The sequence below is a fragment of the Selaginella moellendorffii genome, unplaced genomic scaffold, assembly GCF_000143415.4.
Source record: "Selaginella moellendorffii unplaced genomic scaffold, v1.0 SELMOscaffold_17, whole genome shotgun sequence".
NCBI lineage: Eukaryota > Viridiplantae > Streptophyta > Lycopodiopsida > Selaginellales > Selaginellaceae > Selaginella > Selaginella moellendorffii.
Genome location: NW_003314278.1, coordinates 88588 through 154028, shown reverse-complemented (window position 1 = coordinate 154028; position 65441 = coordinate 88588). Strand labels below are relative to the sequence as shown.

The 65441-nt window shown below is 45.7% G+C and overlaps 11 protein-coding genes across 13 annotated transcripts; 4 read left to right on the top strand and 7 right to left on the bottom strand.

Moving 5' to 3' along the window:
- Positions 1 to 31627: 31627 nt before the first annotated feature.
- On the top strand, positions 31628 to 38350 carry LOC9640058. Its single transcript, XM_024676597.1, has 8 exons — positions 31628 to 32820; positions 32875 to 33802; positions 35335 to 35410; positions 35746 to 35974; positions 36176 to 36247; positions 36376 to 36664; positions 36843 to 37336; positions 37399 to 38350. Exons 1-8 carry the CDS (start codon positions 32307 to 32309, stop codon positions 38292 to 38294), a joined length of 3498 nt encoding a protein of 1165 aa, XP_024532365.1. The 5' UTR covers positions 31628 to 32306; the 3' UTR covers positions 38295 to 38350.
- On the top strand, positions 35708 to 36832 carry LOC9640057 (cell number regulator 4). The gene is made up of 4 exons (XM_002971553.2): positions 35708 to 35974; positions 36176 to 36247; positions 36338 to 36550; positions 36604 to 36832. The coding sequence occupies exons 1-4, from the start codon at positions 35758 to 35760 to the stop codon at positions 36666 to 36668; spliced, it is 567 nt and encodes a 188-aa protein (XP_002971599.2). The 5' UTR covers positions 35708 to 35757; the 3' UTR covers positions 36669 to 36832.
- A 52-nt stretch (positions 38351 to 38402) lies between the features above and the next one.
- Positions 38403 to 40916, bottom strand: LOC9642771 (ataxin-10). Its single transcript, XM_024676596.1, has 5 exons — positions 40817 to 40916; positions 40609 to 40684; positions 40423 to 40502; positions 39323 to 40057; positions 38403 to 39263 (listed from the first exon to the last, which is right to left on the bottom strand). The coding sequence occupies exons 1-5, from the start codon at positions 40914 to 40916 to the stop codon at positions 38425 to 38427; spliced, it is 1830 nt and encodes a 609-aa protein (XP_024532364.1). The 3' UTR covers positions 38403 to 38424.
- Positions 40917 to 41428: 512 nt separating this feature from the next.
- On the bottom strand, positions 41429 to 43032 carry LOC9642770 (anthocyanidin 3-O-glucosyltransferase 7). 2 transcript variants are annotated; one of them, XM_024676560.1, is made up of 3 exons: positions 42900 to 43032; positions 42560 to 42845; positions 41429 to 42495 (listed from the first exon to the last, which is right to left on the bottom strand). In XM_024676560.1, exons 1-3 carry the CDS (start codon positions 43005 to 43007, stop codon positions 41600 to 41602), a joined length of 1290 nt encoding a protein of 429 aa, XP_024532328.1. In that variant the 5' UTR covers positions 43008 to 43032; the 3' UTR covers positions 41429 to 41599. The 2 variants fall into 2 exon arrangements, with proteins under 2 accessions (XP_024532328.1, XP_002971384.1); XM_002971338.2 differs by having other exon boundaries at positions 42560 to 43032.
- A 56-nt stretch (positions 43033 to 43088) lies between these two features.
- On the bottom strand, positions 43089 to 44165 carry LOC9642769 (cell number regulator 4). The gene is made up of 4 exons (XM_002971337.2): positions 43927 to 44165; positions 43651 to 43722; positions 43355 to 43567; positions 43089 to 43292 (listed from the first exon to the last, which is right to left on the bottom strand). The coding sequence occupies exons 1-4, from the start codon at positions 44141 to 44143 to the stop codon at positions 43228 to 43230; spliced, it is 567 nt and encodes a 188-aa protein (XP_002971383.2). The 5' UTR covers positions 44144 to 44165; the 3' UTR covers positions 43089 to 43227.
- Positions 44166 to 44203: 38 nt separating this feature from the next.
- On the bottom strand, positions 44204 to 44759 carry LOC112346817. Its single transcript, XM_024676563.1, has 2 exons — positions 44336 to 44759; positions 44204 to 44283 (listed from the first exon to the last, which is right to left on the bottom strand). Exons 1-2 carry the CDS (start codon positions 44736 to 44738, stop codon positions 44270 to 44272), a joined length of 417 nt encoding a protein of 138 aa, XP_024532331.1. The 5' UTR covers positions 44739 to 44759; the 3' UTR covers positions 44204 to 44269.
- Positions 44760 to 47740: 2981 nt separating this feature from the next.
- Positions 47741 to 50232, top strand: LOC9642767 (putative pentatricopeptide repeat-containing protein At1g77010, mitochondrial). The gene has a single exon (XM_024676559.1). The coding sequence runs from the start codon at positions 48160 to 48162 to the stop codon at positions 50089 to 50091; it is 1932 nt and encodes a 643-aa protein (XP_024532327.1). The 5' UTR covers positions 47741 to 48159; the 3' UTR covers positions 50092 to 50232.
- A 358-nt stretch (positions 50233 to 50590) lies between these two features.
- LOC9642773 (UDP-glycosyltransferase 85A7) lies at positions 50591 to 52151 on the bottom strand. Its single transcript, XM_024676561.1, has 2 exons — positions 51600 to 52151; positions 50591 to 51520 (listed from the first exon to the last, which is right to left on the bottom strand). Exons 1-2 carry the CDS (start codon positions 52033 to 52035, stop codon positions 50631 to 50633), a joined length of 1326 nt encoding a protein of 441 aa, XP_024532329.1. The 5' UTR covers positions 52036 to 52151; the 3' UTR covers positions 50591 to 50630.
- A 10-nt stretch (positions 52152 to 52161) lies between these two features.
- On the top strand, positions 52162 to 53493 carry LOC112346816 (indole-3-glycerol phosphate synthase-like). Its single transcript, XM_024676562.1, has 8 exons — positions 52162 to 52497; positions 52564 to 52641; positions 52731 to 52780; positions 52830 to 52893; positions 52947 to 53002; positions 53048 to 53128; positions 53195 to 53272; positions 53327 to 53493. The coding sequence occupies exons 1-8, from the start codon at positions 52176 to 52178 to the stop codon at positions 53459 to 53461; spliced, it is 864 nt and encodes a 287-aa protein (XP_024532330.1). The 5' UTR covers positions 52162 to 52175; the 3' UTR covers positions 53462 to 53493.
- On the bottom strand, positions 53465 to 57463 carry LOC9640055 (pyruvate, phosphate dikinase 2). The gene is made up of 20 exons (XM_024676556.1): positions 57265 to 57463; positions 57108 to 57212; positions 56814 to 57047; positions 56605 to 56742; positions 56392 to 56554; positions 56104 to 56339; positions 55922 to 56050; positions 55685 to 55864; positions 55496 to 55633; positions 55277 to 55441; positions 55072 to 55233; positions 54937 to 55026; positions 54748 to 54886; positions 54509 to 54686; positions 54326 to 54455; positions 54143 to 54271; positions 53956 to 54093; positions 53819 to 53896; positions 53675 to 53766; positions 53465 to 53617 (listed from the first exon to the last, which is right to left on the bottom strand). Exons 1-20 carry the CDS (start codon positions 57430 to 57432, stop codon positions 53569 to 53571), a joined length of 2841 nt encoding a protein of 946 aa, XP_024532324.1. The 5' UTR covers positions 57433 to 57463; the 3' UTR covers positions 53465 to 53568.
- A 19-nt stretch (positions 57464 to 57482) lies between these two features.
- On the bottom strand, positions 57483 to 60745 carry LOC112346815 (lysine-specific demethylase JMJ25-like). 2 transcript variants are annotated; one of them, XM_024676557.1, is made up of 14 exons: positions 60584 to 60745; positions 60270 to 60528; positions 60075 to 60211; positions 59916 to 60015; positions 59728 to 59857; positions 59618 to 59675; positions 58976 to 59567; positions 58598 to 58927; positions 58231 to 58536; positions 58095 to 58167; positions 57954 to 58039; positions 57778 to 57897; positions 57668 to 57726; positions 57483 to 57590 (listed from the first exon to the last, which is right to left on the bottom strand). In XM_024676557.1, exons 1-14 carry the CDS (start codon positions 60709 to 60711, stop codon positions 57584 to 57586), a joined length of 2385 nt encoding a protein of 794 aa, XP_024532325.1. In that variant the 5' UTR covers positions 60712 to 60745; the 3' UTR covers positions 57483 to 57583. The 2 variants fall into 2 exon arrangements, with proteins under 2 accessions (XP_024532325.1, XP_024532326.1); XM_024676558.1 differs by lacking the exons at positions 57483 to 57590; positions 57668 to 57726; positions 57778 to 57897 and having other exon boundaries at positions 58001 to 58050.
- Positions 60746 to 65441: the final 4696 nt, after the last annotated feature.

Here is a 65441-nt window from a genome sequence, read left to right as displayed (position 1 = left end):
GAAATATGGAAACGTCTCGGAGATATTATGTATCATTTAATTCATGCAGCTTTTCATGATGATAATATTATGCGAACTGAGATTAAACAACTTATTGAACATTTTGAGGTGGATTTTCAAAATGAAGTAGCCTTTATCAAGTATTTTCAAGACGAATGGAAGGACAAAGTTGGTAAGTGAATCAATAATTTAATTTTTATAATTTATTTTAATTTATATTTGATAGATATGTGGGTTGTTGCTGCTCGAAATTTCCCTCATGCTAACAAGGAGACAAATAGTTCGATTGAGGCATTCCATGCAAATATGAAAGCTATACTCTTGTCCAAAAAAAAACATGCTCGCAATCGAAGGATGGATTGGGCAATTCATCAACTTACTACTAAGGTTCATGCGAGGTACTAGTTTACTACTTATTGCAAAGATCATGGTTTTATCCGAAACCATGCATATGAAAAGCTAATCGATAGTGCGATTGTTAAAGCAAGAAATATTAACGACTCTCAAGTAAAATTCGATAAGGACAATACTCACAAATCCTATATACAATCCTCTTCAAATCCAATTATATGGTATCTTGTTGTCGGAGGTGAAGGACACAGTGATTGGGCTTTTTCGACTTGGTGTAATTGTCCGTGGGCAACCAAAAAAAACTTTTGCAAGCATCAAGCAAAAGTTATTATGTTAAAACAAGGAGAAAAAACTGATTGGACTACAACTAATTATGAGGTTCAACCATCACAATTGCATGCAATCTTAGAACCTGGGCTAGATGATTTATTTTATTGTCATCAAGATTTTGAAGCACTTGACTTGGAAGCTATGACAGAGGTAATTCATTTATTAATTAAAATTTTGAAATACTTATAAAAATTTGAGCAGGAAAACATCCATCAAGATGTTTATCATGAGCAAGAAATTCAGTTGGAGACTACATTAGAGGTAAACTAACATATTTTATATACTAATATATATGAATATTGAGCAGGAAGATATTCATCAAAATATACAGCATCAACAAGAAATTCAGTTGAGGACTACTATAGAGGTAATTTACACTAAGTAAATTTTAAATATTGATATGAACTTTAAGCAAGAAGATATCACTCCATCAAAAGTTACAAAAGCGACATTACAACAAAAGATGATGGATATCTTACAAGATCTTCTTGATGAAGAAGCTTTTTTATCTATGGTTGACAACGATTTAGAAATGATACAGTAGAAGGTTGCAACTTTTAAAGCCAGGCCAAACAATCTTATTCATCCTGCAGCAGAATTTTAACAGCGTGTTGATAGTTATGGTACATCCTTGAAGCGAGCAAAACCTTTGATGGAAAGAATTACAGGTAAAAGAAAAGCTTCTAGTAGTCCAGAAGCAACTCCTTTTACTAGGTAGAGGAAGACAAGAAAGAAAAGCTCTTTAAACGAAAAACTCAATCTTAGCAAAGAATAAATAAAAAAACAAACTCTTTATATACTTACATTGCATATATTTAAATTAGTGAGAAGATTTCATAAGTTTACCACTCCTAATGGTCATCCATTGGCCACGTAAAGCACGTAGAAAGGCATCCACGCGCGCGCTAATTGAAATTTGGCTAAGTGTTGGGGCTGTGGCCACGTGGAAGTAATTTTAGGGCGCACGCTGGGCGCGGGCGGATGTGCGGGGGCGGGTGGGAGTGCGGGCGGGAGCTGTGAGGGTGAGCGGGCGGGCGGGAGCCGCGGGCGGGAGTGTGCAGCGGCAACGGACGGGAGAGGGAGTGCGCTGGAGATAAAACAAAAAGGAGGGCTGATGCCACGTCATCGCCAGGTAAGCGGAGAGAGAGTGAATCAGGATGGTGTTTAACGGGAGGCGTATTTGAGCTGGCAAAAGAAAATTATCAACCTATAGAAGAAGAAAGATATACACTCCTAAGAGCTGGTACAAAGATAGATCCTCCCCTAATATAGCAAAGGGCATCTTTGTTGCACTCCAATCTTTGAGGCTCCAAAGATTTATAGTTGGACCGAGCGGTATAGACTACTTCTAGCTCTAAGAGTTGCTTGATCAACAGTTGGCAAGAGATCATATAAAATGTTCCACAAATCCAAGTAGCAATGTCTTGTTTCGTGCGTTCCATAAAGATGCACAAAGTGACAAGGTGTTTTCGAACCCATTGGCCACAAGTGTTGTGTTGACATATACACATATACACACATGCGGCGGCAGTGGAGGACAGGTCCAGGTGATCGGCGGTGGCGGTGGCAGCGGTGGTGGCAGCGGTGGTGGTGGTGGTGGTGGTGGTGGCAGCTGGAAGCAGAGCTTAAGAAGTCTGTTAAGCTTCTGGATATCTCTATTCTCTTCTTTGTATGACCTGTTTATTTTTTGCCGCTGCCTGTAGGTTGTACAAATTAACCATTCGTTTTGTGCATAACTTTTCAGGAAAGAGAAGCTGTCTGATTTTCGTTTAGAAAGGTTGGATATAAGATCTTATAAAATAACATTTCGAATATACTTACTATTCTTGTACTATTAAGAAGAAGGCGCTTGTCATGGAGTTCCGACAAAGGAAAGGTCTCACGCGGTGGCATGGGATCCGCGCGTGAGCGTCATCTTAGGCGATTGGTTCCAAAGCAGCATACCATGGCAGGGGCATTCCACGTGGGCGACTGCCACAGTCCAGATCTTCCCAGTCGACCCATCCCCATCGTAGAACCACGAAGCCCCTGGTGAATAATCCAGCTCCAGCCCAAAGCGCTCCTCCGGGTTTTCTTGCACCTCTTGATCGCTGCCGATTATTTCACGCGCTAGCGAGGTCGCCTCAACGAGCAACGTTGCGGTGACAGTGCTGACCTTGGTGTTCCCTTGCTACTACGCTGTACAAAAGCTTGAAAAGGTGAGTGTTCTCGAGATTTCTTGTGGCAAAGCGGTAAAGAGGAGCTTGTTTTTTTGGTTGCAGCTCAAGGTTCACTCGCCAGAAACTGAAGCGATGGCCTCACCGGAAGGAATTTCATGTATGGCTTCTCTCTTTTTTCACTAGGTTCTAACTAGCCGTCTGTGCAGATCTTGTGTCGCTCTTGTCTAGAGTTCCTTGTACTCTCTCGACGCGAACATGTCTTCTGGATGCCATGCGCCTGTTTGATGTGGGCAAGCCACTCACCGTGCTGGGTGGCTGCAGCTCCAGATCCAAACAAAGAAGCAGCTGCTCGAATGGCTCGACACCTTTGAAGCTCAAGCCAAAGCTGCACCTGGGCAACCTCTTGCTCTCCTTCCTAGACGCCATGCGAACATGCAGGCTTAAGGGTTCTACGGGGAGCATCGAGAGGTTCTATAACGTGTGGTTCAAGGAACTCATGGTAGAGTGGGAGTCGATCGATCTCACCCCGGCGTCCGCCAGGTGTTAGAGGTAGAATCCTTACCTATCTTTGGAGTGGGACGAAAGCATTCGTGTGAGTCTGGAGCGCTGGGTTCGAAGGTGCTCGCTCGTTTACCAGGACAGGCCCCGCGAGGTTTCATACTTTATGGACTTTACGGATGCAAGCTTGCAAATCGGCCGTCTGCTCTACACTTAGACACTCACAAAGAAGGGGAAGCGGACCATGCCGAGCTCCAGACGCTGTGCTCGACGAGCAAGTCGATCGTGGAGCACGGACAGTCGGTAACAGCAGGAAGCAGCGACGAGCGCGAGCTCTACCGTGCCGCCGCTGCCGTTTTCGGCAAAGGCCATTTCGCGCAGCTGTCCAAGAACGCGCAGTGGAAGGACCTTGCTCGCAATCCGAGCTGGGAGAGATAAGGGAGCTGGCATGGAGCGGGCAGTTTTGATCTTCAACTTCCAGTACACAGTTCCGGAGCATTACTTTGACGGCGGTGCTAAACAACTGAGAAACAATGGCTCGGTGCCATGATCGTCTACATCGTTCACATGACCAATCTCTTTGGGTTTTTTTCTTTCTTTGGAATGTGTTTCTCATTTCTTTTGTTGATTTGCGCAGCTAATATTTGAGGATCATTTGGCTCTAGACATTTGGACACAAGACATGTCTAATTGTTAAGAAGTGGGTAGAGTCTCCCAGACTACAAAGGGCCTTGAAAGCTAGCGCGGGTGAAATAGACGATGCTATGGTCAAGGCGATTGCAGCAGGTGGCACATATTAAGATGAGGAGCGCAAAGATGTATGGGCAAAAATTTATAGGATTTTCAAAATGAGTAATGACAGGCTCTCAGTACATATTATAGTATAGACAGTTTTCAAATAAGAATATGCTTAAATAAAATGAGCGACGACAAGTAAATGGACGCTTAAATTTTGTCAGCATAAAGAATATACCACGAATATCCAAATATGTTTTAGGTAGACATTATATACCTTCAAAATTGGAATTGAAGGAAACCCTAAGGAATTAGTATGGAGAAGCTGATGGAGGCGGAGTGCAAGGATGCGAGATCGGGGCTTGTAGAACATCAGCTGGCGAATGGGCTGCGCTGTTCCATCTCCTCCAAAAGGCGCAGCAGGAAGTGCGTTTTCCAGCGCTGGGGAACGAGATTATGTCAAGAATCGTGAGCCTACCCGAGGAGGACCTCTGCAAGGCCGAGTGCACTCATGAGGCCATGACTGTGTGGAGATCAGACTGCTGGCTCCCGTTTGCCTACGATGCAGAGCTCTTCAATCTCCTGGCCGTGCTCTACATCTGCCTCTCAAACAACCACTCCGAGTTCCAAGCCTGCCTAGCCCATCTCCATACAACAAGCTCCGATGATCTACAGCGTCTGGATCGGCCAGGTTCTTGGTGAATCTTCTTTCCTCGAGGACGATTCTCCGGCATTTGCTACGGTGGAGAGGATTTGGACGACGCCATACGAGTCCATGCAACTCAGGTAAGCTTGCAAACTTCCTCGATATCATATCGATGTCTAACTTTCTTTAGGCCCCGTCCACGAGTGTCACTGACGCAGAAATCATCCAGAGAGGAACCCTAAAACTATAACTGAATCGATCGACTAAGCTTCAATTGCTTTTGTGCCACTGCTTTGGCTTTTATAAGAAATCATATCGAGGCTCGCGAGGATGGGTCTGGAGTTGCGCTGCCTTGCGGACGAAGTGGTGGACTGCTACAAGAGGGAGAGTGTGGTTCTGGGCAAGAAAGAGTGGGACGAGTACTTTCGACTGGGGTCACAGTTATCAGTCGCGAATTGCTCCGGACAGGGCAAGAAACTGTTGTCCGCCATGTACGACGAGCAGGGGAGCGGTCTTTTGGCTAGTCTCTGCACGCAAAGGCCTCCTCAGTCGGCATTCCTCTCCCACTTGTTTGCACTGTTCGACTGCACAACAAACGCGAGGCTTTGGCTCTGCAGATCCACTCTCCCTGTCTACTACGCCTTCAGCAATGTCCACAAACCTCACGTCTTTACATCTGATCTACTACGTATGTTTTGCAGATTGCAATCTTTCTTGTTCAAACAAGTGGTGTGTAGTGAAACGGCAGGTGAGAAACAGAATCTTTTGGTTTCAACTGACCAGAACTTGATGTCCTTCCTCGGTAGCTTTCAGGAGCGTGTTCCATCATTGAGCGACGTCAAAGATGGGACGCCATACGTGCCCACAGTGACGTTTAGCGTTTCTTTGTTGAGTCCCATGAACTGTTTATTTGCTAATAATTCGTGATGCAGAATCAAGACGGGAAAGTACCCCTTTGTCTTGAGTATGAGAATCCCCGTCTGCCGCATTCTTCGAGTTCCGGTTGTTGTCTCCAAGCACCAGGACATGGAAGTGCACAAAGATGCTTGTTGTTGATCAAGACGAGCTTCAAAATTACTACAGTGTGCCCGAGTTTCTCAAGGTGAGATCCGGGTGGATCTTAGGGCGCTTTAGACGTCAAGAAGCTTCCAAACCTCGAGTTCAGAATGCCGTACGGACGACTAATATTGGCGATCATCAGTTTCATATAGTGCTAGATGGAAGATCTTCTCCACTCTGCTTGTGGTGTGTCCCTGGGCGTAAAAGTTGATTGTTAAAGATTGCTAAAGATTTAGTTATTTATTTATTTTCCTCATTTACAGCATGAGATTCCATAGTGGCCAAATAGAATGGCAGCATAGATCGGATCCTTGTTGCTCATCGACGTTCTGCTTTAAGGACGACTTGACAGGCGCATTGCCAACCATTCTAGATGGAGGAGGAGCCAAGCTAGCTTGAACTTGTTGAAAAGGGAGCGAGATGGCATGCAAGGTAGAGAAGATAAGCAGATTGAAGTTCTACGAAGGCTTGCTTAAACTGCTAACACAGCGGGAAGCAAATCCAGGAAGTTTATACTCGTCCGGGAGTGTGCTGTGGCACCCATTATAACAAATACTTAATGGTGTTTTGAATTGCTGAAAAAGCTGGTTTCTCTCCGAAATGAAACTTTACTTGTTTTATTATTTGGCAAGTGCACAGTCCAACAATGAGACTTGAACGGGTCGAAATCTCTTGTGAGCCCACGTGACAAATAATGTGGTACTACTTCTTCCTCTTCTTTTCCTTTTGCTCAGTCACTTCCACAGGGCCAATTACAACCGTAGACTGTGGTGGCTTCCTCGACACTTGATTCAACCACGACGTTGTTGTTGATATTGTTTGTGATATGCGGACGGCGGACGATCCCTGACTGACGTGTTACCCTAAACCTCCCGGGATTGGGATTATTAAAGAGATGTCAGCTGATTTGCTACATACTGTCTAGCGTGCGTGATGGAGAACTAGCATAAAAATGAAGATCTTTAAAATTTCTTAGTGTTATTCATCCATTTTTCAGAAGAGCTTCTTGGGGAGAAACCGAGGCTGGGTGGCGCTATGGCGTGCACTTGAGCAGCAGCGCCTCGTCTTTGAGATTATAAACATCACTTTAATTCTTCTGTTTATGAAATTGTAAATATTCTTAGAATAACAAATCAATATTCCTGTACTTTAATCCCGATGGATGGAGAGGACAAAAACTAAAGAGAGGTTTCCTTTCAAAACTGTTCTCCATTAAAAGTCTGGCCAAAGCTCCACCCCGCCTGTGCGACATTGAGTGACGTGACCAGTCGATTGTCACTCGTCACGACGCAGAACGAGAGGCTCTGCCCGATGAGCCTGCTATCGCTCTGCCAGTTTTGGCCCCAGTTCCTTGACATTGGCTGTCAGTCGCTGCTCAGCCCCTTGATCGACACCGCTCACACGTCCCCAGCCCCTCCAACGTTGCTCATGAGCACCAGCATGAAGTATTTGTTCCCGTTGAGCGTAATTGAAGAGATTATGCTCCTTAGAGGATAGGCAAGGCATGGTAAGCCATCAGTATCAAACCATTGATGAATATTAGTTTGGGGCCAAGGATAAAAAATGGTAATCCATACAATCCTTTAGTGTTTCCGAATTTGAAGTTAGAGGTGTCAGAAAAGTTACCACAAGGATAACTGGCTTGTGGCAGCCAAGCATTCATAGGCCATGCTTTCACAGTTTGTATCCATACTAGCTCACCCTGCAATATAGAAGAAAAGAGAAATCAATAAAGAATAGTGCGTGAGAAAGAGAAAGAAGAAAAGAGAGAAAAGTATGAAAGAAGTGAAGAGTACCTTCTGTATTGGATGGGAACAATTCCTCCTTGGTAGATGCCAATCTGTTCCCATGCTGGCTGGGCCATGTCGAAGTGCTCCAAGGGAGGATTGCACCAGCCGCTATTATCGTTAGCCTGAGTGTGTCAGGAATCCCCCAATTCTTGCCACATTCCTGACTCTCGCCGGATTCCTGACCTGCAGACCACATTCTTGACTCTCGAGACACTTCCCTATTCCTGACTCTCGAGACACTTCCCGATTCCTGAGTCTCGAGCCACATTCCTGATGATGATGTGGCGCCTCCTCGACCTCAGCTATATTTAGGCCGTCCTCGATCCAAGAGTGGTGGAACTTTATCAACCTATAGTATATATAGGTTAGCCTTGTTCCATTTCTCCACAATCTGAATCAACGCCAGTCTAAAGCCTCTTCTTTGTTTCCATTAGCTTTTCTCTTTGTCTTTTTGCATTTTCCAGTCTTGATCTTGTCAGGGGTCTTGACAGTTTGATTCAGATTGTGTTTTTTCGTTTTTTGATTTAGCTCGTTTTGATTGTTTGATTACCTTTGCCTTTTTTTCCCCCTTTTTTCTTTCTTCTTGCCAATGGAGTCTCCAGGCCATCCTGATTTCTTTGCTGAAGTCCTTGCAAAAATCCAGTCTGAGAATACCGAGCTGAAGGCGACCCTTCTTCGCATGCAGCAGGAGCTTGCTTCACTTTCGGCTCAAGGATCCAGCAAAGTTCCTGAACCGAAGGTGAGCTTCCCGGCGAAATTTTCAGGCAAGCGTTCGGAGCTTCGCGGATTCCTGAACCAGATGGAGTTGATCTTCGCACTTCAACATCGGCAGTACCCTACTCCCGAGTCTCAAATCCACGCGATTGGGACGTTGCTCGAAGGTGCAGCTTTGTCATGGTTTTCTCCTCTTCTGAAGAAGAGCATGAAAGGGGTCATGGTTCCAGAGCTGATGGATCTTCAATTGTTCAAAGAGAAGCTCGAAGCATGTTTTGGCGAGACAGATCGGGTTCGGGCTGCTACCACAAAGATGAGACGTCTCTCTCAGGGGTCTCATCCTGCCTCGATCTACGCTGTAGAGTTCCAACTCCTTGCTTTGGACACTCAGTGGGATGAGTGGGCCCTGATTGACCAATTTCGTTTCGGCCTCAACAACGATGTCAAGGATTTGTTGCTCACCATGGAGGATCCCAAGGACCTGTCGGATGCCATCAACAAAGCTGTTCGATGTGACAATCGTCTCTTTGAACGTCGTCAGGAAAGTCGCCGCGCCGCTGTTTTTCCGTCCCAGACTCAGGAATCCCAGCTTGAGTTTTTGGGGCATACTCCTGAACCTACTGCTCCGGTTCCGATGGATATTTCTGGTACTCCCCGACTCATTAGAGGGAAGTTGAGTCCTGCTGAGAAGCAACGTCGAATATCTCATAATCTTTGCCTCTATTGTGCTGATCCTAATCACAAAGCAGCTGTATGTCCCAAGAAGCCTCCTCGACTGCTTGAGTTCACTCTGCCTCAAAGTCCACCTCTATTGCAGTCGGAAAACGACCCTGTCCAAACAGAGTAGGAGCTGTCTGTTTGGACTCCCCGAATAAAAATCACTTTTCTTCTTTATCAAGCTCCTCACCACCTTTCATCAAAGCCACCACCAATTCCCGCAACTTCCGCGTCCCATGTCTCCTTTCTTTCACCGGACAATCAGGACTCAAGGCTCTGGCGTTACTGGACTCGGGTGCAACTTCCTGCTTCATGGACACGGACTTTGCTGCCCGACATCATGTTCCTCTTTCTCCTACTATACGGGATTTGAGGGTTGAAGGCATCAGCGGGCATTTTGTGTCTCCATCTTCTGGACTTAGGGAAACGTTGCTCGTTCGAGTACACATCGGGTCCACCATCACCGATATCGCCTTCAACATCATCAATAGCAAGTCCTCCTCTGTGGTGCTCGGTCTTCCTTGGTTCCAACTACATCAGCCTCAGATCTGTTGGAAGGAATTACAGCTCATCTCTCCCACGGCTTCCCCTGCTGTTCATCGAGTCCGAATCAAGAAAAGTTCCCTAAACTCAAATTGGGGTTTTGTTCCTGACTCTATTAAGTTTTCACCCTCTTCTTTTTCCTCTCTTCCATCTTACACTGGACCGTATCCTCGTCTCATCATTCCATTTAGTCGTACACCTCCTCCTATCTCCACAATCACTATGAAAGAACTCCTTCATGAAGAACCTCTTTTTCTTTTTGCTTTGCATGTTTCTCCTATCAGTCTTCCTGAGAAGTATCATGATTTTGGGGATGTGTTTGACAAGAAAAAAGCTAGTGTACTGCCTGTTCATCGGCCTTATGATTGTCCCATTGATTTACAGGAAGGAGTGTCACCTTCGTGGGGGCCTATCTACGGGTTATCCCCGTCCGAGCTTAAGGCCCTCAAAGAGTACGTGGATGAGAACCTTGCCTCAGGCTACATTTAGCATTCGCAGTCCCCGGCTGGAGCGCCTGTCTTCTTTGTCAAGAAGAAGGATGGGAGCTTGCGGCTAGTCATCGACTACCGAGGTTTGAACAAGGTGGCTATTCGGAACCGTTATCCGCTTCCCCTGATCTCGGACCTGTTGGAACGCCTCGACGGTGCCTGCTTCTTCACCAAGATCGACCTCCGTGGAGCATACAACCTGATCCGGATCCGGCCTGGTGATGAATGGAAGACTGCGTTCCGAACCCGCTATGGCCACTTCGAGTACACTGTCATGCCATTTGGCTTGACAAATGCTCCAGCAGTTTTCCAACACATGGCAAACGACGTCTTTTGGGAGTTTCTTGATCAGATGGTGATTGTCTACCTCGATGACATCCTCATCTACTCAAAAACTCAGGAGGAGCATGACGAACATGTACGTAAAGTGCTAGCGAAGCTGCGAGAACACGGCTTATACGCGAAGCTTGAGAAATGTTCCTTTGATCAGCAGTCTGTGGAGTTCCTTGGGTACATTGTCACTCATGAGGGTATCACGATGGATCCTGCCAAAGTCAAGACTATTCTCGAATGGGAGCCTCCACAATCAATGTCGGACGTTCAGGTTTTCTTTGGCTTCGCCAACTTCTACCGCAAATTCATTGATCACTACTCTGACATTGTCCTTCCTCTCACACATCTCACTCGCAAGGATGTTCCCTTCTCTTGGTCTGCTGCTGCCCAGCAGGCCTTCGACACACTCAAGGCAGCCGTCAATTCTGCTCCTGTCTTGATCCATACTGATTCCTCACAACCTTTCTTCATCGAGGCTGACGCCTCCGACTTTGCCATTGGTGCTGTGCTGTCTCAACTTGGAGCGGATCACGAACTTCATCCGGTCGCTTTCCATTCTTGGAAATTCCAGCCTGCGGAGATCAATTACGAAATCCACGACAAGGAGCTCCTTGCCATCGTGGATTCCTTTGGAGAGTGGCACCGTTTCTTGGAGGGGGCGAGCAAACAACAGTCTGGACGGATCACAAAAATCTCGAGTACTTTGCCACTTCCCGAGTTTTAAGCCGTCGTCAAGCAAGGTGGGCACAATTCCTGAGTCGGTTTGACTTTGTTATCAAGTACAGACCTGGAAAGTTTCAAGGCCTTCCTGATGCTCTTTCAAGGCACTCCTATCTCAGTCTCAGGCCTGGTAATCCTGCCTTCGATCAACAGGATCAAGTTATCCTCGGTCTTGATCGGCTTCAAGTTATGGCAATTTCCCTGGCCCCTCAGGACTCCTCCTTGATGGATGCAATCAGAAACGATCTTCAATCCGATGATCTCGCTAGCGACATTTTCCCCCATCTTCAGGCTGGACACCCAGTGACTCCCGACTGCTGGCGATTTGACGAGTTCGAGTTCTTAGATGGCTTATTGTACTGTGGGGAGCAGCTTTACGTTCCTGAAGGTGATGCTCGAAGGTTGGTCCTGATGGCGTGCCACGATAGCCCGACTGCTGGTCACTTCGGCATTGCGAAAACCTATGAGCTAGTTGCACGGGACTTTTGGTGGCCTCACATGGACAACTACATCAAAGCTTTTGTTACCTCCTGTGACACTTGTGCCCGGAATAAGGTACCTCGCCACCTTCCTTCAGGTTTGCTTCGTTCCCTTCCAGTCCCTTCAGGTCCTTGGGAATCCATCTCCATGGATTTCTTGAGTGATCTTCCAAGTTTTGGAGGCTTCAACAACATTTTAGTTGTGGTGGATCGCTTCACAAAGATGGCGCACTTCTTGCCATGTACCAAGGAGTTTTCGGGCGAGGACATGGCAAAACTGGTATTCAGGGAAATTTTCCGACTTCATGGGATTCCTACAGATGTGGTTTCGGATCGGGGGCCTCAGTTCATCTCTCATTTCTAGCAACGTTTTTTGCAGCTGCTTGGAGTGAAGGCCAACCTCTCTTCGGCATATCATCCTCAAACTGATGGGCAGTCCGAGCGAACGATTCAGACGTTGGAACAATTCTTGAGGTGCTTCATCAACTATCATCAGGATAACTGGTTCGATATCTTTCCCCTTGCTGAGTTCTCCTATAACAACTCTGTTCACTCCTCTCTTCAAGTTTCCCCCTTCTTTGCGAACTCTGGCCGAAATCCCCGATTCAATCTCTCACTTCCTTCTCCATCTGAATCCTCTCGTTCAAATCCCTACTATGAGGCATTTATCTCCAACCTCCAGGAAATCCACAACTCCATCTCCTTCCACCTCCATCGTGCTCAGGAATCTCAGAAAACATTTGCCAATGTCCATCATCAGGATTGTCCTCCTTACAATATCGGGGATAAAGTCTGGCTCCTCAGGCGAAATATCTCCACCACCAGGCCCTGTCCAAAACTTGATTTCAAATGCCTTGGTCCTTTCCCTATCACTGCCATCATTAATCCTGTCACTTATCGCCTTGCACTTCCCTCCTCATATCAAATTCACCTCGTTTTTCACTCCTCTCTCCTTGAGCCTTATATTCCCAGTCCTATTCCAAATCAGGTCATTCCTCCGCCTCCACCAGTGCAGCTCGAGGATGGGTCTGAGTACGAGGTTCAGGACATCTTTGATTCCAAGATTTCACGGTCTAAACTCTACTATCTGGTGGACTGGAAGGGTTACGGACCTGAGGAACGCACTTGGGAACCTGCGGACAACCTGATTCATTCTCCTGACCTTGTTCAGGACTTCCACCGCCGCTATCCTTCTCGTCCTAGTCTTCATTCTTTTTCTCCATCTCCCATCCCTCGCCGCTCATCTCATCCTCCTCTTCGTTCTCGTTCACATCCTTGTTCCACTCGTTCTTGAGGAGGGGGTGCTGTCAGGAATCCCCCAATTCTTGCCACATTCCTGACTCTCGCCGGCTTCCTGACCTGCAGACCACATTCCTGACTCTCGAGACACTTCCCTATTCCTGACTCTCGAGACACTTCCCGATTCCTGAGTCTCGAGCCACATTCCTGATGATGATGTGGCGCCTCCTCGACCTCAACTATATTTAGGCCGTCCTCGATCCAAGAGTGGTGGAGCTTCATCAACCTATAGTATATATAGGTTAGCCTTGTTCCATTTCTCCACAATCTGAATCAACGCCAGTCTAAGGCCTCTTCTTTGTTTCCACTAGCTTTTCTCTTTGTCTTTTTGCATTTTCCAGTCTTGATCTTGTCAGGGGTCTTGACAGAGCGTAGTTTGGGGGACAGAAGTTCGTGGCTGTCGCAGCTCAAGCCCGAATGAACGTCCGGTACTCAAAATTGCCATGTTGGTGACGTATCCTTGGCTGTAAAGGTTGCAATACCCGCAAGCACCTCTTGCAAAGTCGTAACGAAGATTGTTTTTAAAAGATAGCAAGGAAGAAAAAGGATGAGAGATTTTACAAACTTGGAAAAATCCAAGGTTCATACCACATGCCAGACCTGATACCATGTTAGCAGTGGAGAAAGGTGCACATGAGAAAAAAGAACTCTCTATATTCAATTGTATATGGATGTGGACATAATTACATGCCACATCATCTTTACCTCTGATTCACAATCAAGCAGTTGATCCAAGCATGAATTGTGTCTAGCTAGTAGGAGATGATGAACATGGAGAGTTGATGAAAAAAGCATATAAAAAACTCATCAATCAACCACCCAAAACTTAGTTCTTGGTCTTGGACTTGCTTACTCATTGCTATGACTTCAATTTTGCCACTAGCATGTGGTTTTGTCCTTGAACTATTAGACTTTTACTTCTGCTACTTGAATTTCTATAAGCATCCTTCTCAATTGCTGGAAATTTCTATAAAGAATTGTTATGTAATGTTCTTGAATCTTGACCTAATTTTTAATTTAGGTTATTGAAATCTCTCAATTGCCCCATTAGAGAGAGAGAACTGGTTGGCATTGGATACAAAGGAAAAGAGGAAAAAAGGAACCCTCTCTTTGGTGTTGCCATATAACATTACTTCCAATCACTACTCATGGGACGGAGAAGAGAGAGAAGAGAGGGTGAGAGAGAGAGAGTCAGATAGGAGTGGAAGAGAGAAATGGCATGTAAGTGTGCTACATCATTGCCAACTAGGTGGAGGGAGACTGAAACCAGGTTGGAGGCTTGATACCCTCTAGGTCTGCATCTGTAACCTTAGCAGGAGTGCTCCTGTTTCCTCCAGCGGAAGGAATGAGTATAACTTGGCAGGCTTGGGAGCAGATTGACGTGTGGATCTGGGGCACCAGGCTACCAAAAGCTTTGGTCCATTTGGCTCCACTCATTGTGGCCCCTGCATGGGCAAGCTATTTGGTGAGCGTCATGGGCCTCCTTTCGCTGTGTTGGCATTGGTGGTCTCCTTTTGGGCCTCTTCCACTCTAGGTTCCATCGGCTGCAGCAAGTGAGAGCATAGGTGATGATGGTGCAAGCTAGAGTGTTGGTGCCTTGATGATTGGGACTGTGCTGGTGGTGACCTTAACCTGCAGCGGCGTGGCTCTGTGTATCAAGATGTAGTGTTGGAGTGGTGCCTTGAAGAATAAGGCTGGGAGCATCTCCCATCACTGGATCCAGTGTGTGGACTGGGGAATCGAAGGTGTGGCAGATGCAAGAGGAAGTGCGTGGTGGTAGGAGAATGGGAGCAAGAACTGCGGTGGGAGTGCTTGGAGTATGGGTGACATTTGAGATGATACTGACAAGTACTATGGCAGTGCTGGAACCAGGGGGAGAGCCGTTTACTCTTGAGCTGGGCCTTGTTCAAGAGATACTATTTTTCAAATTTTTAACACTTCTTTTAAAGGCTTGGAATGAGGGGTGAGATATATTAATTCTGGTATATTTATTTTAATGATTTTGAACGCATTTGATTATGGAGGCATAAACAGTTGCAATGCCAATATGCAAGTAGGGCAGGATTGCAACTTGTCCAGGAAATTAAGCAAGGAAGCCCTCACTGACTGTAATTGCTAGGGGAGCTGATCAACAAGCATCTACAATAGACAAAAAAACAAAGAAATCTCCATTGCCATAGGTTTGCAGTCTATGTGGTATTATGAAACGGTGTTGTTATTATTGTTATGACGGTTAAAGGTATGAGTTTATCGTGACGATCACGTGGCTGTGTGCTGACGTGGTCTTGTTCACTCCCACACAAGGCCAACGTCTAAAGTCAGTCCAAGAGCCTTCGTGAAAACTTCATGTTTAACACGAGGAAGTGGTTTCGCCAGCACGTCTGCTAGTATGGAGTTACTCCAGCTCGATCATTCCTCTCTGGATCTGGAGTTCTTGGTCAGGGCTATTGCAGACTGGTTGTCACACAATAGCTTGACCATGCCTGTAGATCCTGTAGAAGTCCCTTCAGCCACGCTGCTTCCTTGGTTTCAGCTGCTGCAGCTATGTACTTAGCCTCGGTACTTGACATTGCTGTAATAGCCTGTCGCTTGCTGCACCAGCTTGTGACATTTCCATTTAGCAGGAAAACGTAGCCTGTGGTTGACTTCCTGTTGTCTGGATCTCCTGCCCAATCAGCATCAGAGTAACCAGCCAGCTTGTTGCCGCTCTTGCCTTTGGAGTACTTCAAAGTTAGCTGGTTAGTCCCTGCCACGTACCTCATAATACGTTTCAAAGCCTGCCAGTGTGCTGTGGAGGGACGGTCTAGGTCGGTCCAGGTACTTCACCACTATTCCCACAGCATATGCAAGGTCAGGCCGAGTGGAGATTACCAGGTAGATCAGGTTGCCGACCATAGAGCGATAGACTGCTCTAGATGCTTTCTCCTCCTCGGGAGATTGATCAAGGTACTCTCTACTCTCAGCAGATAATTTCGTGCCTGTGTCCATGGGAGTAGCAACAGGATTAACATGAGCAAGTCCATATCTCTGGAGCACGTCGGAAATATATTTTGCCTGGCTTAGCTCCAGAGTGCCTCGCTCCCTGTTTCGCATCACCTGGATACTGAGGCAGAAATGCAACTCACTGAGGTCTTTCATGGCAAATTTAGCTCCAAGGTACATTTTATTTGTGGATCAAACGTACAAGAATAGAGGAACGAATAGCCCTCAGCGTCAAAATATATGTAGAGGTTACAATCAGCAGTGCTGCACACGAAACCAAAGGAAATTAGAAGAGAATCTATTTTCATGTACCATTGGCGTGGCAACTACTTGAGTCTGTAGAGAGCTTTGTGAAGTTTACAAACGAGGTGTTCTTCTCCAGGCTTGATAAAATCAAGAGGCTGAGCTAAATACATTTCTTCATTGATGTTGCCATTGAGGAATGCAGTACAAACATCAAGTTGTTAGCAATGGAGAGATGTGCACGAGGAGGAAGAACTTTCTCTGTGTATTCAGCTGTATATGGATAGTATATATACATGGAACTACTACCACATAGGCATAACTATATGCCACATCATTTCTACCTCTAACACTTCCACTCATGATCAATGTAGCTTTGACCACATGGTCAACATTGGTCAAAGGGAAGTTCATGGAGCTTTTGAGGTAGCTCGGGGGTGGTTGGGCGGTGAGGAACCTCAAGAGGTGGCATAGCATAGTCTAACGAAATTAATTTTTTGTCTTTTTATGCCGGATCATAATATTGGTATAAGAGGTTTGGACCATTCAAAATGTTGTTTATGAGTTACAAGCCTTTAATCAAAATTAACAAGAGATGTAAAATAAGATGCATGGCATGATAGATACCATACGTGAATATGTTGAGGCAATCAAGGTTGAATGTGATGGTGCTCCAAGTAAGCCTTCCTTAGTAGATCAACTCAAAATTTTAACCTTTTCCAATGAGGGTAGTGTGGATGAATGTTTAACTTAACTAGCCAATGTGAAGAAGTTTTTGGCTGCTAGGGGAACTCCAAATGCAAAAACTTTAGTGGCTATTCCAATGGTTTTGCGTGATGTAGATCTTCAGTGGTGGAATTGGCTTGAAAAGTCTCGTGTTACAAATAAAAAACCATTAATGTCTACTATAGATGAGTTTGAGGTTGTTTTCCATTTATGTTTTGCTCCTCACTATAACATGGAGAATGCTCACATAGAACTTTGACATTTCCAGCAAGGGAAATAATGCTTGGGGACTATATTGAGAAGCTTACTCACTTGATTAACTATGTTCTAATGAAGGATCTAGATTAGAATAAGTCTTACTTCATTGATGGCCTTCATAGTGAGAGCATGTGGCAACACTTGTGTCATTCTCAACCTACAAAAAGTTTGGAGGAGCTCTTTGATGTGGCTTGTTGACTTGATAATAACAAGCACAAGTTTCATAAGCATTCGAGGAGTTCTTCTGTCGAGAATTATTGTGATAATCAAAGATGGAAACAAATATCACAAACTAAAGTTTATGGTGACTACTTCGGATGCAAAAAGGTCAAAGAAGTAGAAGTTCTTTGTGAAGAATTATAGATAGGGTTGTCATCACTATAGTGAGCTTGGACATTAAAAGGTTGATTGTTCATAGTTGAAGAACAAGCAGTAGAGCAAAAAGAATGGCCACTCTTCTACTGACAGGTCAAATGCTAAAAAGTTGTAAACTTTGCAACGTGAGGATGACATGGATGACCATTCCAATCGGAGGAAGAGGCTTTCAATTGTTGCTCATTAACTCAATTATGTATGGAACAAAATGGAGCTCAAGGGCACTTGTGAATCAACTTTAATGTTAGAGGGTGTGTTCCGTAGCGGTTTAGTGTAAATTTTACTAGATAGTGGGAGCGATGACAACTTTGTTTTGGCAAAGTTTGTTGAGGAACATGGCTTGGTGACATGAAGAATTCTTCCATACACAGTGGAAGATGTAGTTACCTTTGCTCAACATTTCAATGCTTGTGTAAGGGGGTTAGAAGTGTTGGTTGGCAAAACTACATTTGTAGAGACATTTTATCTTCTGCATATTCATTATGTGAATCTCAGTCTTGGAATGCCATAGTTGGTGAAGATGGATTTGAAGATAAAGTGGAGTATTAAGCATGTCTTGTTGGAGTACAGTGGCTTTAAAGATGTGTGGTTTAGAGAGAGAGTTCAACCTCCAGTTATTATGCTCTCTGCTACATCTTTGAAATGGGCTTGTCATAATGGAAAAGCACTTTTGAGTTACTTGTTGTTTGTTCATGACTTGGGGGACCAAGGCATGTATGGGGGAGAAGCAATAGTACGGGATGTACTTGACAAGTTTTCTGATATTTTTCCATCTGAACTTCTTCATAAGTTGCCTCCATTATAAAATGTGAAGTATAGGATTACGTTGGAGCCAAGGATGTGGCCAATTTACCGGCATCCATTTCAATTGAGTTATGTAGAGGAGCAAGAAGTTCAACAAGTCAAGAAATTACTTGAGTTTAGATTTATTCAGCCAAGTAAGTCTCTGTTTGGTGCTCCGGTCTTGCTTGTGAAGAAGGATGGTTTAATGCGGATGTGACTACTATGCCTTAAACAAAAAGATAGTGAAGGATAAGATGCCGATGCTGTGTATGGATGATATATTAAACAAGCTTACTGAAACACGAATGTTTACCAAGATTAATTTGTATCATCAAATTATAATGGATGATGCATTTATTTCTAAGATGACATTCAATATGAGCTTCAGGCATTTTGAATTTATAGTTATGCCATTTGGTTTGACGAATGCACTAGCCATATTTACTTGGTTGATGATAGAGGTATTTGGGCATTATCTTCATGAGTTTGTGGAGATTTTCTTGGATGATATTGTTGTTTTTAACAAGAATATATAAAAGTATAAGGTGCATTTGCGCAAGGTTCTTTTATTACTATGTGACAACAAATTTTATGCGAACAAAAGCAAATATGAGTTTGCAAATTTGGAGATAGAATATCTAGGTTATATTGTGATATCTAAAAGTGTCAAGACGGATCTAAGGAAGGTGGCTGTGGTGGGGAACTGGCCTACACCAACTTCAATGGCCAAATTATGTAGTTTCTTTGGTATGGCTAGTTACTACTGATGTTTCCAATGTAAGTTTGTAGAAGTGACTATTCCTTTGACACAATTGTTGCACAAAAATGAGCCATTCGAGTGGGGGAAGCCACATGAGGAGAGTTTTGTGGCATTGAAATGGTTGTGAAGCGAGGCTCTAGTGTTTTGCATTGTTGATCCATCAAAACGTTATGAGGTGACATGTGATGTGAGTGGTTATGCACTGGGAGGAGTTCTTATGCAAGAGGGACAACCTATTGCATATGAGAGTTGAATTTTGAATTCTGTAAAGAAACATTATTCCATATATGAACAAGAGTTATTTTATATTATTCATGCCTTGCGGATGTGGCGACACTATCTTTATGGTGCAAAGTTCGTGGTGTTGACAGATCACAAACCTTTTGTGTATCTTTTCACGCAAAAGGAGTTAAACACTAGGCAAGCTTGTTAGATGGTCAAACTCATGGAGTTTAGAGAGTTTCCTATTGAGCATCATTTGGGAAAATCAAATGTGGTGGTGAATACTTTATCTCATTTTCATTATGTAACAGTGTTACAAACATGATTTTGGTATCATTTGAGTAAGGTGGTCAGTGAGTTTGGGCAACTGGTTAAATGTGCTCAAGCTTAAGATGCTGAGGTGGTCTCTTTGCGAGCCTAGATAGAAGCACTTTTCTCATTGGATTCTTTACTACAATGGCCGTGTATATTTGCTATGGGTGGATGTGTTAATTACTCAAATTCTATTCCACTATTGTGATCATAGAGGCTAGTCATTTTGGGGGGAAAAAGACAATTGATTAAATGCAATTTTTATTGGAGGAATATGAAGGTTGATATTCTCAAGTATTATAAATCATGTGACCTCTATCAGTGAGTAAAGGTGCCACAAGTGAAGCTGAGAGGACTTTTGCAACCTTTACCTATTCCTCAAAGCTATTGGTATAGTATCTTTATGGACTTCATCACTTGTTTGCCACGAATATAGAGGCAAAAGGAGCAAGTATAGGTCATATTGGATTGGTTGATGAAGTATGTGCAATTGTTGGCTTTTCGAAAGACTGTTACTGCCTCAAACATGGCTATAGTGTACTTAGAGAAGGTTTTTCCTAATTTTGGTTTGCCAATGGATATTATTAGTGATTGAGATTCAAAGTTCACTAGTGGATTTTGGAAGAGCTTTGTTAAGGTTATGCAAAACTCTTGAGTGGAGATCATCCTTATACGGATAGGCAAACTGAGCATGTGAATCAAGTGGTGGAGGATATGTTACACTATAGCATTGGTCAAAGGTAGGGACAATAGGGTTTATATCTTCTGTTAGTGTAATTTGCTTACAAAAATAGCTAACATAGTGGAATGAAGCTAAATCCTTACTTTGCCATGTTTAGAAGGCATCCCTGAATAATAATGGAGTTAGGATTGCATTTGAGTGAGGATGTTCAAGATAAGTTTGATTTCGGGGCAATTGATCTAGCCATAGAACTTAATAAGATTCTGGTGGTGTGCAAATGGAACTTACAAGTAACTTATGATAGAGTGGAGAAGTTTGCTAATAAGCATTGCCAATTCCAGGAATATAAGGTGGGTGATCTTGTTTTCATGCGAGTGATCTTTCCATCAAGTGAGTGATGGAACACTTTGGTGCCTTTGTAGACTGGGAAGAGTGATAAACTTTCTCATTGGTATGCTGTTTCATATGAAGTGCTAGAGCGCATTGGTAAAGTGGCTTATCAGGTGTGGTTGCCAACTGAGGTGAAAATTCATCTAATATTTTATGTCAAGCAATTGAAAAGTGTACCATCTCAGAGTGATGGGCCTAATACCTCTTTGATGTATATGGCTGTGGAAAATGGACTAGGAGCTTAGTTCCTTAGAAAGGGTGATTACCAGTACAACTTGTCTTTGGGACAAGAATTGTTAGGCACTAGCTTTGACCACGTGGTCAACATCAGTCAAAGGGAAGTTTAAGGGTATATTAAGGTATGACAAAAACCTATACTAAGGCTCATAGTGGAGCGGTAGCACAATAGAGCTTTTGAGGGTGGTTGGGTGGTGAGGAACCTCAAGAGGTGGCATAACGTAGTCTAGGGAGACTAGATCTTTGTCTTTTTGCGCCAAATCATAATAATTAGACAGTTAATCCAAGCATGAATCTAAACTTGAATTGTGCTTATCTCGTCTGAGATGATGAGTATGGAGAGCTAATTGAAGCCATAGCAAAGAGCAAAGACTGTGCAATGAAGTCCAAGACCAAGAACCAAGTTTTGGGTAGTTTATTGATGAGTTTTTCATATACTTTTTTCATGGTCTTGGTTGTGAACTACTAAGCTCCCACTTCTACTGCTACCAGACACTCAAATCTCCATAAGCATCCTTCCCAATTGCTAGAAATTCTTGCAAGAAATGTTATGCAATGTTTTTGAATTTTGCTTGATCTAATTTTTGATGTGGGTTGCTAAAATCTCTTAATCTCCTATTGGCTTTATGCTCTACTTGCCACTACTTGCTGCTCAACACCTTTACACAGTTTGGTGCCTTGATGCAACACCTCAAGCATCTAGCACATCTAACAAAAGCTTCAAACATTGCAAAAAGGGATTGCAATCAAGAGGCTCATCCTCCTCCTCATCATTGGCCTCCTAGCCAGCAAGTGCCATGCTTAGGATCAAGGAGCCAATTGCTCTGATACCATGTTAATATCAGAGAGACACACATGAGGAGGAAGAACTTTCTCTATGTATTCAACTGTATATGGATGGTATATATATACATGGAACTACTGCCACGTAGGCATAACTACATGCCATATCATCTCTACCTCTAACACAAGTTGATGGAGCTCGAGATCCAATTATGCAGCTAAGATTAGTAGCATACGAATGGTTGTAAGCTTCACCATAGGGCTGTAAGTCTCCGTGTAGTCCAGCCCATGAACTTGAGAAAATCTGCATGCCACAAATCTCCATTGGGGACTAAGAGAGGCAGGTGGAGCCATCATAACCCAGAAGTAGGTTGTAGCCATCGCCTTCTTGGCCTTGAGAGATGGTTTCATGACACGACCTGAGCGTGTCACCATTGCTGTGCCAGTTGTTGGCAGTGGTAGCTTGGGAATGCTGGGAAAAGTGGTGGCATCTTGATAGAACTCGTGACCAACAAATAGGTCAGCCACGAGCATGGAAATGTTCTAGGTCATTGGTGCTTGAGGATGCAGCTGATGTGGCCTATGGAGTCATCAGAAGAGGTGTCGAAGGAAGAGAAGTACCATGTTCAGCTCCTTCAGCAACTCCTCTTGGCTCTACATCAGCTAGATTCTGGTGCTGAGCATTTGGAATGTAGGCATAGGCAACACAGCTAAACACCTGTAGATGTCCTAATTTGAGGTGTTTCCCTGTCCATACTTGAAATGGCACATGTCCCGTGGAATGTGTTGGCAGCCAGTCCTTAAGATACACTGCTGTGTTGAGTGCCTTGTGACTTGAGAGGATCAACTAAGTATTGAGCTTGTAGAGAGTCTCAGCTTGTCTACCAAAAGCTATTGGATGGCAGTCTCGTCAAAGTGGTGCATCCGTCTGTGTTGAAGAGTGTTGAGAAGCCTTGATCTGCTGCTACACCTACTGAGAATTTGGGAAGAGGAGCAGCAAATTCAATTGACTGCACGTATTGTCTAGCCAAATACATTTTTCGTAGTGGGATGAAAAACAAATGAGTGATTAAATATGCCATATTACTATGCTGAGAAGATTGTTTGTCTTGCTTCTAGTAAGTAGTAGACTTGGTTCACAAGCTTCTCAGCTCCACTCTCCAACTTTATAATGACCGTGCCTTGTCCTTCCATTGTCAAGGGGTATTTGTCTCCTACAAAGATCTCCTTCTCCAGTGGTTGATACTTGTAGAAAGTGCTCTTCAATGGTATGAGGTGCGTTGAGGCTCCAAAATCCATTGTAGCATATATAGTTTTTACCCTTTATTTTATGGTGATTTACCATAGGATAACCACGAAACAGAATCTAAACCCTCTATGTGCCACATGTCATATGCTATGTGGTACATGTTATATATTTAAGGACAACAGAGTGGAACCCGAGTTTCAGAGCCTTGGGCTACTGAATGAAGGGATGGAGCTAAACTTCTAAGCATGGAGCTAAAGAGCATAAGAATTGGAGTACGGAGCTACTCCCAAGTGTACAGCCCAAAAAGCGAAAGGACAGAAGTATAGAGCAACTTGGAATAGTCCTAGAGCACATAACATCCCAATGCCAGGACCAACACGCAAAATGGAGCTAAAGAGAGTTTAGGCTTAAACCCAAGCCGAATGTAGAACAAGGACAGACACACAAACAAGAGCTAAACTATGCCTTAGGTTGGTCAGCCATGCCTACCCTCCCCCCTCCCCCCTCCCCCCTCCCCCCCAATATGCACCTCCTCTCTTGAGGAACACACGCTTTGGGCTTTCACCCTTATTCACCCTTAGTATCGAGAGTTAATCTTTGGGATTCACTTGAAATTTACTAAATATAGAATGGTGTTAGATTGTGAATTTCAACATGGGACCAACACCATTGTGTTTAGGACAATTTTTACATTCTGTAGATATGCCAAATTAGCAAATCTAGACACTTCCTATAATTAGTAATTGGGACCGAACGGGATTAATACAAAGTGCATGATAGCGAAGGTATTTGAAAAATATAGTAAGTTATCATTTGGCAAATATTGAGGGACCAAGCTTAATATTGTGGGGGTTCCCAACTCTATATCTCAAACTAGGCTATAGGAGTTCCTACCTTATGTTTATCTGATTTAAGTATATAAGCATTAACTAGTTTCGCAACTAGCTTAGGTGGAGATTGATAAGGATCTAGCAATACCAACCTTTTGCTGTTGTAGTAGTAAGGAAAGAATATTCGAAAGGATTAGCCGACAAATAACTTTGGATATCTATAGTCACATTTGTGACACTCTCCAACCTTTAGGGAAGTACGACATCCTCGGTGATGCATACTCAAGTCTAGATCACCGCCAAAGAAACAACTCAAGAAAAAGTTCATAGTGATCACACTATGTGAGAAATATAGACTTAAATGAGTTAAGGTAACTTCTTTGTCTAACGTAAATGTGCTACACTCAAACATTTTCTAGCCGTTGCTGATAAAGAAATGACCAATGGAGTTAGCCACCTTTGCTACTTTGGGTGTCACCCAGTTTACAAAAGTGTGATATGCCCCTGCCTATAGGTGGCGAGGTTATCAAGGTTAGGGAATTAATTCCCAAATGTTCAAAGAGATGGCTTTGAATGAAAGTCGATGGTTAAAGACTTTCACGCTTATACATAAAACCATGTTACACTGGTCGAGTGACTTGCTAAGCGATATTGGTAAATTGGGGGGACAAGTTTGAGTCCTAACTCACTAAAGCATGGTGATAGTTTGGAATATAAAAACACTCATTTTTTGGTGGTCATAGACTCTCAGTAAGGAGACTAGCTTGGGCACACCACCAAGCAGAGAATGCCTTGGAGTCATGATGCACAATTAGATTGCTTAGTATGAAAACTTGGCATATCTAAATTAAACACTTTAGTGCAAGTGGTACTAAGGACATGGTGAATGAAATGGGGACACCTAATCTCAATTGCTATGGACTATGATAAAGAAATGACCAATGGAGTTAGCCACCTTTGCTACTTTGGGTGTCACCCAGTTTACAAAAGTGTGATATGCCCCTGCCTATAGGTGGCGAGGTTATCAAGGTTAGGGAATTAATTCCCAAATGTTCAAAGAGATGGCTTTGAATGAAAGTCGATGGTTAAAGACTTTCACGCTTATACATAAAACCATGTTACACTGGTCGAGTGACTTGCTAAGCGATATTGGTAAATTGGGGGGACAAGTTTGAGTCCTAACTCACTAAAGCATGGTGATAGTTTGGAATATAAAAACACTCATTTTTTGGTGGTCATAGACTCTCAGTAAGGAGACTAGCTTGGGCACACCACCAAGCAGAGAATGCCTTGGAGTCATGATGCACAATTAGATTGCTTAGTATGAAAACTTGGCATATCTAAATTAAACACTTTAGTGCAAGTGGTACTAAGGACATGGTGAATGAAATGGGGACACCTAATCTCAATTGCTATGGACCCTTTGCCAGAAGGGTTGGCTTGAGTGCACCACCAAGTGTAGGGGATGCCCCTGGGGTTATAGTTAACAACTTAAAGGTCTAGTAAACCTAGTAACTATTGGCAAACCTGTTAAAGTGTCAATGTTAGATCACTAGATGATCTTACGGCTAAACAAAGACAAGGTCCTTATGAGGTTAACAAATAAAGTTTTTAGTTCAAAATGTTGATTTAAACTATTGGTAATAGTATGGCTTGGTCAAGGTGACTAAGTGGGAAGGACACCTAAGGAAATGAACTACGACAATGTAATAATATTGTGAGTTCAAGAAAATAGTCTCTAAGGAAGGACTTATAAGTGGGTTGTAAGGTTGGGTTGTGGATAGAGCCCACAACAGAAAATATTGGGTAGACTTACTAGGGATGAACACCTTTTGGACTTAGCAAAGTAGAGTATTTGCTATAAAACCAAAAGGATACCTCAAGGATGGAGGTAGTGATTTTATGTTGTGTAATGTAATAAAAGATAGGAACAAAAGACTAATGGCCAAAAATGGGCCATAAAAATCATTAAAAGGAATCTATATAATAAGTTAGGCAAGGAGCACCTATATGATGGATGTTAATGGATTGTGGGAAAGAAAATATATTTCCAAAAATGGATTCCCACATACTTCAATTTGGTGAAGGTAAAAAGTTCCAAAAGAGATAGAGTGATAAAGTAGCTAAGTGATAAAGTCATGGATAACCCTAGCACAAATTATGAATAAGTGGAATTTAGTGTCAAAGGTGGCATGAAATAAAAGAAAGGATGATGATGCCTTCCAATAAAAAACTTTCTAAGATGGGGAAGTAGAGTTTATATAATTAGTGCAATGCAAAGTGTTGGACACACTTAGGAAATTGATTCGAGATATCAATATTAAAGTTTTAGAGTGCGATGGTTATATTAGTAAAGGCCGAAACTACTCTTGAATAAGTAGTAAAATTGAAATAGAGAAATGCCTCTAACAAATTTAGCACGAATTAAACAAACAAAAAAGGAAAGACCACCATAAGTGGTCTAATGAATCTCTAAGTTGGAGAGATTATGATCCTTAGAGGATGGGCAAAGCAAGTGAATCTTTGGTGTCGAACCATTAATGAATATTAGCTTAGTGCCAAGGATGAAAAATAGTAATCCATGATAAAATTACTTTATAAAATGGTTTATTGTTCGATGAGGACATCAAACTTTGTCTATAGGTGGTGGAATTGTGAGACACAAATCCCTAAGCCCCAAAGTAGAGCAAAAAAGGTTCCACATGGTAGTGGTCGAAGCGGAAGTTTAACAAACGTAACATGTTTGGACTAAAGGTTCCGATTTGGAAAGTCGAGAATGGGAATGGAACTCTGAACAAAATGCTCAAGGAATGAGCGCAAAGCAATCAGTGAATGAGTCTCTAAAAAGGGACACAATAAGAATTAACAGATAGCAAGTGTCGTGACATATGGAAGTGTCAAAAACAAGTCCAAAAAGGAGTTTGAGAAGGAGTCCGAGATAGAGTCTGAGAAATAATCTGAGATGGAGTCCGAGTTGGAGTTTGATATGGACTCGAGATGGACCTGAGATGGAGTCTAAGATGGAGTCTGAGATGGAGTCCAATATTGACCTAAGATGGAGTCCGATATGGATCCAACATAGACCCAAGATGGACCCCAGATGGAATCTGAGATGGACTAGAAATGGTGCCCGAGATGGACTCGAGATGGAGTCCGAGATAGAGCCAAGATGGAGTCTATGATGGAGTGTTTTTGGGAAAAGTTTTTGTAAGTAACCAAAGGGAACGACTCGAGAGACGGTCCATGGGGTTTAAATATAGAGGGAAAGGGCCCATGAATAAAAGTGCACCCTCTTTTCCAATTGGTTAAGGGTCTTAGGATACTTGGAATTAAACGTCCTTCGGTTTGAATAGTATTGGGATGGGTGACCTCCCGAGAAGTCCAAACTTAGGAGTTTACATTTGATATCAGAGAAGTCTCGGGTTCGACTCTGTTGGTTGGCTAAGGGAATCACACCACATGTTGATTAACACCTGGCAGGTCTAGTTTGCTCCCAGCTAGGCTTGACCCGAGGGGTAGGGTGTCAAGAGAGCAAGGCTCTCGGGAGACCTGCAGCTCTTAGCTTCCGTTCGGGCATGAACTTGCAAGGAAGCATGGTGGATTGTAAGCAACTAAAGGGAACAACTCCAGAAACAGTCCATGGGGTTTAAATATAGAGGGAAAGGGCTCATGAATAAGAGTGCACCCCCTTTTCCAATCAGTTAAGGGTCTTGGGATAATTGGGGTTAAGTGTCTTTGGGTTTGAATAGTACTGGGTTGGATGACCTCCCGGGAAGTCCAAATTCAAGAACTTACATTTTTGTTGTTGTGTAATGTTTGCAATGTATGGATTTTTAATATATGAGCAGCCAAAAAACATTGGAGTCCGAGATGGACTCAAGATGGAGTCTGAGATAGACCCAAGATGGAGTCTGATGTCGAGTCCAAGATGGACCTGAGATGGAGTCTATAGTCGAGGCCGAGAAAGAGACTAAGACCGAGACCAAGATCGAGATTGAGACCGAGACCAAGACTGAGTTCGAGACCAAGACCGAGCCCAAGACCGAGTCCAAGACTGAGTTTGAGTTCGAGTCCAAGTTCGAGTTTGAGTCCAAGTTTGAGTCTAAGGGTAAAAACCCAAAGCGATCGTCTCCCAGACTTTGGGAGGTTTGGTGAGCTGCAAAAATATAGTAGGGGACTCTAGTGGAGCCAATTTTGCCAGGAAAGGCTAATGTGACCAAGGAAGGCTATACCCATGTGATGGGTGATAATATAACCACTAAAGAGTGCAAAGTTAGTTAAGTTAAAGTTAGAGTGAATGCGGATGGATAAGTGGAGTAACTTGGTGAAGTGTTCAAGAACTAACTTAAGCTCCTTCAGGAGATCGAATGGTCGATGCTCCCAATTCAACTGTGAGTAGCACTACCTACTTGGATATTTGGCGTGGCTGCTCTAGCCACATAGTTAGGGCACCCAAAGGTGGAAGGTGGGAAGAGTACCCACGAAGCTTGCATAGGACCACGGTGTTTCGAAATGTTATCCCAAAGTCCCAAACTATGGAAAGGAAGAGGAGCAATCCTCTTGTGTAGTGACCAAGGATATAGTCATGTGGCAAGGAAGTCTTAGAGGTCAATGGGATGTAGTGGCTGGGCCTTCAAGCCTTGATCTAGTGGCAGTATTGGCAAACACGGCTAGGGACGGAGAAGGATTTAGTGGGGACTGAAAAAGGGATGTTGGGGAAAGTTGTTCCCCATGTCTTCAGGCATTATAAAAGTGCTAAGGAGTGGTTCTGGATAACCATTCATGGAGAGATGGCCTAGTTAGTCTTTAAGAGATGGGACTATGGTAAGAGTGGTTTAGGACTACCAATGAGACAAAGGTAAATGGATATGGCCTTAGCGTAATAGGCTAATATATTGGTAATACCTTTAGGGTGTTGATCATGGGATTGGATACGTGGAGCATTTGGACCAAGTGCAAAGGCTGAGTGGCATAAATGCCATTCATGGGGCTAATAAGTCCCCAAGTCCAGAATAGGACTTATGAAGGTTGTGAGTGAGACTCCTTCAAGTGGTTGAAGGTGTGGTTAATTGACTAAAGTAGATTGGAAGTCGCTTACACGCTTGCAATAATGCAGTGTGATCAAAAAAATGATCAACAAAACGATTGAGATACTGTACCTTGCTTAAGAAGCATTGCACATCATTCACACACTTTGGAGTATGGAATTTTAGAACAGCCACAAGTTTGTCAGGATCAACTTGGAAACCCTCACCAGAAATACAATACCCAAGATAAATGGTGTCTTTGGACCCAAACACGCACTTTGACCACTTTAGCTTTAAACCAACTTCCTGAAGTTCATCCAACATCTTACGAACATCACGAATGTGTTCTTCCCATGTCTCTTCCGAATAGATTAAGATATTATTAACGAAGTCAGCTATAACCTCCAACGTATTGCAAAGAACCTCATCCATCATCCGTTAGAAAGTTGCAAAAACATTATTCAAACCAAACAGCATCACCAAAAACTCGTACAAACCAAACAGTGTACAAAAAGCAATCTTAGGAATATCGCCTTTGGCCATTAGTATTTGCCAGTAACTAAAAGTAAAATCTAACTTAGTAAACTAACAACTTCTCCCTAGACAATCCAAGAGATTAGTAGAGTGAGGAAAAGGATACACATTTAGGATCGTCACTTTGTTTAACAAATGATAGTCGATGCAGAAATCAATACTCCCGTCAGATTTCATCACAAGATGACGTTCACATGCCCAAGGACTTTACAACTTTCGAATAACACACTTTTCCAATATCTTCTTAACATTTGCATATAAAATCTTGATTTCTTTGGGTAATTGATAACAAACAAGAACCTTGATTAGGTAAGCATCCCTAATTGGAATAGGATGACATATTGTAATCTTGGCCCCAAACAACAAATCAAATTCAAAGAGATTGGCATATTCCTTCATAAGCCAGTCAACCACTGCAACACAAAGACTGTCGGAAGGATTGAAAAAGGGAAGAGAAGAACAAAATAGAAACATAGAAAGAAATAATAAATAGATAAAAGTGATAAAAGTAGAGGGATGAAAAAGAATAAAAGTGAAAGGAATAAAAGAAATATAAAGAAATATGAGACAAGGGGGAGAAGCCTTAAAGTCACACTTGGCATGATTCTACTGCAAACAATCCATACCAAAGATGAGGTTAAAAGCTTGATTCAGCACTACCCACAATAACTGCAACTCAAGCTAAAGACCATCTATATGCACAACCAAATTTGCCGTATCCCGTACATATGTATATATGTGGCTGTTGCTATAAAGAATGAAAACTAGCTCTGCTACATGATGCAAATGTAGACAGAAACATGTGGCAACAGGCCAAGCAATAGAAGATAAACTCAAACCTATATCAACCAACACGGAGAGAATAATAAAAGACCTCTTGTTATAAAAACAAAATTAGAAAGTAAACACTAGATGAACTGGTGCCAAGTGAACCCCTTGATAAGAGTGGATAAAATGAATAAAAAGCAAAAAAGCAAAAAAAAAAAACTAAAAAAGCTATAAGGAAAGGGAGATCTAGACAATGCAAAAGCTAGATTTATAACAAAATCCTAAATCCAAACACTCTTCAAGGACAATCAAAATTACCCCTCATCTTCACTAATATGAGTGTATAAAATATGGAAATGCAATACAAAAAATGTGCATATCAATTAACCCAAAAACCATAGCTTATATACAGAAGCAAGTGGTTTAGATTAAAATCAATTCGACGGTTACTAAAATCCCATTACACTAATATTAAGATATGGCAGTGTAGCCATATTAAACAAAAATTTATATTATAATCAATAAATAATTTTTTAGGCTTGATTTTGCTTAATAGTAGTGATATTCCTATTTTATTAATATAATTAATCAATTGAAATTTTTAATTATAAACATGTTTATCAACCATTAGAATAAACTAAAATATACTAAGAAGTGTTTAGGAAAATTTATAAATTATAAACATGTTTATAAATAATAAATACAAAGTTAATATAAATAATTAACAACCGTTAAATGGTAGAATATCCTAGAATATTCAAATATATTCCACTCCAATCTAAGTTTTTTCCTGATGTTAAACTAAAACTTTGAGCCAATATGTTTTAATTTAATGTGCTTAGCAATCACCAAGGAAGGGAGGGCTAACAAGCTTCTTGTCATTCAATCCTCTTCTCTCGCAGGCAATATACACCCTTTGCCTTGGCAAGAGCAGCGAGACACTATCCTCTTGCCGGAGACGTACAATTTCCACATTGATTTAGCAGGAGAGCAGCAATACGGCATGGTGCTTCGTGATACCAGTCGCAATCCTGCACAGGGCCAAGTGGTCGGGTGCGTGTGAGTTGGTCTTTCTTGCCTTTGCAATTCTTTTTTGAGCAATGGCTTGTTGCGGGAACTTCTCCAACACTTATGGGTGCATTCCTGAGCAGATTCCTGAGCCATTTCAGGTGGATTCGATCCGGGAGAGCATGAGCAGGCAGGTGCTGGGGTGGCCAATCGTGAGCAGGGGATGGAGCTGGTGGACAGATCGTGGTGAGGGATGGCGAGGGAGGAGCTAAGGAGGAAACTTGGGCACTTGGGAACTAGGCAGGCTGAAGGAGCCATGTCGACCAAAGGTTAAGAATGCTTTGGTAAGTTTTGAATGGAAAGAAGACGAAAGTTTAGCTGCACATTTGACTGGTTAAATTACATTTTTAATTATAATATAACCTTTTGTTTAGTATGTTGAGAGCTCCTCAATTCCAACCCGGATTGGCCTGGACGTTATCTGGCTGAAGGATGCCAAGATTCCCGGGCTGCGGGAAATCCTTCATAGCATGAAGAGCAACGTGTAGAGAGTCTTCTCTATTATGTGCGAATCTTGACGCGGGATTCCATCTAACCCTCCGTAGCGTCTATTTGTTTCCATCCACACGAAGGAGCGCTTTGGTCGCCACATCGCCTTTGATGAAAGAATTTATAAGCTTGGGTTCATCGACCAGTAGCAAGGCTTCTGATCCATGTCGTCGATTTCAAAGTCGTTTGAAGCCATGACCACCTCGCAAAACCTGGTAAATCACGCTCTCGGAATTCCAAAACCATCTGTCTTTCAGCATCTTATGATCGGCACTTGAGGAGCAAAACCCGCATGCGCAGCGGCCATGTCTTGCAGTTTGTGAAGATCTCTACAAGTTATTTCCGCCTCCATTCCGCTCGAGCAGCTTTACAGGGCGAGCAAGCTAAGAAGTCACTGTTAAGAGCACTGATCTTTCTGCAAGAACACTTCAAGTAGCCTTTCCTTCCTCTTTTCGCTTGTCACCTGCTGCAGTAAAGCGCCCATCAACGAATCCAGCAGCTCCGGAATGGCGAGCACCAACTTTTATTTCGTGCTGTAGAGCAAAGTCAGATTGCCTGGTCAATTCCGGGCTACTTTCTTGTACTTTCGTGCCTCTCACGAGGAGCATTCCTTTCTGTGGTGTTCTAATTGGGTACTTCTTCAAGCATAATTCCCAAATCACTACTTCGGTACTCCCCAGCGGCCTATATCTTACCTGGCTTCCAATCCAAGGTCAAAGCGCTGCGAATGGCGGGTGCTAGCAAGAAGCCTCATGTTCTAGCGTTCCCATTCCCAATCCCGGGCCACACGAATTCGCTCATGCACTTCTGCCGTCGCCTCGCGGCCTGCGATGTCACCATCACCTACGCCTCCAATCCGAGCAACATGAAGCTCATGCACCAGACGCGCGATCTGATTGCAGACCCCCACGCCAAGAGCAACGTCCGCATCGTCGAGGTCTCGGACGATCCAGGTAACAGCAGCAACGATCTCGCCAAGGGGGATCCCAGCGCGCTCGTGGAGAAGATCCGCCTGGCAGTGCGGGCCATGGCAGCCTCTGTGCGAGAGCTTATCCGGAAGTTCCAGGAGGAAGGGAATCCCGTTTGTTGCATGATCACAGACACCTTCAACGGATTCACCCAGGATCTGGCGGACGAATTTGGCATCCCCAGGGCGGTGTTCTGGACCTCCAATGCGATCAGCGACATCTATCACCTCTTCCTGCCGGAGCTCATGTCCAAAGGATTCGTGCCAGTCACGAGTAAGTTCTCCCTCCCCTGTTTTTAGGGTTCTAAGGAAACTCTTCTTCTTCCAGCCAGGAAAACGGACGAGCTCATCGCATTCCTCCCCGGATGCCCGCCGATGCCCGCCACGGATCTGCCGCTCGCCTTCTACTACGACCACCCAATCCTGGGCGTGATCTGCGACGGCGCGTCGCGGTTCGCGGAGGCGAGATTCGCGCTGTGCAACAGCTACGAGGAGCTGGAGCCCCACGCAGTGGCGACGCTGCGCAGCGAGGTCAAATCCAGCTACTTCCCCATCGGCCCGTGCCTGTCCCCCGCATTCTTCGCGGGGGAATCCACCGCGGTGGAGCGATCCAGCGAGCACCTGTCTCCCGAGGATCTGGCGTGCCTGGAGTGGCTTGACACACAGAAGGAATCCTCCGTGATCTACGTCTCCTTCGGCAGCGTGGCCACCATGTCCGTGGAGCAATTCCAGGAGCTCGCCAGGGGCCTGGAGCGCAGCAACCAGCCCTTCGTGCTGGTGCTGCGCAAGACCCTGGTCGCGGATCCCTCGGTGCACGATTTCTTCGAGGGATTGAAGCAGCGGATCGGCGAGCGCGGGATCGTGATCTCGTGGGCGCCGCAAATGCACGTCTTGCTCCACCCGGCGGTGGGAGGATTCCTGACGCACTGCGGATGGAACTCGACGGTGGAGGGGATCTGCGCGGGCGTGCCGATGCTCGCCTGGCCTTGCATGGCGGAGCAAAACATCAACTGCAAGGAGCTTGTGGAGCACTGGAAGCTGGCGATCCCGGTCCAGGATGATCGGGATAAAAGCTCCGTGATCTCGGTCTCCAGCGAGAGGCTAGCGGATCTAGTGGCGAGGCTGATGAGAGGCGACGAGGGTCACGAGATGCGAGCCCGGGCTCGGGAATTCCGCAAGGTTACTGCGGCTGCCATAGCCGAGGGAGGATCCTCGGACAGGAACCTCAAGGCCTTCGCCCAAGCTCTGAGAGATCTGTGATCTCTTGGAGGCGACGATTAGAATCAATCAATGGGTCAGTGAGATTGGAAGTTTTAATAAGCCAATTGTGCTGCCTCTATGCGGTCTTTCACTCCCTTTTTTCCATGTGCCTATAGCTTAAGTACTTGTACATGTTTTTGGAACAGATTCTTGGGGTTGGGTTTCCAAAAACCATGTTGCCAATGCACAAAACTGTGCCAAGAGTGTCAAACTGTGATCGCACGGTGGTGGTATTTGAGCTGGCAATAGCAAATAGAAGAAGAAAGAGATACATTCCCAAGAGCTTGTATAAAGATAGGTCCTCCCCTTGTCCAGCGCCCCAATATAGCATTGTTGGGCTCCAATCTTTGAGGCTCCAAAGATTTATAGTTTGACCGAGCGGTATAGCTTAACAATCACTGCCACCAGGGGTGAGGCGCTCCTAGCTCTAAGAGTTACTTGATCAACAATTGGCAAGGGATCATATCAAATGTTCCACAAATCCAAGTAGCAATGTCTTGTTTCATCCCAACCTTGTGCGTTCCATAAGGATGCACAAAGTGAGAAGGTGGTCCAGGCAAGATCGCTGTTTTCGAAACCCATTGGGCTCAAGTGTGTACGTTGTGTTGAGATATACGCTCTCTATGACATGAGCCCAGGCGGCAGTACCTCACTGTATGTCTTCGACTGTCATAGATCCTTGTCCATCATGTTTTCTTCTTCCCAATAGATTTCCTTGAAAGGCCGATTTTGCAGGGGCTCATGGAGAAAAAGTTTTCGAGATTATTCCAGAAGCCTGTGATGAAGAGGCTTTTGTGTTTAAAAGCGTTTAATAGTGATCTTTATTTCTCGAGTTTATTACTGTCCTTGGCATGTGGGGAATCCCCTTGTGAGGCATATAAGGCTACAACATGTTCCCCGACACCCTTGCTATGGGGTTTCTTGTGGTTCTTGTGGCCAGCTGGGAAATTCAATGGCCCCAAAGGTTTTGTGAGTATCTGAGAGTGAGTTTAACAGCAACAAGATGTCCTTTCCCGCTTGGCTCTCTTGCCCAAGGCTTCTGCAGGTTGTGCCTGCGCCCCTGCATGCGGGCAAGATCAATGCTCAAGGCCTGACTGGATGACACTTCTGCAATTTCCAAGTCGAGCGGTTGGATCAGTCTCAATGAGTTCGATAGTTCGCCCCTGCCTGGGTTGCACAAGGTCAAAGCATACAAGATTTCTTGATCCTTGTTGGAGAATAATTTTATTTATTTTTCCAAACGCACCAGCTACTTTTTTTCACAAACAGCTCTTAGGAACTTAGTACCTTAAGAACTGCCTCAACTCCTCTGGATGCCCACAAGACCATAACTTCGTGGTTGCATACTTCTCAAGCCTCATTGCTCTTGTGGGGACAACACCTGCTTGCAACCTGGGATCTTTGGCTATGGTGGAGAGTATTCTACTGGATCTGGCATCGCACTTCTCACTAACACCAGTGCTAGCGTTGTCAATGGTGTCGTTTTACAAGCTTGTCCTTCTCTTTCACTGATCTCACGGTTCCTCAGACAACCTCAAGCAGCTCCTCGAGGTCTACTACATCCCAGCATCGATCCCAAGACTGCCTTCCGGGAAAACATTCGAGTGACCATACCTTTCTTGTTTGACTCGTAGTGATTCAAACTTGGCCTGCTAATGGACAAACGTGAAAGAAAACACGAGGAAAAGACACAGGCCGCCGTGTCCAATTGATTCAGAAACATTTGTGAAAATTACCACGTTATGAATAGTGTTTTAGCCTCTGCAAATGCCCGAAAAGTTACCAGCCGTGTCCAAAACGTTCGGAACAAATCAAACGCGGCTTGCGACGCGGACAGCGGCTGACTGTTTCCTTGCGTTGACCATGACGCTATTGGCCAATACAACCCTTACAAAGTCTCCTCTTCCTCTTCTCAAAAGATCGTTCACTTCTGATAAAGAGCAACACCACCATGGCCTACACTTACACCCCGCAAGGCCATCCAACGCAGCAGTATCAAGGACAGCAGCAAGGATTCACCAGCGAAGGCCATCCTATTGCCCCTCCTGCTGCTTATCCCCAGCCTCCGCCTGGTAGTTACTATGGACCCGGAGTGGCAACCTTGGCACCCCCGAATTCTGGCCTCTGGACAACGGGCCTCTGTGGATGCACCGAGGACTGCCCCTCTTGTAAGGCTGTTTTTATTTTTTTTTCGAGAAAAAGAGTTCTTTTCGTGCAGCTTGGATGATTGATTGAGTGATCTCTTTAAATTTGCTTTCTGTTCTTTGATCCTAGATCTGGTTTGTAGCAGACTTCCAGATAGATGAGATATCCGGTCGACATTTCTTAAAATTTATTTGATCAATCCTCTCCATCTGGTGTAACCACAGGCTGGTGTGCGTGGTGCTGCCCCTGCGTTCTTGTTGGGCGCATGGCCAACATTCTGGATCAAGGCATGACCTGTGAGTATTCAACTTTGAGTTTTTTTGATGTTCCGCTCACGATTCTTTCCTTTTCTGCTTGGATTTGTGATCCAATGTTGTATGTGATAGCTGTCTTCACCGGAGCCGCCATCTTTTGCATCGTGCAGTGGTTCACCGGCTGTGGCTGCCTCTACAGCTGCCTGTACCGTGCAAAGCTGCGCCACAAGTACGGACTCCCCGAGGAGCCCTGCAACGACATCTGCACCGAGTGCTGGTGCAACTGCTGCTCCATTGCCCAGGCTTACAGGGAGCTCAGGAACCGCAACATCAACCCGGCTCTGGGTATGATTTCTGGGGCCTTGGTGATCTTTGTTTCCTGATTTCTGATTTTTCAGGGTACGAGTTTGCGAGGGCGGTGTACGAGCAACCACCTCAAGTGCAGGAGATGCGCAAAATGTGAGCTACGGAAATTAGTTTTTAAAATCTTCAACTTGAAAATGCTTCTTCGGGGCTTTCCAAGAATGCCATGTTGCATTCGTGATCGGAAGGATTTCTTCCTTGTGACATTGGAAAATAATAGAAGCCCAAGTTTGTATAAATTTCTAAACATCTCATCTAGAATTATTTAATGTCCTAAAAAGAACATATACTGGAATATATTCTGGAAGAGCTATCCTCTTATGGCGGACGAGCAGCGCCTTCACGTAGCGGTGCTCCCAACCGCCGGCTCCGGCCACATCAATCCCATGCTCGAGCTCTGCCGCCGCCTCGTCCCGCTAGGATTCCAGGTAACCTTCGTCTATCCCAGCAATCTATGCCCCAAGCTGGAGTCGAGCCTTCGGCACGATGATCTTCACTTCCAAGTGGTGCCAAGCCCAGCCTCGGACAAGCTTTTGCTCATGGATCCCGCGTTGCAAGAGGACGTGACACCGGTTCTAGAGGCCCTCCGTCCACCAGTAAAGTGCCTTATCGCTGATATGTTCTTAGGCTGGTCACAGGACGTGGCCGAGAGCCTGGGGATTCCACGAGTTGCCTTCATTCCCAGTGACTCAGTCAGCGAAGCGATGTGCTACCATATTCCAGAGCTTGTCTCCATGGGTTTCATTCCTGGCCATGTTCCTGCCAATGGTGAGAAGAAGAAGAAACTTTACAATTGCTTCATACCGATCGACGAATATGTGTTGTCTCAGCCGATCCAAATCCGGAAGCTTTGATCGACTTCATCCCCGGTCTCGAGCCTTTTACACGAGAGTTGCTCCCTCTTGCCTTCCAGCACTGGGGACCCATTGTGACCACTCTGGGAGTTGCAGCCAGACGAACAAAGGATGCGGTTTGCATTGTCGTCAACACGATTGAGGAGTTGGATCAGGAAGTCGTGAATGGACGGAGGTTGCTGTTCTCCAGTTATTTACCAGTCGGACCTCTGGTACCTGCGGAGCTTCTGCAAGAACAGCACCCGATCACTCTCAGTTCTCCAAATGACACTAGCATGATCTGGCTGGACAAACAAGCTTACGGCTCGGTTCTCTATATCGCTTTTGGCAGTGTTGTTACTCTGCCAGCCGACCAAGTGGAGAAGATTGCAAGAGCTGTAAAAGCCACCCGTCAGCCAGTCTTGTGGGCGATCAGGAGGAACTTTGCAAAAGACGTACCTGAGAACTTTTATGAAAGCTTGCAAGAGATAGTTGGGGAGCAAGCCTGCCTGGTGGTGGAATGGGCTCCGCAAGTAAACGTCTTGCGCCACTCCGCGGTTGGAGCCTTCTTAATGCACGGTGGATGGAACTCAGCTCTAGAAGCCCTGTGCTGTGGAGTACCAATGCTTTGCTGGCCCTGCGATAACGATCAGAACTTGAATGCTCTCACGATAGTGAAGAAGTGGAGAACTGGGATAATGGTGGCTCATGGACCCAAAGACGATGTGAGAAGCGAAGACTTGGGAAACGTTATAGATGCTGTGATGAACGGCGAGGAAGGGAGGAGGATGAGGAGCAGAGCTCAAGAACTTAAAAAGATTGTGAGAGCAGGTACTTGCCTGGAGAGAAATCTTCGACAGTTCAAGGATGTGATCATAGCCGCGTCTCAATAGGGGCCTGCAATACCATCTGGATTCATACTTGATCAAAGAGACAAAGTTCACGAGAAGAACTAGAATGATGGACAACTTGAAAACAATTGTGCGAGAGAAGGTACTTGCCTCGATAATCTTTACCTCGTAGCTATGGTCTATTGTCCCCGGAGGTCGAATCGTTCACGAGCTTTGGCCGCTTCGTTAACTCGTCGACTTCCACCTTGAGACCATCCAGAACGTTGACAGCCTTCTTGATCTCGAGGTTTGCGAGCTCCTGTACGTTTCGTTCGTTCCCTTCTGTAAGATTCCTGATGGCCCATAGACCCCATTCCCTGAGATAAGGATTGTCTTCATCAACCACGCACTGCTGGAGAACTAAGAGCAAGCCTCCGTCCTCTCGAACTCGGTCTTGGACACGGGGCCGATGAAACGACATGTTTGCGATCACGGACACTATGTCACGTCGGTAGCCTTTGTAGACGTTGTGCACTGGAAGCCGTGTTGGCATTGTAGCAGCCTGCTCTTCTTCGCACGGTGGAGACGTTGATGCACTGCCGGCAGCTTTCCTCACCATCTCTGGAGGTCCAAGCGCCCGTAACATCTCCAGCAGCAATCCAACCAAAGGACCAACTCTGGCTTCGTCGAGCTGGACGTCGTCATGTGTAGTGGCGAGTCTCGTGAGCAACAGACTGAATCCGAGGACGTCGGCGATTGGAAACCCTGTAGGCCAAGGCAACGCTTTGTCCATAAACGTGGCAGCCACGAGCATTGCCGACTGCTCAATGGTGTCCGCCAGAAACTCCATCGACTTCCATGGCATGGCAGCGACAGCCCCCTGGTTCTCATCCAAGACGGAGTATAACACACCGAGAAGGATGGCCTGCTCGGACGAGAAAGCCGACGTAGAAGAAGGTCCGAGGCTTGCAAACACCAGTGGGAGGTGTTCGTCTTTGAGGCACACCGCTTCCACGAGCAAGCTTAGCCACTCTACACAAGAACAATGCACGATACAAGTGATCGATCGAGTAGAGAAGAATTCCACGTACCAGAGCTTGGAGAATCCCTGAGAAGGATGGCCAAGAGACGACTCCCTTTCCCTCGAGCAAGCTGGAGGCGGCGCTCGGGGCTCGCTCTAGAGCATGTGTAGACCACCATGCTCAGCGGCTCGAGCACCTCTTTCGTGGAGACGCACGCCAAGTCGAGCAAAATCTCTGGAAAGAATGCCTTCCAGATGGAATCCTGTGCCTGCTCTCCACGCCCGGCCACATTCCCGAGCATCTGGAACAGCGCCTTTGCGCAATCCAGCCAGAACTTCCCATCCTCTTCCTCCAGATCCTCCTCGCGAAGAGAACATAAGCGCTTCTGGAATCTGGATGCCAGTGCTACTGCCAGATCCATCCCTTGCTCGGCGAGAAATGAATCCTGGTTCATGACTTCGCCGGCACAGAGATTGCGAAGAGCGCGCAGGAGCGGCAGGAGGAGATTGTCGTCGATACGTACCCGAGAACGCGAAACCAAGGCGGGGACGGCGCCGAGCTTCGCCAGGCAGGATCTGCCGTGGTCGGATCGCGCGCCATCGACCACGGCACGCAGAGCCGCCGATACCTCGCCATCCTTCTCGCGCAACGCTGCTACCGCCTCCTCCATTAGAACCCTAAAAAAACAAAGAGAGAGGAAGGGAATTTCTTGGTGGCATTTGTCAGGAATGGGGATCTTGCTAAGTTTAAATTTCCTTTGATGATCAGCAGATAAAACCACAGTGACATGAAACGCAATAATCACTGCATACGCGAGCAGCATGGTCCATAAGTATAGCTGAAACATTGTGAAAGATAAAGCACAAAAGAGACTTGGTGTTTTGGAGCACAACTTGTGATGCAAATGCCGAGAAAGGAAATTGCGACATTTTTGTTGTTGAAAGTGATGGGATCGTTTCTGGGAGGACGGATTGACGAAAACATGGAGTTATCTATGTGTCAAAGATTCCTTCATCTCAATCTGGTCAGCCTTCTAAAACTATTCTAGAAACTATTCTGCTATGTTGGTGGGCCTGGGAATGGCACGACGCTTTATCTACCATACTGCATACATTCCCGCCAGTGGTGAAGGAGAAAAGTTCTGGGAAACGTTTTCATCGCTATCATACCTTTGTGTTCTTCCGCAGTTCCAGCACTCGGCTTCGAGGACGTCAAGGATTTCGAGTCACGCACAGTGAACCAAAGGATGCTAAGTTTTGGTCCCGGAAGAGAACTCAACGTTGACAAAAAGGTCATTGATGCTAGAGAAGAAAGGAGGAACAGGCGTTCTTATAAACTATGATAAAAGTACCTACTTGGAATCCCTTCTAGCCTTTTCTCCCATAGCAAACTCTTGTGATCTCTTTGGGAAACTACGAGGTGGTGTATGTCCTGCAAAACGGCTCACAAAAGAAGAGAATTCCATGAGAGTTTCTAGAATGGTATTTGCAGCGTCAAAGGAAGACGAGCATTTCTCTGGATTTGTGTTGGTTTTGGTTTGCTTTTGCTATGGAATGGCCCAACCTTGGATTCCCTCGACATCACCAATGACCAGTCCGGAGATGATCATCAATGCTAGTAGAGCTCCAAGTGTAGGTAATGCCTCAAGCTCTTCCATTGGCATCCTCGTTGGTGATGGTAGTGCCAGCGGCTTTCGTGGATGCTCTTGCTCCAGCGTCCAGTTTCCAGCTAAATGAATGGCTTTAGATTTTGAATTTTAACTTTCTTTCATGGATCATCGCCGGTATTCTTGGCAGTCGATCGATCGAACAGGCTTTTGGCGCCATCCTCGGCAAATGCCGCGATCATGATGTTGCTAGAGAAGACGTTGCGCAGCCGGACTCTATCCAAAACCCTGCGCGCGTCTTCGATGTAAATTCCCCTGGAATGTATCCCTCTTGTGTCCCTCTCGGCCCCGTGTCCAAGACCGAGTTCAAGAGAACGGAGGCTTGCTCTTAGTTCTCCAGCAGTGCGTGGTTGATGAAGACAATCCTTATCTCAGGGAGTGGGCCATCAGGAATCTTACAGAAGGGAACGAACGAAACGTACAGGAGCTCGCAAACCTCGAGATCAAAAAGGCTGTCGACGTTCTAGATGATCTCAAGGTGGAAGTCGACGAGTTAACGAAGCGGCCAAAGCTCGTGAACGATTCGAACTCCGGGGACAATAGCCCAGGGTCTCGAGGTAAAGATTATCGAGGCAAATACCTTCTCTCGCACAATTGTTTTCAAGTTCTCCATCATTTTAGTTCTTCTCGTGAACTTTGTCTCTTTGATCAAGTATGAATCCAGATGGTATTGCAGGCCCCTATTGAGACGCGGCTATGATCACATCCTTGAGCTGTCGAAGATTTCTCTCCAGGCAAGTACCTGCCCTCACAATCTTTTTAAGTTCTTGAGCTCTGCTCCTCATCCTCCTCCCTTCCTCGCCGTTCATCACAGCATCTATAACGTTTCCCAAGTCTTCGCTTCTCACATCGTCTTTGGGTCCATGAGCCACCATTATCCCAATTCTCCACTTCTTCACTATCGTGAGAGCATTCAAGTTCTGATCGTTACCGCAGGGCCAGCAAAGCATTGGTACTCCACAGCACAGGGCTTCTAGAGCTGAGTTCCATCCACCGTGCATTAAGAAGGCTCCAACCGCGGAGTGGCGCAAGACGTTTACTTGCGGAGCCCATTCCACCACCAGGCAGGCTTGCGCCCCAACTATCTCTTGCAAGCTTTCATAAAAGTTCTCAGGTACGTCTTTTGCAAAGTTCCTCCTGATCGCCCACAAGACTGGCTGACGAGTGGCTTTTACAGCTCTTGCAATCTTCTCCACTTGGTCGGCTGGCAGAGTAACAACACTGCCAAAAGCGATATAGAGAACCGAGCCGTAAGCTTGTTTGTCCAGCCAGATCATGCTAGTGTCATTTGGAGAACTGAGAGTGATCGGGTGCTGTTCTTGCAGGAGCTCCGCAGGTACCAGAGGTCCGACTGGTAAATAACTGGAGAACAGCAACCTCCGTCCATTCACGACATCCTGATCCAACTCCTCAATCGTGTTGACGACAATACAAACCGCATCCTTTGTTCGTCTGGCTGCAACTCCCACAGTGGTCACAATGGGTCCCCCGTGCTGGAAGGCAAGAGGGAGCAACTCTCTTGTAAAAGGCTCAAGACCGGGGATGAAGTCGATCAAAGCGTCCGGATTTGGATCGGCTGAGACAACAACACATATTTGTCGATCGGTATGAAGCAATGTAAAGTTTCTTCTTCTTCTCACCATTGGCAGGAACATGGCCAGGAATGAAACCCCTGGAGACAAGCTCTGGAATATGGTAGCACATCGCTTCGATGACTGAGTCACTGGGAATGAAGGCAACTCGTGGAATCCCCAGGCTCTCGGCCACATCCTGTGACCAGCCTAAGAACATATCAGCGATAAGGCACTTTACTGGTGGACGGAGGGCCTCTAGAACCGGTCTCACGTCCTCTTGCAACGCGGGATCCATGAGCAAATGCTTGTCCGAGGCTGGGCTTGGCACCACTTGGAAGTGAAGATCATCGTGCTGAAGGCTCGACTCCAGCTTGGGGCATAGATTGCTGGGATAGACGAAGCTTACCTGGAATCCTAGTGGGACGAGGCGGCGGCAGAGCTCGAGCATGGGATTGATGTGGCCGGAGCCGGTGGTTGGGAGCACCGCTACGTGAAGGCGCTGCTCGTCCGCCATAAGAGGATAGCTCTTCCAGAATATATTCCAGTATATGTTCTTTTTAGGACATTAAATAATTCTAGATGAGATGTTTAGAAATTTATACAAACTTGGGCTTCTATTATTTTCCAATGTCACGAGGAAGAAATCCTTCCGATCACGAATGCAACATGGCATTGTTGGAAAGCCCCGAAGAAGCATTTTCAAGTTGAAGATTTTAAAAACTAATTTCCGTAGCTCACATTTTGCGCATCTCCTGCACTTGAGGTGGCTGCTCGTACACCGCCCTCGCAAACTCGTACCCTGAAAAATCACCATTTTCAGAAATCAGGAAACAAAGATCACCAAGGCCCCAGAAATCATACCCAGAGCCGGGTTGATGTTGCGGTTCCTGAGCTCCCTGTAAGCCTGGGCAATGGAGCAGCAGTTGCACCAGCACTCGGTGCAGATGTCGTTGCAGGGCTCCTCGGGGAGTCCGTACTTGTGGCGCAGCTTTGCACGGTACAGGCAGCTGTAGAGGCAGCCACAGCCGGTGAACCACTGCACGATGCAAAAGATGGCGGCTCCGGTGAAGACAGCTACAACATTGGATCACAAATCCAAGCAGAAAAGGAAAAAATCGTGAGCGGAACATCAAAAAAACTCAAAGTTGAATACTCACAGGTCATGCCTTGATCCAGAATGTTGGCCATGCGCCCAACAAGAACGCAGGGGCAGCACCACGCACACCAGCCTGTGGTTACACCAGATGGAGAGGATTGATCAAATAAATCTTAAGAAACGTCGGACGGATATCTTATCTATCTGGAAGTTTGCTACAAACCAGATCTAGGATCAAAGAACAGAAAGCAATTTTAAAGAGATCACTCAGTCAATCATCCAAGCTGCATCCAAGCTGCACAAAAAGAGCTCTTTTTCTCGAAAGAAAAAACCTTACAAGAGGGGCAGTCCTCGGTGCATCCACAGAGGCCCGTTGTCCAGAGGCCAGAATTCGGGGGTGCCAAGGTTGCCACTCCGGGTCCATAGTAACTACCAGGCGGAGGCTGGGGATAAGCAGCAGGAGGGGCAACGGGATGGCCTTCGCTGGTGAATCCTTGCTGCTGCCCTTGATGCTGTTGCGTTGGATGGCCTTGTGGGGTGTAAGTGTAGGCCATGGTGGTGTTGCTCTTGATCAGGAGCGACCGATCTTAACATTAGACGAGGGTTTTTTTGCAAGGGCGACATTTTCAAAGCAAGGACGCCGCACGCCGCACGTCGCACGTCGCACGTCGCGTTTGCTCTTAGGAACTTGCCTCTAGCCCGCGAGACCATAACTTCGTGGTTAAGAGCGAAGCAAAAAACCATACCCATTTTAACATAGTCGTGGCTCCTTTGCCGAACGCCCTCTGGCTTCTCCGCCGGAGAGGCCCGCGCGACCTCGGCCACGATTGCCGTGTGGACGATCTTCTGCAGCAGCCGGTGCTGGGGTGGCGGCATTCTCTGGAGTCCCTCCAGCCGCGACTGAAGCTGCCGCTCCTGCTCATCCATGGCGGCCAGGGGCGCCTTCAGGACCCTCTGCTTGCTGCGCAGCAGCAAGGTGAGGCGCCGATGGTGCTGCTGCTCCTCCGGGGACACCGACGCCCACGCCGGGATCGCCATTCTCTCCAAAACAAAGCCCGCCAAATGATATCCCAGAGCTCCCGCAGTGGTAAGAACAAAAGTTTGAAAAGAAAGGAGGCATACCTCTGTGCGTTCTTTCCTCTCTTTCATGCAACCCTGACCATCAAACTTTGATCGACTTCATTCCCGGCCTTGAGCCTTTCCCGAGGAGACTACTTCCTCTTGTCTTCTTTAGTTTTTTGTGACATTTGTTCTGAATACGTGACAAAGTTTTTGTTTACCCTTAAAGCGTTTTTTGCTACAAGCAGCCAAGATGTGAAAAGTTTACAAATGGTATCAATTGATGGTGGCCATGTGGTTTCTTGTGGTTCTTGCGGCCAGCTGGGGAAATCCAGTGGCCCTGTGAGTATCTAAGAGTGAGTTTGACAGCCGTGCCTTAGCAGTCTTTCGCAGGTTCCAGGTCGAGATGTCGGGCTGGTGACACGTGGACCAGTCGCAATTAGTTCCATCGTTCACAAGATCAGATCACAAAACAGCTATTTTGGACACTGTCTTTTCAAAGTTCCATGGATAGATTCTGACGATCATCTCTTGCTGAGCTTCACAGGCAAACCATGGGCCGGCAGAGGCGCTGTTTCCACTATAATACCTTCATTTGTGATCACAGGCTTCCAGTCGTGGCTTAGCAGCAGGTAATGCAAGAAAACGAGCATCTCCATCTTTGCAAATTCATTTCCAGGGCACGTCCGAGGCCCTCCTCCAAACGGTGTGAAGACGTAAGGAGCTGGGCCATTGCCTTGAAACCTGAGAGGATCAAACTTTTGAGGTTCCGGAAAGAACTCGTCTTTCATCCGGGAAGTGTTAACAGACCACATGATCGATGCTGGGATGTAGAAGACCTCGAGGGTTGGCTCAGGATCAGTGAAAGAGAAGGACAAGCTTGTAAACGACACCATTAACAACACTAGATGGTGTGCATAGCCAAAGATCCCAGCTTGTAAGGAGGTATTGTCCCCGGGAAGAGCAATGAGGCCTCTTCTAGATCCAAACTCCATCTGGCGACACTTCTTCGTCAGTGCAAACCGAGATAGCGTCAGCTCAAACACTACATCGCAAAGAGACTGTTTCTAAAGGTAACGATTCTTCTTTCTTTCTTATCATGTTCTGACATTGGCAAAATTTCCTTGAAGTAATTCCTCGGATGTGCAGCGGTGGAGCCGCCAATTCTTCACAAAGATTGGATCATTCATCCGATACAGGTAGCCAATCCACAATTGTGTATTGAACACAAAGCTTTGTGTTGCGTAGATAATCGACACTCGGGATCCGGTACTGCTGCTCTTAGGGCCGTCTACTCAGTTCTTTCCAAAGGAACATGTGTTTCCGCAAGCTCTGTGAAAGCAATCAATCAAACTCTTCGATTTGCAGGAATGCCATCCTTTCTACGCAACATATAGTGACAGCCGGACTTAACGCAGTTGTGGAGGTGAGCTTTGGGATTCTTTCTCTGAAACCAAATCAAATCCAGGTTCGTCAATCCCAAGGAGCTCGAAGAACTCTCCACTCTCAACAGTCTTCGGTTTCAACATTTTAGGTGGAGTTGCAGTACGTTGATTGTCGTAAATTTCACTCTTTTCCTCAGTAACAAACTCTGTCTGTCTGTCTCTCTCCATTCCTTGCTTTTTTGCCTCGCTCGGTCGCAATGCTGACAAGCTGGCCGACTCCTCTCTGGTCGAGAACCTGAGATCAGTCTCATGAAACTAGAATGGATATGTAAAATGCCTTGCATAGACAGACACGTTGTCCCGGCGATATGTAAACGTCATTTGCGTCAAGTAGTTGGTCCCGAAAGAGAAGAACTCCGCGATCTATCAAAGAATCCTCAAGAAAGATTACGTGTGGAATACAGACTCCTAAGAACTCTTTTTATAGGGATGTCAATTTGCGCGAAGAACTTTGACTTGGTCAGCGGTTTATAAGGTGATGAGCTTTTCCAGAAAAGAAGAACGATGAAAAGACTGACACAAGGTACTAGTATTGTATGGAAACCTGTGCCTGCTCTCCACGCAATCCAGCCACTACTGCATAAGCGCTTCTGAGTGCTACTGCTCGGCAAGGAACGAATCCTGGTTCATCGCAGAAATTGCGAACAGCGCGCAGGAACTCGATACGTACCCGAGAACGCGAAAACAAGGCGACGGCGCCGAGCCTTGCCAGGGAGGACCTTCCGTGGCCGGATCGAGCGCCATCACCCAAGGCACGCAGGGCCGCCATCCTCTTGGCGCAACGCGCCTTCTATGGAATCGCACAAGTCGTGTTAAACACCAGTCGCTCGATCTCTTCTGATATATTGCATCAGTGGTAAGGAGAAGGAAAGATCTTGGAAACGTTTTCATTGCTTCATACCTTTGTGTTCTTCGCTTTCATATCGGCGTTGAGCCTTTTTGATTTGGAGTAGCACCGAGGAGCTAAGGCCTCCTTTGGTCCTGGAAGAGAAGACTCGATGAGAAGCAAAAGCTCAGACAAACTGTGACACAAAGGTACCTGCTTGGAGTTCCTTTCTCAGTCGTCAAACTATTGGAATTATATATCCTGCAAAACAGCTTGCCAAAGAACAACCGTTTTCACAGAATGGAGCTAGAATTGAACGGTTGATGAACGGTTGATTTGCAGCAGATCTCTGAGCTTCACGAGAATTTCTAGTTGACGAACCTAGAATGGTACCTACAGTTCGCAGTGTCAAAGTAGCAACATGAGCACTGCTCGGGATCTGGACGACGGTTCCTGCGTTGCTTTGGGGGCTTGTTTCTTCGATTTTGCTCTGTAGAAGTTTCTCTAGAAATGTGAAGTAAAACTGGAGAGAGTACCTGCAAAGCCGAGGGCTTTGACATGGAATGGCCCAACCTTGAACTCCCTCCACATCCAGCACGTCATCACCAAAGCAATGGCCATCATACCCATCCCACCAAAGACTACTCCAGAGATGACCATCAAAGCCAGTAGAGCGCCAAGAACATGCAGCGGCTCAAGCTCTTCCCTTGGCATCTCCCTCGATGGCTGCTTCGATCGAGCCTCCAGCTTTGGCAATCTAAAAGCCCTAGGTAGTATAAATGAACCTCTTAGATTTGAATTTGTACCTTTGGTGGCGGCGTTCCTTTCTCCGCTTGTTGTCAAACAAATGCCGCTTCCACCCTGGGAATCAAGGCTCTGGAAAGAACCGAGATTAAAAAGTAGAATTTACAGCTTCGTTCGTGTTCCGGAGATTATGATCGAAATTTCGCAAAAAATGTCCAAGAATCCTCGAGAATCTGAAGAAAGAAAAAAAATTTCACGAGAATGGACAGGAAATCATCAAAGAAGAAACCCTTCGTCGCCATCATCATCATCACATTCCACCATCGCTCACACTCTCTCGTCTCTATTGTGCTCTATAGTTGCTGCTCTCTCTCTCGCATCGCTCACTCTCTCGTCTCTATCGCGCGCTCCATAATCGCCGCTCTCTCTTTGCCAACCTAAGAGGGGCGAGACGTTGTTTGAATGTAGCATACTTACGTATATTCTAGTATGTGGCATGGAAACGCAAGTCCTGGGCACCAGGAATCTCCACGAAGCCCTCGATCGCCTTGCGCAGTCCAACGCCGCGCTGGTTCCGGCGTCCTATGGTGCTCTTCTCAAAGAATGCGGCAATGCCAGGGAGCTGGCGCTGGGCAAGCTCGTCCACTCTCACATCGCCAAGCACGGATCATCCGACAGAGACACATTCCTGGGGAATTTCTTGGTTCACATGTATGGGCGGTGTGGAAGCATCGACGACGCGCGCAGGGTCTTTGATAGAATCCGGCTGCGCAACGTCTTCTCTAGCAACATCATGATCGCGGCATTTGCCGAGAATGGGGATCTTGCTAGCGCGAAGAACTTGTTCGATCGATCGACCGTGAAGAACACCGTGACATGGAACGCAATGATCAATGCGTACGTGGGCGCTGGCGCGATGGAAGAAGCTAAAGATCTGTTCAAGGCGATGCCAGTGAGAGACGTCGTTTCGTGGAGCGCGATGATCAAAGCAAATGCCGGGAGAGGGGATTTGGAGATGGCGATTCTTCTCTTCAAGCTCATGGATCTTGATGGAGTGCGGCCGAATCGCGTGACATTCATGTGTGTGCTCGAGGTGTGCGCTGATCTAGAGGCAATCACGCTGGGGATCACGATCCACGAGCTCATCCGGGAGGCAGGGCTGGAATCCGAGACGAAGATCGCGAACACGCTCATCCACATGTATGGGAGCTGCGGGAACATCCAGAAAGCCAGCGAGATCTTCGAATCGATGCCACACAAATCCACAGTCTCGTGGAATTCCATCGTCTCGGCCTATGCCTGGAGTGGAGATCTCGATCAAGCCAAGCGCCTGTTCGATCGGATGCCCCAGCGCGACGTGGTGTCGTGGAATTCGATGCTCGTGGCGTATTCCCAGAACGGGCATGGCGATCGAGCTCTGGAGCTGTTCTTGGCGATGGATCCCTCGCTGCAAAACGAGGTCACGTTCGTAATCGCGGCGGATGCCTGCGCGAGCCAGGCAGCGCTGGAAGAGGGCATCGCGATCCACTCGCGAGCATCGGCCCGGGGATTCGATGCCGACATCCGCGTCGCGAATGCGCTGCTCAATCTCTACGCGAAATGCGGCACGATCGATCGCGCGAAAGATCTCTTCGAGAGGATGATCGAGAGGGACGCTGTCTCGTGGACTGCGATGATCACAGCGTTTAGCCAGAGCGGGCAAGCATCAGAGGCACTGCTGATGATCCAGGCGATGGATCTCGAGGGTGTGAAGCTGGATGGATTCACCTACGTGACGGCGCTGGACGCGTGCGCGATCATCACTCCTCCGGCGGTGGGCGAGGGGCGATCGATCCACTCGAGGGCCGTGTTCTACGGCTATGGCGGCGACACCCTTGTGGCCAACGCGCTCGTCACGCTCCTGGGCAAATCCGGGAGCGTGGAGGGCGCCAAGACCGCCTTCGATCGAATTCGCTCCAAGGACGCCGTGTCGCTCAACAGCATGATCGCGATCTACGCCGCGAATGGATCCGGCGAGGCGGCGGTGGAGGCGCTGCGATCCATGGCGGCGGACGGCGTGAGCCCCGATTCCATCACATTCATGAGCGCGCTCTCGGCGTGTAGCCACTCGGGACTGCTGGATCTGGCCTGGGAGCTCTTCCCGTGCATCGCTGGGGACTATGGGATCGCTCCAGCGATGGATCACTACGTGAGCTTGCTGGATCTGCTGGCTAGAGCTGGGAGGATTGACGAGGCCGCGGATTTGATCGCCCATATGCCATTTGAGCCGCCGGTGCTGGCGTGGACGATACTGCTGGGCGCCTACAATGCGATGGGGCAGCAAGGATCCAATGCCGTGGAGCGATCGATGGAGCTAGAGCCCGAGAACTCGGCACACTATGTCCTTCTCTCCCATCTCAGGAGCCCTAAAAACAGGGGTAGGGTTTGATTTAAAGTTTGGTTTTTGGGGGGAAGGAAGGAGGGGAGCGGCCATGGATCCAAGGGGTGGACGCGAGAAAAAGCAGCGCCGGGCGGCGACCGAAGATCTTTGGCGAAAATCCGGGGTAAATGTAGTGGTTCTTTCGATTCATTGATTATTCGTTGCGTTTGCCAGGGCATTGCCAAATGGATGTGGAAGCTGCTTTCAAGGTATGCATTTCTCTCTCTCTCTCTCTCTCTCTCTCTCTCTAGCTGTGTGATCTCGCTAACTTTGGTTCCACCTTTTCGAAGTTTTCTTTGCCCGTTTGGAGATTTCTTCATCGATCTTAATCTTCAAGGTAAGAGAGCTCTGTAGAAAGTGCTAGATTTTTTATTTTTCATGGGTGGAGCTTCTTCTCCAGACCAGCGATGTTTCTGCTTCGAGATCAGTGATCGATGTGGAAGCTCCTCTCAAAGGTATGTATTTTCTTTTTTCTTTTCTCTCCTCTTTTTGCTGACTTTCGTTAAAGTGAGTGGAGCTTCTCCAGAGCAGCGATGCCTGGAGATTGTCTACTGAGAAGCGGCTACAATCACGTTCTTGAGTTGCCGAATGTTTTTCTCGTGGCAAGTACTTGTCCTCACAATCTCCTTGAGAGCTTCGGCTCTGCGTCTCATTGCTTTTCCTTCTTCGCCATTCATTACAGTATCTATGATCTTCTCCAAGTCTTCGCATTTGACATCATCGTCGGGACCATCAGCCAACTTCACCCCAGTCTTCCACTTCTCCGTCATTACATGAGCATTCGAGTTCTGCTCGTAGGCGCACGGCCAGCAAAGTGTTGGTACTCCACAGAGCAGGGCCTCTAGCACCGAGTTCCATCCACAGTGCGTTAAGAAGGCTCCAACTGCGGACTGGCGCAAGACAGGCACTTGTGGAGCCCATTCCACAACTAAACTGTGCTCTCCAACTTTTTCTTGCAGGCTTTCGAAGAAGTTTTCAGGTGCGTCGCTTGCAAAGTTTCGTCTGATCGCCCACAAGACTGGCTGGTGAGTGGCTTGCACAGCTTTAGCGATCTTCTCCACTTGATCAGCCGGGAGGGAGATGACGCTTCCGAAGGCGATGTAGAGAACCGAGCGGTGAGGTTGTTTGTCCAACCAGCTGATACTAGTGTCTTCTTCTGGAGAACTGATAGTTTCGTGCTCTTGCAGAAGCGCATGAGGTACGAGTGGTCCGACTGGCAGATAGTTGGGAAACTCTTTCCTGCGCGAAGTCACAAGTTCGTGATCCAGCTCCTCGATGGAGTTGACGAGAACACACGCAGCTCCCTTTGTTCGCTTGGCAGCAGCTCCCAGAAGAAGCACAACAGGACCGCCGCGCTGGAAGCTAAGAGGAAGCAATCTCCTCGGGAAAGGCTCGAGGCCGGGAATGAAGTCGATCAAAGTTTGGTGGTCAGGGTTGCCTGAAAGAGAGGAAAGGACGCGCAGAGGTATGAGTAAAACATCCTCCTTTCTTCTCAAAACCGAAACTTTAGTTCTTACCACTGGCAGGAATATAACCCCGGGACTCGAGCTCTGGGATATGGTAGAAGAGCACCTCATTGATCGCGTGACTGGTGTTTAAGGCGATCTGTGGGATTCCCAGGCTCGCGGCGACGTCCTGCGACCAGCCCAAGAAGCAATCAGAGATTAGGCACTTCACCGGTGGTCGGATGGCCTCTAGAACCGCTTTCACTTCCTCTTGGAGCTCCGCAGCTATGATCAGTGACACGTCCGTGGCTGGGCTCGGCACCAGATCGATGTGGAGGTCATCTTCTCGCAGGCTCGACTCCACCTTGGAGCACAGATTCCTGGGAAGAACAAAACTTACGTGAAATCCCAGCGGGACGAGGCGGCGGCAAAGCTCGAGCATGGGATTGATATGGCCGGATCCATCGCAGGGAAGCGCTGCTATGTGAAGACGCTGCTCGTCTGCCATCGCCAAAGCAAAGACTAAAGATCCGGGTCGCGCATGCTACTGTTGACTATTCACTATTTGACTGGTAAACACTGGTGTTTTATTTGGCGCCAAATTTATAAACACTTAGGGCTTTTTGGGTGAATTTAGGGCTCTTGCGAATGGCGATCCCGGCGTGGCGGATTTGCCTGGCGTCGGCGTCCCCGGAGGAGCAGCAGCACCAGCGGCGCCTCACCTCGCTGCTGCGCAACAAGCAGCGGATCCTGGAGGCGCGCCTGGCCGCCATGGACGAGCAGGAGCGGCAGCTCCAGTCGCGGCTGCAGGGACTCCAGAGATTGCCGCCGCCCCAGCACCGGTTGCTGCAGAAGATCGTCGCCAGCACAATGCAGGGCCGCACGGCGATCGTGGCCGAGGTCGCGCGGGCCTCTCCGGCGGAGAAGCCAGAGGGCGTTGCGCAAAGGAGCCAGGACTATGTTACATGGGGTATGGATTCTTTTCGTTCTCTCTTTTTCTTTGCGGCGTGATTCGAGTGTTTGCTTCCTTGTCCAGGAGCTGACGCCATCTCGGTTTGCACTGACGAAGAAGTATCGCCAGATGGAGTTTTGGATCTGGAAGCTGTTTCGAAAGGTAGCGATTCTTCTTTCTTTCTTTCTATGTTGTGTTCTCCTTGACGTTGGTTTCCTAAGTTTGTGCGAAGTAATTCCTCGGATGTGCAGCGGTGGAGGTCCCAGTTCTTCGCAAAGATTGGATCATTCATCCGATACAGGTAGCCAATCCATAATTGTGTATCGAGCACAAAGCTTTGTTTTGCATAGATAATCGATACTCGGGAATCCGGTGCTGCTGCTCTCACGGCCGTCTACTCAGTTCTTTCCAAAGGTACGTGTGTTTCCGCAAGCTCTAAAAAAAAAATCAAACTCTTCGATTTGCAGGAACGCCATCCATTCTGCGCTACATAGCTACAGCTGGACTTGACGCAGTTGTGGAGGTGAGCTCCTTTTTCTGAAACCAAGATTAAATCAGAAACTTTCAGGTCGTCAATCTCAAGGAACTTGAGGAACTCTCCACACTCGGCATCCCGCTCTTCGGTTTCAACATCTCAGTTGGAGTTGCGGTGCGTTGATTGACATAATTTTTGCTCTCCTGCCATCAGTATCAAGCTCTTTCCCTTCTCCTGCAGGTTCCAATACCAGGCTTTCGGCAGGACATCGCCAAGTCTCTGGTTCAAAAGCTCCCCTTCGGAGCCGCATCCATTGTGGTGAGTCTAAGCTCCTCTCCTCGCACTCCAACTCAGTTTTTTCTTCTCGTCTAGGGCGTTGCTTCGATGGAGGAGGCACGGCAGATGAAGGTGTCGGGGGCGGACGCCGTCTACCTGAAAAGAGAGGCTCTAAGTTCGCCGCAAGAGCTACTCGAAAGCTTGCGAGAAGGATTGAGTGGAGACGACTAGAAAAACAAATAAACACCAGTCATTTACAATCACGGTTCGTGCAGATTATTTACAGTATGTATAGTTTTTAGTGTCAGTAGAGTTTCATGAATGAATTCCTTGCGATTCTACTTCTTGGTAGCTGCCTGCGCAGCAGCAAGTCTCGCAATTGGCACTCTACATCAAACAAAAATTTGCATTAGAATTATCTTCTTTTCTTTCTCTCTTTCTTACCTGAAAGGCGAGCACGAAACGTAGTCTAGACCCGCTTCATGGAAGAACTCTACGGACATGGGCTCCCCACCGTGCTCTCCACAAACTCCTACCTGATGTTACACAGGCGGTCAGCCATGAATCACACAACTTAGCTCGTTTCACCTTCAAGCCATCCCTGGCTTTTCTGCCTCGCTCGGTCGCAATGCTGATAAGTTGGCCGACGCCTCTCTGGTCAAGAACCTGAGATCCGGAAGAACAAAAAAGTATAAGAAAAGCCTCGTGAAACGTCATGCGTGCACCTCGAATGGATCATGCTGTAGAATGCCTTGCGAGAGGTAGACGGGTAAGAACTTGCTCACGTCGTCTCGGCTATAGCCAAACGTCATTTGCGTCAGGTCGTTGGTGCCGAAAGAGAAAAACTCCGCGTGTGATGCAATCTAGCGTGTCACCGAATCAAGCAAACAAAACCACGGGAGATTCTGTTACCTCGTCTGCAACGAGTGCTGCCCGAGGGATTTCGATCATAGTTCCAATCTTGTATGGCAGGCTTTTGCCAACTTCCGAGAAGACTCTTTCCGCTACACCGTGGATTGCAGAAACTTGGTTTCCGAGTTCCTGTATACAGGATAATCGTGACAAAACATTAGCTTGCACAAAAACTCGACGAACCTGAGGAGTCCCCACAAGAGGAACCATTATTTCAGGGTGGACTTTAACGCCTTGATTGGACATTGCTATAGCCGCTTCGAAGATGGCACGAGCTTGCATTTCTGTAAGCTCCGGATACGAAACTCCCAGCCTGAGAACATCTAACGTAGAATCTCCACTAAAACTCTCATGTTTGAAATATACCTGCAGCCTCGGAAACCCAGCATCGGGTTCACCTCGGACAACTTTTCAACTCGAAGTAGAACATCTTCCTCGCGGACACCAGTTTCCGCAGCAAGCTCTTCCACAATCTCGTCAATGTCACCTTCGGGAAGGAACTCGTGTAATGGAGGATCAAGCAAACGTATGGTGACCGGAAGACCTACATTCTTGTTGGCAAGAAACACAGGTTAGTGACTAAAACTACCAAGCTGCGCACTTACCATCCATGACGCGAAAAATTCCTTCAAAGTCTGATCGTTGGTATGGTAGAAGCTTGTCCAGAGCTGCTTGCCTGTGTTCGAGCGTGGATGCCATGATCATCTGCCTCACAGCCTTGATCCTCTCATCTGAAGCAAAGAACTGAACGCGCATGGCTAGCTCGAGAAAAGAGCATAAGAGAGCTCACGTACCATGTGTTCTGTTCTGCACAATCCGATACCTTGAGCACCGTTGTTTCTAGCAGTGAGCGCATCCGCAGGAGTATCGGCATTGGCCATAACCTGAACGCATGTCCATGTTTAATTGTGCATCTTTACTTCTCATACCTTGAGCTTCCGATAATCATCAACCCAGCGCATGAGAGTCTCAAGGTCACCACTAAGTACCGGAGGCGACAAATCCTGCCTTCCCACAATAACCTCGCCCGTTGTCCCATTCAACGAAATCCAGTCACCTTCTTTCAGTACCGTGTTTCCCAGCGACATTGTCTGTAAAGTAAGTTTCAAAACCAGAACGCTTGGCACTCTTTACCTTCTGTGCGTCGTTCACTCGAAGCTCCGAGCATCCAGCAACACAGCACTTTCCCCAGCCTCGGGCAACAACAGCAGCATGAGACGTCATCCCTCCGCGTGCAGTAAGAATGCCGGCGGCAGCATTCATGCCTCCAACGTCTTCTGGACTCGTCTCGTTTCTTACCTGAAAAGGATTAAAGATCACTAAGACAGATAAATGACGCTGCGTGAAGAATACCAGAATACAGCTTTTCCCTTGAGCATGCCAGGCTTCTGCATCTTCGGCACTGAAAACGAGCTGCCCGACTGCGGCACCAGGTGAAGCAGGAAGACCAGAACCTATGACATAATCTTTGTATGCAGCAGGATTCTCGAACTGTAGAAGGAAAACGAAGGAATTGTGAAGGAGAGAAACAAATCTTTCTACCTGAGGATGAAGGAGCTGGTCCAGGTGTCTAGGCTCGACCATGTTCACAGCGGTTTTGGTGTCCACAAGCTTTTCGCCAACCATGTCGACAGCAATCTTTACCGCTCCAGCACCAGTTCGTTTCCCGGAGCGGCACTGCAGCATCCACAACCTGTTTGATTGAACAGTGAATTCGATGTCCTGAACATCACCAGGAGAATTATTAGAACATGGCATATATATATACTGCGTCCTAACCATCATATCCTTGTAGTGGTTTTCCAGTATTTCACAGTTCTTCACTAGCTCCGCATAAGCACCAGGCAAGCGTTCTTTCATGACATCAATATCCTCCGGCGTCCTGATCCCAGCCACCACGTCCTCTCCCTGCACCCATCATACTTTCAAAGTCATCATAGATACAACTATAGATTAAAAACCTGTGCGTTAATCAGGTACTCGCCATAGAGCTTCCTTTCCCCAGTGCTAGGATTGCGAGTAAACAGCACCCCGGTACCCGAGTCAAGTCCCATATTTCCAAAAACCATAGCTTGGACATTAACAGCCGTGCCTCGCAAACCACTGATTTGGTTGATACTGCGATACTTGATGGCACGAGGACTGTTCCACGACTCGAAGACAGCCACAATGGCAAGCTTAAGTTGCTCTTTTGGATCTGCTTAGACAAGAAGGCCTGTCAATAAAAGCATAAGAAGACAAATACATACCAGAAGGAAACTCTTTGCCAGTTGCTTTAGAGTAAACCGCCTTGTATTTCTCAACAAGCTCTTTAAGATCCTCCGTGGTGAGGTCCGTGTCAAGCGTTGTCCCTCTCGCAGCCTTCATCGTTTCCAGCTCATGCTCAAACAGTGAATGCGGAATATTCATCACCTGCAACTTAAAGTAAGGACCTTTCCAGAGACGGCATACATATGACTTACCACATCACCAAACATGTCGAGGAAGCGACGATAAGAATCATACGCAAATCTCTCGCCGCTTATCTGGCCTAGGCCGGCAGCAACCTCGTCGTTGAGCCCCAGATTTAACACCGTGTCCATCATTCCCGGCATTGACAACTGCATTTCATACAGTCAACACTAACACCACCCTGCAGAACCGAGAAAGAATAAAAGCTAGAAACACTAACCGCAGCACCTGACCGTACAGAAACCAGCAGTGGCGCAGTGGGATTTCCCAGCGAGGCATTCATTTCTCGCTCCACAACGCTGAGTGCAGCTAGAACTTCCTCCCACAGGCCAGAAGGGAATTTCTTTCCGTTGTCAAAGTAGTCGTGACAGGTTTCTGTGGTGATGGTAAGTCCCGGAGGTACAGACAGGCCTATGCTCGACATTTCTGCGAGGTTTGCACCTTTGCCACCAAGCTGAGAGGATAAGAACAGCGATCATACATTTCAAGATAAGGAGAAACTATTATTTTTTACCAGAGACTTCATGCTCTTGTCCCCTTGACTGAGCCCCTTTCCGAATGTATAAACACGCTGGGGCTGATGCTGCTGTAACTCAAGCTGTGTGAGCTGCTGCTGCCCCTGATCGCAAAACAAAAACAGTGATCACGTCCACAAAAACTTAATTTTGTACCTGAACTGCGAAAACTTGAGCTCTTCCAGCTGAAACTTTGTAGCTCGTCTTCGCTACCCTTGTCTGAAGCAAGGGACGCTGCTCGTTGCCATAAAAAGCCGCTGCAACAGCGGCCTTGTGCTGCTGCTGCATAATTGAAGCGAACATCATCTTACTGGCACAAGCCATTGCCCCGAGCACACCAGATAACTCTGGACGAAGGAAGAAACACAAGAAAGGGCCTCAATCCACTTTATGATTACGTTTCCAAAATTTCGCGAGCTTAAAACCCGAGCTTAGCGAATCAACGATAGCTCTACCTCTCTACAGTAGCTTGTTTTTACAAACTGCAACCACAAAAAATGAATTATGTCTAGATAGAGCAAAAGGCTCCGCTCGCTGCAAAAATTCTCCACTCACTCACATCAACTTCTGAAGGAGATCGACAGTTTGTCCTGCCGCATGTAAGACGAGCTTCTTTACCTGAAAATTTTGCGACTTAGAAAGAGCTGAGTCTAAAAACAGAATCAGTACCTCCAGCTTATCTTCTTTAGCCCGATGGTCCTTTGGAAGTCGCCGAAACTCCTCTGTTAGACGAATGCACTCATGCACATTTTCCGGAGACACAAAATCTAGTGCGACCTTGATGCATGACTGCCACAAAGGAAGAACTCGGCATCACACATCTCGTTTCAGTGGTGACATTTTACCTTCAAATTCCTCACTTGGTGGGGGCAGCCCGCAGGAATAAATACTGCTTCTCCAATGTGCTGTTCGAAAGTCCACGGCTCTACTTCTGAACAAGGGCTATACATAAGCTTAGCTAAAAAACAACGTAGCATAAAACTTACGATACTCCTCTTTCAACTGCAGTTTATGCTTCTCGTCCAAGAAAAAAATCTGATCATGTATGGGATGGTGCACCTGATGTAAAAAAAAAAGGAGTAAACAAGCGTAAGAATGGTTATACAGAATCTCAACGTTTACCTCTTTAACTGGCAAGTTTCCTATGTGTCTGAACTCTGTCGAATGTTTCATCAGATATGCTTCGAGTTTGGGAACGTCTTCTCGTCTATAAATATCCCATAAGGCACCTCCATAAGTACTGCTCTTGGCCTCACAGACCAAAATTTCATCCTTGTGACTAGTGTCGACTCCAGAAGAACAGCACTCGGAAGACGTGTTCTCACTCGGTGACGTTTGCATATTGCGCAGATCTTTGCGCATAACTTCTATCCGTTCCTTGCGTTTCTGTTGCCACTTTATTTCAGAGGTGTGCGTTAACACATTTACCTGCACGTTAAAAACTTTTATCAGCAAAATGAAGAACTACAATATGGAGCTGGCAGTTTACCGCGTCCGAAATGTCACAGTGCAATTTGGTGACAGAATCTCCATTGCCAAGCTCCTCACGAAACCCGTACGCGATGTAAGTTTTGGGCCCCAGGTCAGGCTTCAACGAGTTCTCAGGCAGCTTTGCCGCCAGGTTGAAAATACCAGTCGTGGGATGCGTATACGCCTTGAAAGGCAGAGAGTTCAGAAACTCAGTTCCATGGCGAGGGAGGCGCTCGCTGAACAAGGTCGCTGGTGGCCAATCCTTCAGCTTCAACATTTCTGGCCAACCGTCTGGATGAACACGGCCTTCTTGGTATCCTGTAAAAAACTGATGTATGTTTATCTCCACCTGAAGATGGAACGTTAGAGCTGCAACCAAACTCGACAAGAGTCTTACTTGGTTCCAATCCAGGCAATCGATGGCTTTGAGGCTCTTGTTCTCGACGGCAGTCTTACTCTTGTTTGTCTCTCGTACAGCCCTCCACATTACCATCGGCTCCCAACTCAGGCCTGTGGTACCCTCTAGAACATCCCGAACGACAACTGGTTCACCACGTACCCAGTGCTTCTGAAAGTGTTTCACTCCCTCGTCTTTCAAGTCGCTTGCGCTGGGGCAGTAAATGTGGTTGTCGCTGGATCCTTCACGCTTTGCAGCCAGGCGGACGTTGCCTGCGTTTTCCGAGCAGTCGCAAGTGTTAGCCATGACTTCAGGATCTGGACGGTAGTCTTCTAGACACTCCTCAATCGACTTTTGAAGGTCTGAGGTATGGTGGTGTGTGAAGAGCGTCTTCAAACACAGAGGATGCGAATCACAGTTTCGACAGGGAATGCTTCCGTCACTGTGTGCTTTCCAGGTGCTGCCACCTTCCTGTTCGAGAGCAGGATCCTCAGCCTTTCCCCTTAGCTCTCGACAGCAAGTGAGGCATAAGTCGAAGCCGCATCCGGGACAATTTCGATGCATGTCCACAATGGATGTCCGGCAGTTATCACTGCCAAGAGGAGGTCCGTCAGTCACAGAAAATTGCAAAACAGATCCAACCAATAGAGGCGCTCGTCAAAATCCACCGGAGCCTTTTCCACTCCCAAGTATGCCTCTCCTGTCATCTCGTACTGTTAGTCTGATGAAGACAGAACTGCAGAACTACTCGCCTTGGATGTTTTTCTCGAGCTCCTCTTCCTCTCGTTGTTCATTGCTGAGTTGTTTAAGATAGCGCGAGATCTTCCAAAGGAGATACTTAAAATGCTCCACCTGTTTGGATGGAGGCAGCTCCGCAGTCACCTACATCAGACAAGGGAAAGCATCGGACACTTGATCATCAAGCGAGAATGTTACTTACAACTTTCGGCCCGTGAGTGCGTAGGCAAGCTTTGCAATTACAGTTCCTCCGGCAGAAAGGACACTGCTTCTGGACGTCTTTCACTGTCAGCTCCGGGTACCTGGAAAAAGAAAACAAAAACTTCACACGCTAAGAAAAAAGAATCCGCAAGCTTCTTGCCATCGCTTGATACAGCTAACGCAGTAGCGCTTCTTGTTGCAGCCATCGCAGAAAACCACATCTCCTTTGTCATTTCTCTGGCACTGGTGGCAGCTCTTGTACTGCTCTAACTTCTCGCGAATGGCGACGAGTTTTTCCTGAGACCAGAAATGGTCGTGAGATTCTTCGCAAAACGAAAAGAACAGCAAAGAATACCTGACCCAGCTCTTCGGCCATGTCGGTTTCCTTTCGATCACAGCGGCGCAGCTTTTTTCTCTTCTCCTCCCGAGGAGGCTGCTGCTCCTTGCTGCTTCTCTTCGTTGCCACCTGATCCTTGTACCTCTGGGTCTTTTCTCGCATTTTATTGCGATGGTACTCGCAGTAGTTGTCATTCACCATGGCCAGTTGCGGACAGCGCCAGCCTTTCCCATCTGATCGGCTACACGGCCGTGGAAATTCCATCGATTTCCTCTTCCTGATCACACAAATCAGGGCCGCTTTTGCAGAAAAGGAAATGTGGTCTAGAGTACCTGGTTTGCCGATTTGGCTCTTCTTCCTCTCTTTCGTCTTCCTCTTCTTCCGTCCTTGTATCCGAGGATCCATCCTCCCCCTCCTCGTTGTCCGCGACCCTCCTCAGCTCTGGGCGCTTGCTCCTCATCTCGCCTTCACCCTAGCCTGCTAGAACAATCTCCATTTACATGCGCACATTAGGTTTTCGCGTCATTTACATGTTATTCTGGTATTTCCATATTATTATAGTAGCGGTTTAAAATTAGCATAAAGGATTTATCCATTTAATTTTTCACATTATTAATTTATCTAGACCTGAAATATAGCAAAGTTGAACTAAAGAGGGACTTCTTCAAGGAGGATTTTTTAGGGCGTGTTTTGCTTGGACTTATAGCATTACTGGGTGGTGCAAGTTTGTGCTGCCCAAAGTCCAAAACACAGTATAAGGTTTTGGAAGTATATGATATGGGCATAAAGGATCTTCAATGATGCCCAAAGTCCAAAACATGGTATAAGGTTGGAAGTATCTTAAATGATGCCCCAAAGGATTTTCAATGATGCCCAAAAGGATTTACAGATGGGATTTTAGTGGATAATGGAGTTATGGTGGATAACAACATGGGGAGACAAAACACTCTAAAAATCATTGTTAAACACTCTTAAACACAGAAACCCCACAAGTGTCTTGAGTTCAGCCACTATGTTCTGAGAGAGTTGGTATTGTTTTCTTAGCATGCAGGGAGTCCCCTTATATACAACATGCTCTAGTGCCTTGACACCCTCATTGCATGATTTCTTGTGGTTTTTTTGGCTGGTTGGGGAAATCTAGTGGCCCTAAGAGTTTTGTGAGCATTCAAGAGAGAACTTGACATAGTCTTTTTTCCAACTAGGTCTCTTGCTTGAGAGTCATGCTTGTACCTTTGGGGCAAGAGGTTTAGTGGAGCCCTAGCTAATGCTTTTACATCTTCTAGGTCGAGTTGTTAGACTGGTGACACATAAGCTAGCTATGACAAGTTTGATTGTACAACTTGCTTTGGTATTAGAGGAGTTGAGTTGTTGGTCCATCTGGAAGGACAAGTGCAACAAATGGATAATAGACTAGATAGTGGTTGTGAGTAGATAAAAGTGATGGTGATGAGGTCTGGATTGATCTAATATAGAGAAGAATTTGAAAACCATGGGAGAAAAGCCAGGAAATGTATGAACTCTTAGATGATTGAAGTTGATGCCACCTCAAAACTGAAATCTAAGCCCAAGCTTGCTACCATAATGATAGAAAGGCAAGTAGAAAAGAGTGAAAAAAAAGAACAGAAAACAACAAAGAAAATAAAGAAGAGAAATAAAAAGTCACTATAAGAGAAGTTGATAGTGATTTCAGAAGTTGCTTAATATTGTTGTGTTGTAGCATGCTCCAAGTGAACAAAGAGTGTTTGGAAGGAGGCTAGAGACACCAATGAAGTTTCTAAAGCTGCATGTCACATCAACTCATCAAGGTCCCACTACAACTTTGATCCCACTACAACTTTAAGCAAAAATATAGAATTATGCTTGATATCATGAGGTTGAGAGATCCTAGGACAAAGTGCCTCTAAAGTCTGGAATGTAGTCTAAGTCATTGTGAATTTGGTGGACAAGTTGAATAGTGTTGTCTGTGAAAAAAGGCCACAATCATGTTAGGTGATGCTTTGGCTGGGATCCTATGGTTCCAGTGAGCTGATGTCACCTCTAAGTACTGGAGAGGCTAGAGAAGAATGAACTATTGTAGAAATGAACTTGCCACCTTTGACAAGTAGCAACATTGGGAGTTTTATGTATGCATATGTTTCATCTGGCTGCTACAAGTGATTGCTAAGGACCCTGGAAAAGGCCTCCAAACAATCTAGAGAAGGCGTTGCAGCTGAAAATAAACTTTAAATCATTGTTGATATGTTTATATTCGTGCTCCTTGTGCCAGACCTATGCCATCCTCAACAAACAATCCACACTAAGAAATTCTATTAAATACTCAAGAAAACACTCCTGGACTGTGATTCTATGCATTTGCTCAGAACAAGGATCTTATAGCAGCTCTAGAATTGTTCTGGGCATGCATCCTGGATGTGGTTGAGTTCTCACTACTTACAACCATGTTAGGTGCATAGAGTGAGTATGGGTGAAAGTGCATATAATTATAGAGGCAAGGTAATATAGAGTTAGACCAAGCCATCTGAGCTATAATCCTTTTACTTCAATTCTAGTTGCCCCTCTTCTCAATCATTCTCCAATCTACTCATTGTAACTGTACATTCCAAACATTGCTAGAAGTCTTCTCCAAGTGCTTTGTTAAAATATCTATATAGTATGGATGCAATCCTAACTTACCTTTATATCCCAAATAAGTTGGAATTGCCTTGGAGAATATTAATAAACTTCTCACTATCAAATTTATGAAGCTTTTGATCAGATGCCACAACATTTGCTCATTCAAAGATTACTTGAAATTCAAGTGCCTTCCACTTGTTGCTATTGTGAACTCTATAGAACTATGCAGTTGTAACTCTTTGATAGGGCATCGATTCCTTCTAAGGTTGGAGTCTAGCAAGGTTATCCTTTATAACTAGCTCTTTGATATTTACATTGATGCACTAGAGTCCATAATTGAAGGAAGAACACTCATGCCATACCATTATTAGTAGCTTAGAGCACTCAAAATATTCTAATTCTCAATATATTCCTCTCTATATAAAAGCAATGTGAGAGTGAGCAAGGGCTAGAGGGCATTTAGGGCTTATGAAAGAGTTTGAATTTGTGATAGAGGTATTGAGAGCTTGAGACATAGAAGTTTGTGTAAAAAACCAAAGGGAACAATTTGAAAGATGATCTATAAGAGTTCAAATATAAAAGAAAATGGCCCATGAATAAGAGTGCACCCCTTTTCCAATAAATTAAGAGTCTTAAAATACTTGGGGTTAAGCGTTTTTGGGTTTGAATAGTACTGTTCTGGGTGACATCGTGGGAAGTCCAAACTCAAGAGCTTACATTTGGTATTAGAAGTGTCTAAAGTCTGACTCTATTAGTTGGCTTAGAGGAATCACACTACATATTGAGATTAACATCTAGCAGGTCTAGCATGGTGGATTGTAAGCGACCAAAGAGAACAAGGATAGTGTGGTGGATTGTAAGCGACCAAAAAGAACAATATTCTTGTGAACTTGCATGAAAGTATGGTGGATTGTAAAAAAAAAAAAAAAAATGAAAGACAATCCATAGGGGTTCAAATATAAAGGGAAATGGCTTATGAACAAGAGTGTAGCCTTTTTTCTAATCAATTAAAAGTTTTGGGATACTTAGGATTAAGTGTTGTTGGATTTAAATAATACTGGACTAGATGATTTCCCCGAAAGTCCAAACTTAGAGTTTACACATGGAAGATAATTCTCATCTCCCAAGAAATGATGAACTCAGTGTGATGGATTAATTTAGCTTTTTTTAGAAAATGAGAGAATTATTATTTAGAGTGCAAACTCATAGATTTGAAGTTCTTACCACTATTTTTCAACTTTCCTTTGTTTTGTTTAGTTTCAAAAAAATTTTAGATGACAAAAGTATTCATTTTGGTTTTGCTTTATTTCAGTGAAACAATTTTAACTCCTATTTCCAACAATTTAAAGAACCTATAATTAAGTGAAAAATCAAGCCACATATAAGCATTTTCCTCTTATATTTTCCCTTATTTTTACAATTTAGTTTTAGAAGTTTAAGTTTGAGAGTTTGGCATCAATTTGAAAAGTCATAAAATCTTTTACTTTATCTTGCTCTCCTTTTTTTTTCTTTTTTCACGACTATATTTTAGAACTCTAAGAGTGAGATTTTTTGAGTGTTCTCTGAATATTTCTTTTGTGGGTCTTTTCTTTTGTTCTTTAGCTTTCATAACAAATTTAAGAAGCTTGTTCTTTATTGTTTTATCATCATTTTCTTTTTTCTTGAGTGTGTTGGATAGATATCTTCTAGAGCTTTTTGCCATATGTTTGCATATGAAATTTAATGCCAATTTAAAGAGTTCAGAGGGATTTTCCACTTATGTTTATTTATTTTGAGTATAAGAAGTGGTTTTAGCTATTTTTATGCAATTTTGAGTAGTTTAGCCATATAGTTTGTATAACCAACTAAAGAGAATGACTTGAAAGATAATCCATAGGAGTTCAAATGTAAAAGGAAAAAGCTCATGAATAAGAGTGCACCCTCTTTTTCAAATGGTTAATGTTCTTGGGATATTTGGGGTTAAGCGTCATTAGGTTTGGGATGGGTGACTTCTTGGAAAGTCTAAATTCAAGAGTTTATGTTTGATATTAGAGAGGTCTTGGTCCAAATTTCCCATGAAGAGCTTATATTTGGTATCAGAGAGGTCTCACTCCGACTCTGTTGATTGGTTAGGGGAATCAGACCATATGTTAAGATTAACATTTAGTAGGTCTAATTTACTTTGGTTGGGCTCGATCTAAAGGGTAAGGAGAGCTACGGCTCTCAGCTTTCGTTCACAAAGGTATAAACAACTAAAAGAAATGACTAAAGAGACGATCTATAAGGGTTCAAACATAAAGGGAAAGGGCTCATAAATAAAAGTGCACTTTATTTTCTAAATAATTAAGATCTTGGGATATTTGGGGTTAAACATCCTTGGGTTTAAATAATACTAGAATGGGTGACCTTTTGGGAAGTCTAAATTCAAGCCCTTACAATTGGCATCAAAGACTTTTCAACTTACTTTTAATTATAATTTTTGGTGCTCTAAAGCTCAAGATACTTATGTTTTTTGCATCTATGAGCTTGTGAATACTAATGAGTGATAATTTTTAGGTTTCTTCTGAAGTTTTACAACTATATATTTTTGTTGTAAGA

What these genes read in the sequence shown, in the direction of transcription:
- LOC9642770 (XM_002971338.2), bottom strand. Translation starts at nt 43,007, where the DNA reads ATGGCGGACGAGCAGCGCCTTCACGTAGCGGTGCTCCCAACCACCGGC. An exon ending in TGGCCATGTTCCTGCCAATG is followed by an intron (nt 42,496 to 42,559) that starts GTGAGAAGAAGA and finishes TTGTTGTCTCAG; the next exon opens with CCGATCCAAATCCGGACGCT.
- LOC9640055 (XM_024676556.1), bottom strand. Translation starts at nt 57,432, where the DNA reads ATGGCTTGTGCCAGTAAGATGATGTTCGCTTCAATTATGCAGCAGCAG. An exon ending in TGTGCAGAACAGAACACATG is followed by an intron (nt 54,887 to 54,936) that starts GTACGTGAGCTC and finishes ATGCGCGTTCAG; the next exon opens with TTCTTTGCTTCAGATGAGAG. An exon ending in TACAGCATGATCCATTCGAG is followed by an intron (nt 53,897 to 53,955) that starts GTGCACGCATGA and finishes TCCGGATCTCAG; the next exon opens with GTTCTTGACCAGAGAGGCGT.
- LOC9642773 (XM_024676561.1), bottom strand. Translation starts at nt 52,035, where the DNA reads ATGGCAGACGAGCAGCGTCTTCACATAGCAGCGCTTCCCTGCGATGGA. An exon ending in GGGTTATATTCCTGCCAGTG is followed by an intron (nt 51,521 to 51,599) that starts GTAAGAACTAAA and finishes CCTCTCTTTCAG; the next exon opens with GCAACCCTGACCACCAAACT.
- LOC9642771 (XM_024676596.1), bottom strand. Translation starts at nt 40,916, where the DNA reads ATGCCAATGGAAGAGCTTGAGGCATTACCTACACTTGGAGCTCTACTA. An exon ending in TGATGTCGAGGGAATCCAAG is followed by an intron (nt 40,685 to 40,816) that starts GTTGGGCCATTC and finishes GCCGTTTTGCAG; the next exon opens with GACATACACCACCTCGTAGT. An exon ending in AACTGCGGAAGAACACAAAG is followed by an intron (nt 40,058 to 40,422) that starts GTATGATAGCGA and finishes TCGCGTATGCAG; the next exon opens with TGATTATTGCGTTTCATGTC.
- LOC9642767 (XM_024676559.1), top strand. Translation starts at nt 48,160, where the DNA reads ATGGAAACGCAAGTCCTGGGCACCAGGAATCTCCACGAAGCCCTCGAT.
- LOC9640057 (XM_002971553.2), top strand. Translation starts at nt 35,758, where the DNA reads ATGGCCTACACTTACACCCCGCAAGGCCATCCAACGCAGCAGTATCAA. An exon ending in CACCGAGGACTGCCCCTCTT is followed by an intron (nt 35,975 to 36,175) that starts GTAAGGCTGTTT and finishes GTGTAACCACAG; the next exon opens with GCTGGTGTGCGTGGTGCTGC. An exon ending in CAACATCAACCCGGCTCTGG is followed by an intron (nt 36,551 to 36,603) that starts GTATGATTTCTG and finishes CTGATTTTTCAG; the next exon opens with GGTACGAGTTTGCGAGGGCG.
- LOC9640058 (XM_024676597.1), top strand. Translation starts at nt 32,307, where the DNA reads ATGGCGGGTGCTAGCAAGAAGCCTCATGTTCTAGCGTTCCCATTCCCA. An exon ending in CACCGAGGACTGCCCCTCTT is followed by an intron (nt 35,975 to 36,175) that starts GTAAGGCTGTTT and finishes GTGTAACCACAG; the next exon opens with GCTGGTGTGCGTGGTGCTGC. An exon ending in TCTGGATCAAGGCATGACCT is followed by an intron (nt 36,248 to 36,375) that starts GTGAGTATTCAA and finishes TGCATCGTGCAG; the next exon opens with TGGTTCACCGGCTGTGGCTG.
- LOC112346815 (XM_024676557.1), bottom strand. Translation starts at nt 60,711, where the DNA reads ATGAGGAGCAAGCGCCCAGAGCTGAGGAGGGTCGCGGACAACGAGGAG. An exon ending in GCAGTTGAAAGAGGAGTATC is followed by an intron (nt 58,040 to 58,094) that starts GTAAGTTTTATG and finishes GCCCTTGTTCAG; the next exon opens with AAGTAGAGCCGTGGACTTTC. An exon ending in CTAAAGAAGATAAGCTGGAG is followed by an intron (nt 57,727 to 57,777) that starts GTACTGATTCTG and finishes CAAAATTTTCAG; the next exon opens with GTAAAGAAGCTCGTCTTACA.
- LOC9642769 (XM_002971337.2), bottom strand. Translation starts at nt 44,143, where the DNA reads ATGGCCTACACTTACACCCCACAAGGCCATCCAACGCAACAGCATCAA. An exon ending in CACCGAGGACTGCCCCTCTT is followed by an intron (nt 43,723 to 43,926) that starts GTAAGGTTTTTT and finishes GTGTAACCACAG; the next exon opens with GCTGGTGTGCGTGGTGCTGC. An exon ending in TCTGGATCAAGGCATGACCT is followed by an intron (nt 43,568 to 43,650) that starts GTGAGTATTCAA and finishes CCAATGTTGTAG; the next exon opens with CTGTCTTCACCGGAGCCGCC.
- LOC112346817 (XM_024676563.1), bottom strand. Translation starts at nt 44,738, where the DNA reads ATGAAAGAGAGGAAAGAACGCACAGAGGTATGCCTCCTTTCTTTTCAA.
- LOC112346816 (XM_024676562.1), top strand. Translation starts at nt 52,176, where the DNA reads ATGGCGATCCCGGCGTGGCGGATTTGCCTGGCGTCGGCGTCCCCGGAG. An exon ending in CTACTCAGTTCTTTCCAAAG is followed by an intron (nt 52,894 to 52,946) that starts GTACGTGTGTTT and finishes TTCGATTTGCAG; the next exon opens with GAACGCCATCCATTCTGCGC. An exon ending in GACTTGACGCAGTTGTGGAG is followed by an intron (nt 53,003 to 53,047) that starts GTGAGCTCCTTT and finishes AGAAACTTTCAG; the next exon opens with GTCGTCAATCTCAAGGAACT.